Here is a 72,089-nt window from a genome sequence, read left to right on the forward strand (position 1 = left end):
CTTGGTTAACTTAGAAATTAATTTAAAGTTAACATGTCCAAGTCGTTTGTGCCATAACCATTGAATTTCATTTGAAGTGATAAGACATTTTTCATTAAAAGTGGGCAACTCATCTAGATAAAATTCATATACATTATTCTTTCTTTTACCTTTAAAAATGATCTTTTACAAAAATTATAAATTAAGCATAAATCATGTTAAAAAGAAACGAGAAAACGTTTATCGCATAATTAACTAATGGATAATAAATTATGCATTAAACCATCTACTAAAACAACATTTTTATCAAGAAAAAAACTGGATTATCAATGTTACCAATACCGATTACTTTTTTTTGTTATTGTCACCAAAGGTGACAGTTCCTCCATCCTTATTTTGGAGGGTGAAAAATAACTCTGGCCTTCCAGTCATATGTTTGGAACAACCGCTTTCCAAGATTCATTTGCTTCTTATTTTGTATACCTACAATAAAATTGAAAGACAAAGCACTTGACCCCTTTTTTATTTTGGGTATATGAGGGTTAGTCTTAGGAACCCATATCCATTTAGATTTTGGTTTCCTTTGAGAATAATTTTTCTTTCTATAACAAAATTTAACATTTATAGAATAATCATGTTTAGGCATATAAGCTTTATAAGTACCATGATTAGATGCATTTCTATTATGATTAAAAAACTAAGTTCTTTGAACCAATCATTGAGAATTTTGACTTGGATTCTTTGCCACATAATTTGATCTAGTTTGAGTATCAAAGAAACCATATCCCAATCTGGTTTTATTAACCGAGCATCTTTGAAAACAAATAAGTCTTTCTAGATTTTCTTGGCCATTAGTGAACTTAGTCACAATAAAAAGAAGATCATTTGATTTTTCTTTCAGATTTGATATTTCTTCTTGTAAGACATTGGTTCTAATTCCAATTTTTTTTATCTTAGATGCTTGACAGGAGTTTTCCTTCTTGAAATCTTATATCTCTTGAAGTAACACTTTGTTTTTAGGGTCAATAGTTAAGTTTTCAGTTTTTAACTCTTTGTTTTTAGAACTTAGACTCTTAAATCTAGTATATAAATCATTAAAAGCTTTTAATAAATTATCATACTTCAATTAACTTACCGAGTCTTCTTATAATACAAAGCATATATTGGTGACTTCTTCATTTGATTCTTCATCGGAGGAGGAATCACTTTCATCCCAACTTGCTTGAAACGCCTTTTTCTTCTTGGATTGGTCTTTAGTCTTGATTTTGAAAAGAGGACAAACTTTCTTTATGTGTCTTGCCTTTTTATAGTTAAAGCACTTGACTTCATTAGGATTGGAATAATAAGTTTTCTTTACCTTTAAAATCTTCCCTTTTTGATGAATCGTTTGAATTGTCTAGTGACGAGGGCAATATCTTCATCTTTTTCTAAATCTTCAGAGTCAGAAGTGACCTTGAAAGCAAGAGACTTTTTCTTGGGTTCTTCTTTTTGTTTATCATGAAGTTGGACTTCATATGCCATTAAGTTGCCAACCAAAACTTCAAGAGAAAGGGTGTTTAAATCATTTGCTTCATCTATTGTTGTGGTTTTTCTCTCCCATTTAGGAGTTAAACACCTTAAATTTTTTTTAACTAAATCCACTTGCGAATATTCTTTTTCAAAGAATTTTAGAGTATTAGTAATATCGGTCATTCTTGTTACCATGTCCGATATAAACTCATTTTGCTTCATTTTAAATCATTCAAATTTATGAACTAAAGAAACAATCTTAGATTTCTTTACCTTTGATGTACCTTCATGAGTAACGAGAAAAGTATGCCAAATTTTTTTTGTTGTAGAACATTAAGATATGCGATTGAACTCTACCTTGTCAACGACACAATACAGCACATTCATAGATTTGACATTGAGTGAAGCAGTCTTCTTTGCTTCATTGATCCATAGGCTGAAATCAGTTGATGGTGCTTAGTACTTTTCTGAAACAATTCTCTAAAATTTGAAATCCATAGATTGTAAAAATATTGTTGTTCTTACTTTCCAATAGCCATAATTTATTCCGTCAAAGAGAGGAGGATGGAATGAGGAGCATCATTCTTTGTGTTGAGAAGACAATATCGTTGTCATGCTAGATGATGGTAAAATCATGATATAGCAAACCTTGCTGTAATACCAAATGAAAGTACTGTAGCATCGAGACAACAAGCACTAGAGGGGGGTGAATAGTGCTTTTAAATAACATCTTTGAAATTTTGAAGGATTTTGAAATTCACACAACAATCACACAAAGAACACAATTTTTATCCTAGTTCGGTCTTCCTGACCTACATCCAATCCCCAAGCAAAACTCGTTTGAGATTTTCACTATCAACTTTGTGTCACCACAAGAACATATAGACCAAATCCGATCTCACTTTCAGTAACAACCCTATTGAAAGCAAACACCTCATTTAAACCAAGGAGATATTTTTTATTTTACAAAGAAAAATAAATAAATAACTTATAATCAACTTACGAGCCTTTCTTATGAATGCAAATGGAGTGAAATAGGCTTATATGGTTGTTGAAATATTCAACTCACGAATTCACTATCTCATAAAAGAATTTAAGTAAAAAACTGGAGTGAAAATATAAAGTGAGTGAGAAAATGAATATCTGATTGAATACGAATAAAAAACAAAGAATTCAATCTTTGTAATTCAATAAGATTTTTTTTAGTGTAGACTTCACTCTTATTTATAGTTGAAAGTTTTCATACGTTGGTAGTACGAAAGGGTGTTAAAACAATCACTTTTGAATGGTCAATTTGTTTAAAAAATGAAGATACATACCTTTTAAAAGTTTTTAGAAAATTGTTATATTAGTCGACTAGAACTGTAGTTAGTCGTCTGAAATCAAACATTAGCAAACTGACAGTTATCGTCAGTCGACTACTATTTTTAATGAAACAATTTTGAATTCTGGAATTTGAAAATTAGTCGGCTAAAGAAAAAGTTAGTCGACTGATGAAATCATGAGTAGACTGAAAAAACTTTCAGTCGACTCCTGCTAATTTTTTTCAGAAATCAAACATTCTGTCCAATTGACTAATCAGAAAGTTGATGTTTTGAGTTGGTCGACTGATAAACATGAAAATGTGTGTAAAGAGTTTTCTAAAATAATTTTCGTCAAGGGTTATTTTAGAAAAGTTTTTCAAAAGAATTTTTAGGTGTAATGCAAGTGAAATATGCACTCTAAGTAAGACTCTTATAAGAATCTAAGACATTTAAAAAAATTTACATTTGCACACTAGTCTTCAAAGATTCTTTGTCAAATTATTTAATTCTTATTATCTTTCTTCATTGCCTTAGCTGAAATACAGTTGATTCACTTGTTTATCATCAAAACTTTATACTTGAAGTGTCGTGTACAACTTCATTGTGTAACATCTCTCTCTATATTAAAAGAGGTGGCAATTGTCTACAAATTTTCTAGCCTATTGGGCTTTTGAAAAGCTTTTTCCATGTTTTCTTTAAACAAGACTCTTAATATATGTCCTACATGATTTTATAAGAATCCACTCTTTTCAAATACGGGTAAGCTGATAGTTTTTTATAAGGTTTTAAAAACCGTGATGTAAGATTGACATAAATATTCAAGACTTAAAATATATATTTATTTAAACACATGATCCAAGTATTGTTTCTTAGCAAATTGATTATGTCAAACACATTTGAAGGTCAGATTTGTGAAAAATAACTTGAAGACACGGTTTGCTTGCAATAGGCAGCTAACTTTTAGTATATATATATATATATATATATATATATAGAGAGAGAGAGAGAGAGAGAGAGAGAGAGAGAGAGAGAGAGAGAGATTGTAATCGGCCCAATTTTGGCTAATTCAAATGTTTGACGTAAACATTTAACGATATTTTAAGAGGACTGCACCCAGCACATTCGCGGATTGCTTTTGGTCGATTGGATGCAAATCTGCCGATCCACACACATTTGCGGGTTGAGTTATGGTCCGAATATCCAGGTAATCCTGTTTGTTCCAAATCAAGGACAGTTTATTTCCTAGACAAACATTGTCAAACTTTTAAAAATAAATGCGATATTTAATTGCCATTTATAAATCCGCCAATATATGATGATCGTTTCAAAACATCACTAAATCATCATCCAGTCGAAAATATCACGGTTTTATTGAGATATTTATGTTTATATTATTAAAATATCATTTTCTCACATTACTTGATAATTGTTATTTGTTATATCTTTTTTTATTTTTTCCTGATATTTTACCGATAAAAAGACAGGAAACACACATCTAAAACGCCTTTGATATTTTCGTGGTCGTTAAGTTATCGGTCGGAACGTTTCTCGCAATGCGTGTCATAAACGAGCCAGGGTGAAATCGTAAATATAAAGTCATATAACCCAGTGTAAAATATTTAAAAGGCAAGAAAACGCTTTCCCAGTTCATTCCATGCCTTCACGCCAATGACGGAGACAACCCCAACCTCAGGCACGAACCCCGCTCCCTTCCCGTGAAGGAATCCCCAGAATCCGTTTTCCCGGGAATTCCGATTCCCAACAATGAAGGCCATGGAGTCGCTCCACGATCTGATCGAGGAGGCAAAGCTTCGCGCTCTCTGGTGGGCCGTCTGCGTCCTCTTCGTCTCCTACCTCCTCTCCCGTAAGACCTCTCGCTTTCTCTCTTCTCCCTCTATTTGTGAATTAGGGTTTTTTCGTCTCTTATTTCTTTGCCTTACGAGCCAGTGACGAGCCGATCGATGTGGATGAACGTTCCGATCGCGGTCTTTGCCCTCGTGGCCGCCCGGACTCTGCTGAGGGAGGTCGAATTCCGGTGGAAGGTCCGGCCCGCGCTGAGGAGGGGGTACCTCTCGCACCTGCAGAGGCAGCAGCTCGCCGTGGACGACCCGACCCTCTCGACCTCGCCGGCGGCGGCGATCGGTTGGGTGCGTAAGGTCGGTTCCCCCGTCGTCGAGGCCGCGCTCGATGAGTTCATCGGCAAGGTTTTGAAGGATTTCGTGGTCGATCTGTGGTACTCGTCGATCACGCCCGATAAGGAGGCGCCGGAATTGATCAGGGCCATCGTGAACGACGTCTTCGGAGAGATCGCACAGAGGGTGAGGGACATCAATCTCGTGAATTTGTTGACGAGGTGAGTTTCTTTTTGGTTAATTCTTCGTGGTTTGTTGGTGGTGCGACGCTGTGCTTGTCTTGCATTGATCCTGAGCGAAGCTTCTAGAGCGTCAGATTTGTTTATACGATTATCTGCCCGCTGGCATTGATGTAGAACGAAGTTTTGAACTACACTTGTGGTGCGAACTTTCGTTAAGCAATTGATTCTGAGTAGTTACAAATATTTTCATGTTGTGGGTTCGTTTAGAATGAGTTCTGCGCTGCCCTAGTGATGTGAAACTTCGTTATACTATTGATCTTTGAGTGGTATCTTGATGGGCAATGTACCTTCTTGGTGTCTGCACCAATTTGCGACGAGGCATCGCGATCATTGTTCTTTACTGCTGTTGTTATCATTGTATTGTTCTACCGTTGGACATAAATGCGTTTTTTATGTTTTAGGGATATGGTGAAATTAATAGGGAACCATCTAGATCTTTATAGAAGAAGCCAATCTGTGATCGGCGTGGGACTCATGGCAACACTGTCGTTAGAGGCAAGAGACGAACAGTTGAGGCACCATCTTTTTGCTTCCAAGGAGCTTCATCCGGCATTGATATCACCCGAGTGTGAGTACAAGGTGTGAGTGGGACTGTGGGAGTAATTTAGTAAATGCTGCCATCATGCTTGCTGAGTTTTGGGGTGCATAGTTGATTTCGTGATTGTCTTGACTAATGTAGATTTTCATCAGGTTCTCCAACAAATGATGGGAGGAGTATTAGCTGTGGTCTTGAGACCACGGGAAGCGCAATGCCCACTCGTTCGGTGCTTCAGTAGGGAACTTCTAACCTGTTTGGTCATGCAGCCTCTCATGAACCTTGCTAACCCTGGGTAAGAATGTGCATGGTTGCATGATGGAGATGCATCATTTGCATTCGTTCTTAATGATAGGGACCAGACATGTATTTTCTTGGATGATAGAGAAGAATTCTCACTTGACACTACACTGGCATTATGATATTATGTATTCATGCATTACCACACCTGCCAATCACGAGTCTCTTCTTTTGCATAGCTTCAGTGAAAATACGACACATGATCTTCACTTTTTAGCCTGTGGTCAGCCCTCTGTGGACCTCACTTGCCTGCATATATTCTAGTGTTTTTCTTTTTCTTGGTAAGCTGCATATATATCGAAGATTTAGGCTGGGCTAGCCTGTGCCCAGCCCCCTGTGGCCTCTGTATTGGTCGCTCAGCTGTGGGATGGATGCCCTTCTTTTTTTAGCGTGTCATTTTCTGCAAAAAGATCTAAGAACATGATCAATTCAAATACAGGGATTTCTGTGACCACAAAAATGTCAATACACTTGCTAGTAATTGTTTTGTTTGCACACTCTCTCTCTTATTTATTATTCCTTTTCCTTTTGCTAGTTGTTCATTAGTTGTTTGTAGTGCAACAAATTTTCTATTTATGTCAGGTACATCAATGAGTTAATTGAGTACATTTTTCTTTCGAAAGAAGAAGATGCTGGGAAGCTGTCCCATGTCGCCAGCCATCAAAATGATCATGCTTCTGGGAAGTTAGTTCATTCAAAAGATGAACAAGATTCTGGAGAAATTGCCATTTCTGCTAAGCAGGAGAATAGATCCATATTAGATCCGAGTGGTGCCCGTGAAGAAACATTGTCTAATATGGTGAGTCGTGTCAACATGCTCACCTCTCAAGAAGCATCAATGCATCTGCCACCACGGTCTGCTGATTGGGCTAGAGGATTGGAAGCTGCAAGGGGTAGAAGAACTGAAATTCTTGCTCCCGAAAATCTAGAAAACCTCTGGACAAAGGGAAGAAATTACAGAACTAAATTTGATACCCATGGAAAGTTGGGACCTAAAGAAGTGAAGTCGCCAAGTAAAGCTGCTGGAATCAGTGGTTATAATGGCCATGGACATGAAAAGGGTCTAGGGAAGGAAATGGTAAGCAATATACCTAAAAAATCAATAGGATTTGGTAAGTGTTTATCATGTGATGCGTGTGGATATCACCAAAAATTTCCCTTAGCGAATCTAACAGGGATATCTCTTACAAAGTGAGCAATCCATCTTATTGAACAGGGGGGAAAATGTTCTGTGGATGTGAAAAGTGGCAAACCTCAACTTAAGCGTGCAAGAAGCAGTTCATCTATTACGAAGAATGATATGAGCATTTATGAAACATCTACCTCTGAACTTGGTGATTCTATGACTTCTAACGAGTTCAATTATATGGATTTGAGGAAGCCTCGAGAAGATTCAGATTCAAGAAATGTCTCTGAATTGATATTGTATAAGGATCAATCATCATATGTTCCCAAGATCAAATGTCGGGTGAGGATTTATGTATCCCTTTTTCTTAACAAATCTTAAAAAGTTTAAACCATTTTTTATCTTATGATGTTCTTGTCAAAGAATTCCAGCTATGCTTATGTGGTGCACATAGACATTGACACAGAAATTCATAAATGGTCTCGATCAGCTGAAAAAGAAACCCGACTAGTCCAAACCAAAATCACATTTATTGGAGCCCCTATGGAAATGGAGATTTGAGTCTGGTTCGCAGTGCTACCATTAATCTTTGGAAAACAATTTCATAATATCTAAAAACATGTTTATTGTTTCATCAAAGTTCGAGACAAGATCTTACAACAAATATTTAAATAAGCTGAATACATAAATGCATCTCTCTCTCTCTCTCTTTATCTATATATATACATACATATATATATATATTGATGGTCTAAAAATTTCATAAATATTAAAGCTTAAAAATTCATGTCTGTTCATCAAAAAAGCTCTCTCTTTATATATATATATTGATGGTCTAAAAATTTCATAAATATTAAAGCTTAAAAATTCATGTCTGTTCATCAAAAAAAGCTCTCTTTATATATATATATATCGATGGTCTAAAAATTTCATAAATATTAAAGCTTAAAAATTCATGTCTGCTCATCAAAAAAGCATGATCCAAGTATTGTTTTCTAGCTAATCCACTATGCCAAACACATCTGCATGGTCAGATTTGCGGAAGACCCCCATTCGCTCGAAGTAGCCACCTACTCTCCACTAATATATATATATATATATATATATATATATATATATATATATATATATATATATATATATATATAGTCACGAATATTGTTCAAGTTTATTTTTCGGTGAGGGTTTTTTTCAGAGATATTTTCAAAAAGCATTTCTTTCTGGAAAAATCTTGAAATCTTTAAAAATTGAAAAAATATAATAATACTAATAAGAAATATAGGAAAATAATGGGTTTTCTATTTTTTTCTTGCAAAAAATGTAAAGAAACAAAATTTACAAGTTTTTAAAAGTCAAAAGAAACAAAAAATAGAAAAAATGAACTTAAATTATATAAAAATAAGATTTTTTTAAAAAGTTATAGGTAAATCATTTTAAGCATTGATTTCAAATTATGCAAAATGCTATGTGTTGTGAAATTCAATTAAAGATTGATTTCATATTTAAGGTCTGAATGTGCAAAATGGTCAACATGGACCCTGTTTCTCCACTTTTTTTATAGAAAGATAGTAAACTTTTCTTTAAAAAAATGGGAACATATCTTATATCCATCCATCCATACATTTATGTATCTATTTTATATGCACATGGTACACACACACATATATCAGTGTTGCCAATATCGTTGATATTTTGAAAATATCACGCTATTATTGGCATTTTGGATAGGCCGATAGTAACTGCCAAAATATCACGATATTTTAAAAAACCATGGTGAAATATTTTTTTTCTGAGTACTCATAAGATGTTATTCTTTAGTATGGAGAACTTGTTGGACAATTATTTTTTGGGTTAAATCATGCTATGTTACTGGTCCAGAACCGTGTGTATCTTCCTTTCCAAAGTTCTAGATTTGGGGATTTAATCCATCTTAAGGGGTTAATCTATTTCACTGGTCTCATTTAATCTTAAGTTCATAAAGTCTTATTCTTTAATATGGAGTTTGTCCTTTTGTTAAAACATGCTATATCATAGGTCTAGAACCTTATATATCTTTCTTCTGAAGAGCCAGATATATGGAATTGGCTTGTCTCAAAAGTCTATGTTATTTGGCTGGTCTTACTATGCAAGTCATAAACTCAACTGAATCTGAAAGGGGAAGGGTTTTATATTGCGAGTAGGTGTGTGTGTAGTGTCTTTTTACACATAGGAGTCCAATTTGTTCTGGGGGTTTTCAAGATTTCAGAAGCTTTTTTGTTGGGTATGGCCAGACATACATGGTCAGATTGAGTTTAAAAGTTACTTAAAAGGTTGAACTCTAGGAATCCTAGGCAGGATGAATTTGGAATGTTAGGATCTTTGAGGATTTGTACTCTAGTATGATCCTTTTCATTATTTGTCATTATTTTAATAATTTAACCATAATTGTTTGGTGTAATTATATGACTTCCTTTTGGCAGTTTGATGAGAAAAGAAGATCATGTTGGTTACTTTTGCCTTTCATTGTTACTTTTTATCACTACATCCTCTTTGGCAGGTTGTGGGAGCTTATTTTGAAAAAATTGGATCTAAATCTTTTGCGGTCTACTCAATTGCTGTGACAAGTGTTGATAATGAAACTTGGTTTGTGAAAAGAAGGTAACTATTGTTTTGCTATTTTGAGTTAAATGAAGTAACAATGTGTTTAGACTGGTAGCCTTTTTTTCTAACCTTTAACCCAACTTTTTGACAATGTTTTTTTTTCCATGCTGCATTAAGAATACAAATGTTAACTAAAGAAGAATATTCATCAAAAAGTTATTTATGTAATCATTTTGTTTTGTCAGTTTTTTAAGAGATGTGGCTGGTTCTTTGACACCTGGCGATATGCAGGTACAGTAACTTCGAAAGATTGCACCGACACCTGAAGGATATACCAAACTATTCATTACACTTGCCCCCTAAGAGGTTTCTTTCATCAAGTATTGATGACTATTTTGTTCATCAGCGTTGTATTTTGCTGGATCAATATTTGAAGGTGTGCTCCAAAATATGTTTTCATGACTTTGTACTTTGATGCTTTCACCTGTTGATTTTTGTTTATTCTGGTTATTTGCAGGATCTTTTATCAATTGCAAATGTTGCAGAACAACATGAAGTGTGGGATTTTTTAAGTGCTTCATCAAAGGTTTCTATTATTTTATTTTTCTCTCGGATAAGGTTTTTATCTGATGAATTTGATGTTCCTGATGAAGTTCATGTTATCTATTTCTTTATTAATTTGTTTAGTGATGTTCACTTTTAAGCTGATGCTTGTAACCATTTCATTTTTTGCTTATTCTACAGAACTACTCATTTGGAAAATCTACCTCGGTTGTGAAAACATTGGCAGGTTGGTTATCCTTGTTTTCTAGGATTTTGTTTTTGGAGTTAGTGCTTTTTGTTCCACCCTTTCTTTTTCCTTTCTCTCTGGCCAGCACTTTGCATTACAAAATAATTTCCTAGTTGCATGCCATGTATGTACCACAAGTAGAACTTTGTGTTAGATTTCACTAGGATCTGTCACACGTGAAAAGAGAGGTGAAAGAGAAAGGAGGAGCTGCGGCTGTCACGATTTTCATTAATGAAATCGTGACCTAAAACATATATATATATATATATATATATATATATATATCCTTCGTCTACAGTATGAGTCGGGTCTGATATATTATCCAGACCCGGAATACAAAATAACAAATACAAGTAAAGAATACACAGACAATACACATACAAATAGACTTTTTGACCCCCCCTCAAGTTGATCATGGTTTTGAACCATGAACAACTTGCCTTTAAGTGTCCAAAAGTGATCCTTGGTCAAGCCTTTTGTGAATATGTCTGCAACTTGTCTTTCAGTGTTAACAAATTCGGACTCGATCCCCTTTTTTTCAACCTTTTGTCTCACAAAATGTTGATCTATCTCAACGTGCTTGGCACGACTATGATGAACCAAATTGAATGATATGTTGAGAGCACTTTGATTGTCACACAACAAGATAGATCGGGATATCACTTCTCCCACTTCAGTTAGCAAATGTCGAACCGATGTGACTTCAACAGTAGCAGCAACCATGGATCTGTACTCAGCCTCAGTACTTGATCTAGCAATGACCTTTTGTTTTCTACTGCTTCAGGATACTAAGTTTCTTCCAATGAAGATGCAATATCCTGATGTAGACCTTCGTTCATCTGTATCCCTTGCCTCGTCTGCATCACAATATACAATAATCTTGCCCATGTCCTTGCCAAATGGTTTTGAAGAGTATATCAATCCATCCCCAACTGTGCCTTTCAGATATCTGAGTATCCTTTTAACAACCTCCATATGCCCAGTACGCGGTTCATGCATGAACGGAGACACCTGATTGACTGAATAAACAATATCAGGTCGAGTGAATGTAAGATACTGTAACATCCCTATTAGGCTGCAGTACCCAGTGGGATCCATACAAAAGTCTCCATCATGGGCACTCAGTTTTTGGTGAAGAATACTTGGAGTCCTTAGAGGTTTACAATCTTTCATACCTGCTTTGTTAGAACGTCCATCATATACTTGTGTTGGGTGAGAGTCAACCCATCAGCTCGGCTATCAACTTCAACTCCAAGAAAATAATGCAACTCCAAGAAAATAACGCAGGGCTCCAAGGTCTTTCATTTTGAATCTTTGACTCAGTAGTTTCTTTACTTCTTTGATATGATCCTCAGAGTTTCCTGTGATGACATAAATTAGCAATATGGTAATCACATTTTGCCCTCTAAAGATGAACAATGAGTGATCTAGTAGGGAGTGAGCAAGGCCATGCTTCTGAATCTCAAGAGAGAAGCTGTCAAACAAAGAGCGAGATGCTTGCTTTAGACCTTAGATAGCCCTTTTTAGTCTGCATACATTTGTCTTACAATCTTTCTTTTAATATCCAGGTGGTTGTTCCATGTAAACTTTCTCCTTCAAATCTCCATGCAAAAATGCATTCTTAACATTAAGTTGACTTAGTGTCCATCAATGTTCAACAACTAAGGAAATAATGATTCGAATCCTTCCCATTCTCACCACTGGATTAAAGGTCTCATTATAGTTTTGTCCTGCTTCTTGTGTGAAACTCTTTGCTACGAGTCTTGCCTTGTATCGTTCAATGATCCCATCTGGTTTATATTTTATTTTGTAGTCCCATTTGCATCCTATCACATTTCTGTCAGGAGGTTTGGGAACAATTTCCCAAGTTTCACATTCATGCAAGGCTTGCATTTCATCATTCATGGCTTCTACCCATTTCTTATAAGTCGCTGCTTGGTTGTACATAATAGGTTCATCCTCCTTGGTGAGAGCAGTAAAAAAGAGTTGAAAATCCATGGAGAAATTGTTGTAGCTAACCCACCTATCAATAGGATGCCGCATGTGACTGAACCTCCTGACGTCAAGGGTGTGTGAGGAGGTAGGTGCAACCTCTTGAGCCCGATTTAGGAGTCTTGAAACAGTCGTTCTCTGTCTGGTGTAGGAAATGCCCTTATACCTTCTCGATTCCAATGGTGGTGCTGCTTCACAACTCCGTGATTCCGATGTACCAGCGATCTTGGGACTCTCTTCTTCGTGTTGCACACAGTTCAAATGACATTCTTCATTCGAACTATCAAAGTGCTCTGAATTCAACCAATGGTAATAAACTTCAACTGAGGTAGATGACATGCCACCTGTGTCAATTTTATGATTGAAGTTCAGCTCGTCAAAAACAACATTTCTCGAGATTATGATGCATTTGTTAATGAGATCATAATATCTGTATCCTTTGTAGTCATCCGCATATCCCACAAATCTACACTTTTGAGCCTTATCCTGAAACTTGTTTATCAAGGACTGATTAATAATTGCATATAACAAACACATCAAAAAACACGTAAGTCATGATAATCAGGATGAATTTCAAAAAGGCAGTGATAAGGAGACTTGTTTTCTAAAACAACCATGGGCAGTCTATTTATCACATGTACAGTAGACTGAAAAGCTTCTATCCACAAATTGATGGGAAGATATGAAAAGTTTTTGTCCATAGATTGATGGGAAAATGACTGTCATGAAGCATACTCATCGCACTTTCAACAATATGCCTATGTTTGCGCTCAACAATCCCATTCTGTTGTGGCGTGTGTGGGCATAACACTCTTCTTCCTATCCCATTATTTTGAAGAAAAGAAATGAAGTCACTGGATGTGAACTCCCCTTCTCCATCACATTGAAAAAATTGAATGGACTCGTAGAATTGATTTTTTATTAAGGATAGAAAGTTCTGAAACAAAAGGAAAACTTCGACTTATTTTTCATGAAGTATATCTATTAAAATACGGAAAGGATCCATATCCGATACAACACCCACATGTTTATATTTTAATGTAATATGTATTATTAATACAGAGCAGTTTCGTCCATGTAAAAAATATTGTAACCCTATTAAGCTTAATGATGTATTAGTGCAGTCAAGAAGAATTAGAGTGGCTGTCGATTCTCCAGAAAAGTCTGTTCTCTCTCCTCACTCCTTTATCGTTTTCTTCACAAAATATACCAGTTCATTGGCAGTTTTCACATGGTATCAGAGCAACACCATATTTGGGCATAAACAAGTCACTTTCATTAACTCTGTCTTTTCATTTTTCTCCATCTTTAAAAAAAACAGAAATCGAGTTCTTCTTGAGTTCTTCCCCTCTGCAGTTCTGCATCTCTCATCCTTTTTTTTTCTCTTCTCGTTTCACGCAAAAGCCAAAGCCGAGTTCTAACTTTTCACGTGATCTGCCCTAGTCACGTGAATTTGGTTCTCACTTTTCACGTGATCTGCCCTAGTCACGTGAATCTAGTTCTTCTCCTCTTGTTTCTTTTCTCCACATGTGTCACGCAAAAGCCGAGTTTGTTTTTTTTCTCTTCCTGTTTCCTGCAAAAGCCGAGTTCCCCCTTTTCATTCTAATATCATGTTTTTTTTTTAATATTTGGTCTGGAATCGGTCACACCTACTCCTTTCTCGTTCTTTTTGCCTGCACGAGCTCCACCATTCGTCTCACATATCTGAATATTATTTCAGATCTACTGTGCACCTTACACAGTTCTGAACCTAAGTCACAGGGACTCGACAAAGCAGGTGCCGCACCCGCGTCGACGCGACACGGGTGCGCGTGCTGGTGCGGCACTGGGTGCAGTCAACACGATTCTGCTGATTGAGAAAACTCGAAAAGAGACCAGAGTGGGAAGAATGAGAGGAGTCCGTAGCTTAAAAGTTAACAAGGTATTCACGAGATGTACAATCCACTGCTTTGAAACTTGCTGGTCGTCCTTTCTTGCCTTTTATTTTTTACGATCCTGATAGATGCAGGAAAGGGAGCAGAACAACTCACGCTGAACAGACTTTAATAAATCACAGATGGAAACTATGCGGATTCAAGAACAAAGAGTTTCATGAATATGGAATTTGACTAAAGGTGTATTTCATGCATAACGATTTGCATGTACAACGATTTATAGGCACAACGATTTGTAGGCACAATGATTTACAAGCACAACGATTTGTGGGCACAACGATTTGTAGGCGCAATGATTTGTGGACAACGATTTGTAGACACAACGATTTGTAGGGCCAACGTTTTGCGTGATTCAACAATCAAGAAATATGGTATTCCAGATTGGATACTGATGGATGATCAAATCCGATTGTTTTAGGCAAGGTTTGACAGAAATAAGAATTGTGAGACCAAGAGTATTCACGATCAGATCTGAGTATTTCAGATCTGAGTATTTCAGATCTAACAGAATGAGGAAGTGTGAGACGGAGAATATGCACGATCAAGAAAATTTGGGATATGACTCAAGGATTGAATATTTCAGATCTGACTCATGTACACAATCAGATCTGAATATTCAAGACAAACCGTGAGACAAGAATAAAAAGAAGAACTGGGAGAAAGAAGAAATGGAGCCTTTCAGGTCTAACACAGATTCACGTCAAATCTGAATACTCAGGCACGAAAAACAGTAGAGAATGAGTAAATGAAAGAAAGAAGAAGAAGATAGAAGAAAAGTGTGGAAGAAGAAAACCTCTTGATTGGATACAGGTTGATCTCTCAGGTCAGACCTTCTGGAAGCAACTTCGAAGCCCTTGATGGTTTTCTGCTCTGATACCATGTTAGATTTCACTAGGATCTATCACATGTGAAAAGAGAGGTGAAAGAGAAAGGAGGAGCTGTGGCTGTCACGATTTCCAATTGTTGAGAAGCAGTCACCGTACATATGCATATGCATTAAGGGTAGTTTGGTAACTACTTAATAGGTCGGGTGCATTATTTTTAATAATTTGTTTCTGTCTAATCTCTCTATTTAAGTGAGATTAGACCTAATGAGATACATGATTCTTTCTTCCTCTCTCTCTCTCTTCTCTGATTTGCTTCAAACCCTAGCCGACTTCAACATGGTATCAGAGCCGGACGTAGCTCTGGGCATCTGACTTGATCGACCCACATGTGGATCGGGTCCGGTGTGTACAATAGAAACGCAGAGCTGGAGCCAACGTGTACAACGTCTGATCTGATCGACCCATCTTCCTCCTCCTGGTATCTGACATCTTCCTTCAGTAGAAACGCAAATCGGGTGGTGATCGTTGACAGTGTCTACAACGACTGGTGTGCGTGTGGAAGCTGAGATCGTTGTGTGTGGTAGGAGCAGGGAGACACCTGTTTTTCAATCGGACGTCCGACCCAAACTCTAGCCTGGATCGCGTGATGACCCGACTGTTTTGGATCTGACCTCAGATCGTGTCGATGGTGGTAGTGTGGACGTCGAAGAAGTCTGCAGCTTCTGTCATGAACCAGTCGCGTCTCGATCTTGGTAGCTTCTAAGGTTGCAGACGTGGATTAGATCTGATCTGATCTATATAATTCAAATATGAAATTGGGCGTGTGGTCGTGGTATGCAACTTGTCACAATTTTTTTGTGAGGTGGATGGTTTAGGTAAAGTTCAATTCAAGTTATATATGCAAGTTGTGGATCTGAACAGCGTGTTACAGTCATTGTGTTACAGTCGTTGGTCGTGTATATCAAATTTTATAAGTGGAATTAAAATCTGATATAATCGGTTTCATAGTTGGTAGTTGGTGTGCATCAGATCTGAGTTTTCAGCAGGTTGTGTTTGCGTGTGGTTGTACCTGCATTAGAACAAACCCGTTATCTTATCCCGTGGCTGAAACACAGAAGTCAGATATGACCGAAACAGTGGCTGATTATAAAATAAAGCCTTTGCAAATCCCTTTTCATATGGATCATCGGTAAAGCTGGATGAGACTAACTATGCTAGATGGTCTCGTACGTTCATGATGTCAGTCTCAGGGCATCGTAGAAAACATATTTTGTTGGAAAATGAGACCAAAGACAAAACTGGAAAGTATGCTACGTGGGAAAAGGACAATGATATTGTCATGTCATGGATTATGAATAGTGTGCAACCTCACATTAGCCGATGAGCTTATTTATTACACCACCGCAAAACAAATGTGGGATAATTTGCAAGATATGTACTCTAAAGAAACTAATGTTAGTCGGATTCTTCAAGTAGAGCAGGAGATCTATAAATTGCAGCAAGGAGAGCAAACTCTAGCCGAGTACTATGCCTCTATGAAGGCAACCTTTGAGACACTAAATGCACATAGACCATTGTGCTGTGACAAACAAAAACTACACCAGGATCACACCATGGTTGCTCGGTTCCTTACTGGCTTGTCAGCTGAATTCTCAGTTGCCAAAGTTCAGATGTTGACAACCCCAATCGGAATCACAAGCCTCTGCTCTGTCTGTTTTCTATGGCCGAGGTCGAGGTTTTATTCCTGATACACGAGGTTGTGGACGTGGTCGAGGCACAGGAAGACGAGGCAAGCTCCAGTGTACCTACTGCGGGAGATTTGGGCATTTAGAAGATAAATGCTTTGACAAGAATGGTTGACCTCCTGCAACTTCAGCTAAAGTTGTTCCTACGGCTTAAGTTGCCAAACTCGAGTCTCCCGTTGTTCCTCCTAGTGATTCGGTTACACTTACTCGTGTTGAGTATGATGATTTGTTGGCACATCGTCCGTCTAGTTCCCCCGTGGCTGATGTTGCATGTTCTTCAGGTGATAGATTATTTTGCCAAGGTAGTAGGTGGATTATTGATTCGGGGGCATCTAGACATTTGTGTGGAATGAATGTGATTTTCAAATTTGAATAGTGTTGCTAACCATAAAAAGCTAATTCTTGTCGATGGAAGTTCCTCTCCCATTGTTGGCCAGGGAAATATCTCCATCTCCCCTACTTTTCAGTTATCAAATGTTCTCCATGCCCCTTCATTCCCTCAAAATTTGTTATCTGACAATCGTGTTGCAAAAGAGTTGAATTGTAGAGTAATATTTGATCCTACCTGTTGCACTTTTTAGGACTTGCTGACGGGAAAGACGATTGATGGAGGCTATGAGGAAGGTGAAGTCTATTATCTACACCAACCAGTTGGCTCTGTTCATTCAGCAGTTGAGTTCTCCTCTAGTCCGCTGCTTTGGCATTATCGTCTTGGTCATCTCCCGTTGCTTAAATTGCGTAGAGTTATTTCTCATATCTCGCTGTCCACTACTCTGTTGTGCGAAGCATGTCAGCTTGGGAAGCATCATAGGAGTTCATTTCTATCTGGTCAGAGTCCTTCAAGTCGAAATTTGTTTGATCTTCATGTTGATGTTTGGGATCCAAGTAGAATTCCTAGTCGTTCTAAGTGTCGTTATTATTTAGTCATTGTAGATGATTTTTCCAGATTATCTTGGGTATTCTTGTTAAAAGATAGGGCTGAAGCCCCAATTATTCTAAAATCCTTGATTATTGAAATAAAAACTCAGTTTAATTCTTGCGTCAAAGTTGTTCGCACTGACAATGCTCTTGAATTCAAATCCTCTGAATTATTATAATTTTACAAAAATCTTGGAATCCAACCTCAGACTTCTTGTCCTCATACCTCGCAACAAAATAAAGTAGCAGAGCGCAGACATAGACACATTCTAAATGTTGCCCGTTGCCTCATGATCCAGTCTAACATGCCCGCGTCTTACCGGGGAGATGCGGTTTTAACTGCGGGATACCTAATAAACCGTATGCCTTCAACCTCTGTGGGGGGTCATATTCCCATTCAAATTCTCAGTCCTTCTAGCTCAACCGTTTGGCTGTGTGTGCTTTGTTCATAAACTTGGTCCCAACTGAGATAAATTGTCACCCCAATCTATAAAATGTGTTTTTGTTGTGTATCCCAAGCACCAAAAAGGATATCGTTGTTAGATCCCATTTTTTAAAGAGAGTATGTCAGTGCAGATGTTTCTTTTTTTGAGTCTATCCCATATTTTTCTAGTACCTCTCCAAGATTCCCATATTTTTCTAGTACCTCTCCAAGATTACATGCTAGTCAAGGTGATTCCTTTCCTCTTCCTGTTCCTCATTTTCCATTAGAGTCTTTCTGTCTTGAGCCTCTCGTTCCAAGTCCGACTTTGTCTCGTTACAAAAATCCTCTTGTGGTGTACACCCATCGAGATCCACCCAATTCTATGCCTTTGCCATCGGCTTCTCCAGAGGTGAGTGTTCCTGACCTTACTGATGAGCCTATTGTTGATGGTGATTTACCTATTGCTCTTCGGAAGGAAAAAAGGCAGTGTACACTTCATCTTATTTCTCAGTTTGTTTCCGAGGCAAGACTTGGTAAAAATATGAAGAATTTTGTATTAGCATTATCTGCTGCATCAGTTCCTCTCAATCATCATCAAGCTCTTCTGGACCCCAAATGGGCGAAGGCCATGCAGGATGAAATGGATGCATTGCTTTCTCGGAGAACATGGGACTTAGTTGATCCTCCCTATGAGGCTGATATTGTTGGTTGTAAATGGGTCTATACTATTAAGTATAACTTAGATGGATCGATTGAAAGATTTAAAGCCCGCCTGGTTGCAAAAGGCTATACTCAGACTTATGAGGTAGACTTCTTTGAAACATTATCTCTTGTTGCTCGTCTTGGGACTATTAGTCTTGTTTTGTCAGTCGCCGTGCACTATGGTTGGTCTCTATGTCAGCTTGATGTGAAAAATGCCTTTTTGTATGGGGACTTGGAGGAAACAGTTTACATGCAACAACCTCTGGGGTTTGAAGTTCAGGGAGAGTGTCAGAAGGTATGCAAGTTGAACAAGGCAATCTATGGTCTCAAACAAAGTCCCCGTACGTGGTTCTCCAAGCTGGCTGAGGTCATGTCAACATTTGGGTTTGCCCGATCTAGACCACTCTTTTTTTATTAAAAAGACTTGCAGAGGGATTGTGACCATGATAATATATGTTGATGACATTATAGTCACAAGAAGCAGTGAACAAGACATCTCTGAGACAAAGTCCCATCTTCAGAAACACTTTGTGACTAAGGATCTGGGACCACTCAGATATTTCTTAGGCATAGAGGTTGCAAGGAGTAATGACAGATTGGTTCTGTCAAAGCGGAAATATGTCTTGGACCTGCTGAAGGAGACAGGGGTGCTAGGTGCCAAACCTGCAAGAATTCCTATGGATCTCGAGTCTCATTTGTTTGACGAAAAATCAGAGTATGTGGACAGTAGCCATTATCGCTCATTGGTTGGCGAGCTATTATATGTGACCGTAACCAACATATCTTTAGCCGTGGGCAAGATAAGTCACTTTATGGACAAACCTACAGAGGCTCACTGGGAGGCTGCAATAATGATTCTCAAATATCTAAAATTCTCTCCTGGTAAAGGACTATGGTTTAAACAAAACCCTTCTTTAGATGTTACTGCCTATTCAGATGCAGATTATGCAGGGTCGGTTGTTGATAGAAAGTCAACGATTGGATTTTGTATGTTTGTTGGAGGGAATCTGGTTCCTTGGAGAAGTAAGAAACAAATTGTTGTTGCAAGGTCGAGCGTTGAGGCAGAGTATCAGGCTATGGCTCAAATTGCTGCAAAGATGATGTGGGTTAAATCTGTGTTGACTGATCTCCAAGTGAAAGTCTCGTTACCTATGGAGATGATATCTGATAATAGAGCTGCTACTTATATTGCTAATAACCCAGTGTTTCATGAACGAACAGAGCATATTGAGGTGGATTGTCTAGACTAGTTTCATTTTCACCAAGCACATATCTTCACAGAACCAAATTGCTGATGTCTTCACAAAACCCTTAGCTAGTTCAAGTTTTTCAAAATGTTGTGACAAGCTGAACATTATTGATATATATGCTTCAGCTTGAGGGGGAGTGTTGAGAAGCAGTCACCGTACATATGCATATGCATTAAGAGTAGTTTGGTAATTACTTAATAGGTCGGGTGCATTATTGTAAATAATTTATTTCTGTCTAATCTTTCTATTTAAGTGAGATTAGACTTAATGAGATACACGATTCTTTCTTCCTCTCTCTCTCTCCCTCTTTTCTCTGATTTGCTTTAAACCCTGGCGGACTTCAACACCAATAATGAAATCGTGACCTAAAACATGTATATATTATCCTTCATTTACAGTATGGGTTAGGTCTGATATATTATCCAGACCCGGAATACAAAATAACAAATACAAGTAAAGAATACACAGACAATACACAAACAAATAGACTTTTTCACTTTGCACCTCAAGGTACACTGTGAAGATATTTTATGCACTTGATTTATCTGTTACAACTGTATTGGGCTATAACAATGTTGTCAGAATTGGGCAATTCACATCAAATCGGTCCTTAACTGATTCACCTGTCATTTCAACTTAAGTTTTTATATATCTTTTAATATTTTTAAGGGTTAATTTTTGAACATTTTAAAATACTTTTTTAATTTTTAGTGACAATTGCCATCCAATGGTGAAAAAGTATTGATTCACAAACAATTCAATTCGATTCAATTCAGAGTTTTTGTTTTTTGAGAAAATGATTCACCTACTGAACCGATTTTAACAACATTGGGCTATAAATTAACGATAACTGAAATAAATTATCAGAAGTAAATAATTAAAGAATGAAATTATCAATTTCTGTTCTTATTATCCTTGATAGCCAACCTCAAACTGAGCATGATTTTTCCTGCTGGAATCTTTCATGGGCAAGACTTTCTGTATTCTTGTTAACTCGTGAAAATATTTGCTACTGGACTTTCAATGCCTCTATGTTGTGCTTCTATCTACAGATATTCAAGTTCTGTTTAGTCAATTTTGGTCTTTTAATTTTCTGTCATACAATATGCAATTCAATGAAATCTGTCTTGTATTTTGGTTTTCACAATGCATGAACGATTTCAAAACTTGCGAATCTCTAGAGATGAGGTTTTTGCTGTGGATGCTGCAATTAATCTAGATCTCTAGAACTTGATTAGAGGGGGATGGAGGAGATGAGACCATGTTGAGAATAAGAGGGATTCTCCAAGAAATTCTATTGGGGCATAACCAAGGTTGTAAGTATCGTATTGTTACCTATACCGGTCAGGCCCAAATTAAGATATGTATCATATCATATAGTAAAAAATCATAATTTTTAAATAAAAAATTTAAAAAATCATAAAAAATTATAAAAAATTATAAAAAAACATAAAAAATCAGAAAAAATCACAATTCTAAAAAACATAATACATGAAACAATAATGCGTTGTACAAAATACTACCATAAAATCACATTTAGGCATTTATATCTTTATGAGTTGCATACGACATCATCAAACATCAACTATCTCACAAGAACAATGCAAAATATTAATATCTTGCAATCAAAAACATGCCACAAGACTCATACTTTCATATTACATAAACAAAAATATCATGGCGATAGTTGCACTTGATTTTCAATCAATTTTCACTCATTACTTGAGTGCCTCATTGCCATGCCAGATCATCTGATGCCATCTTTGTTGTAGGAGTCTTAAACCTGATTTCTACCTTGATATAAATCTCTAATTTCTATGGATCCAATTTCACGGTAAGTTGGCAGGGGGTTTCAGGGGGGCAGCGTCCCACGAGAGAACTTTTTTAGAGACTAGCTTTATAATTTGTACTCATAATAAATAATTTTTTTTACCTTAACCCACTTCTTTGATTGAAAAAATGGTGAAAATGCACTTTTACTTTAGCAAACAGCAAATCCCTCTCCCTTGTGCACGGATCGACCCCCAAATCACTCTCACTAGACCTAGGGTGCGTGGATACCTCTCTAATGACATATACAAATGAGGGAGTCGACCCTCAAGATGTCTTTTAAATCCAAAATTGAAAAATTATGATTCAACCTTTTTTTTAGTGCGCTGGTCTTGTATCGCACGATACACCCCATATCGTATGATACAAATACAATACACACTCATATCACTATATGAGTAAGTATCATATCAATATTCCTTATAGTAACAATACGTATCGTACCGTATCATACGGTACCTACAACATTGGGCATAACATTGCACCTATGTGTGTGTGCACATGTCTTGAGAGAGAGTACCTCCTAAACCATCCTAAATGTCTTCAAAGGGACAAAGTTTCATGTGTTTGCTTAATCCAAACTCATAGATGCATTATATATAAGTTTACTCAGTAGAAAACATGCATTAGATTAGGCATTTTTTGTGTCTAGATGCATATTTAGAGTGATAAAAAATCAATGGCTCATATTGCGCCAACACCTGATGAAATAGAAATCAAGGTTTCTCGTGGAATTGTTTTGATACAAAACATAGTTTTAGTGAATAAGCAATGATGAGCGCATCTATATGTTAGGATTAGGCAAAAAACTTGTACAACTATGTTTTTTAGAAGCATTTAGGAAATAGGAGCTACTCATCACTCTATATGTGTGTGTATATGTATATATAAATTAGTTCATTTTCTTAGGGACATTATATTAATGGGCACTTTTCACACTAAATAGTCACAAGTATGCCTCCTAGAGGTGGTGTCAATGGTCATTCAAATATTCCATCTGTGCCATCGTAGGATGGCATGTATATTGTCACTATTATTACTACAATTCCAGTTCTTTATACTGCATTCTGCCTTTGTGCATGACTGTATCTGCTTCTACCGCTCAAGTAGATATATTGTTTGTGTAAACTGAAAACTTGTTCACTAAATATACAATGTATGGTCTCTGATAGTCAAATAATAAAGTGAACCTACTATACTTATGAACTTCTGAACTTTTTATGAAATTGAGCATGCATCAACCTGCTCTTACAGCGCAGCTGCTACTAGTATTTACATTCCAGTTCTCTATTTTATCAGCCGTTTAAGATTATTGACTGGATGATCTTCCTTGATATGACTACTTATTTGTTTATGTTCTGTAATTAGATCCTTTACACCACCGAGATTTTGCTGATCAATTCTTTGGACTGAGCAGTTAACGTAGATGATGCAATGGATGATATTGTTCGCCAGTTCAAAGGGGTGTCAGATGGTCTCCGGCGCAAAGTTGTTGGTTCACCTGATAGTTCTTCATTAACAAAGAGGAGTTCTGGATTCTCTCTGAATGAAGAGGTACAAAACCAAAGCTTAAGCTATAGTCACAGGGAAAGATCTCATAGTGCCTCTGAAGATGAGGACCATGACAAGGGGATAACCCATGAAGAAACAGGTTCAAGTTCGCGGATTAATGGATGGCACTCAGACAATGAATTGGACTCTAAGCAATTTCCACCTCGAGTCGTCAAACGTTATGATAATTCAAGGGCCATGGGGTCTGGGGGAAATCTTCAATCAGAAGTTAGGTCTGAGGCACATTCTGTAGCAGACTCTTTCGTACTATCTGATCTTTTTGAAGATCCTGGCCAAGTCCCACCTGAGGTAGATATGTTCCTTAAACTGTTCATTGATTGATGCAGGAATATTTTTTTGCTTTGCAAGTTCTATTCTAGTATGAAGGTGACTAAATAGGTTTGGAAGAATATTTTGTTCTGCAACTAATGTGTATCTCTTTCAGTGTTTGTTCAAAACAATGCACATTGAAACTTCTTGGGCCTACACACATCCTCACATCCATAAAGAAAACTTCAAATAACACTAATTCATCATCTCATCCAGGATCGACACAGTAAATATTACTACCTTGTATGGATAGTGCTTTTTAGCAACAATAAATTTTAATTTTAAGCAAATTCTTGTTCTTTTATCTAGCTATAATTCTTCAGAATTGGTTGCCATGACTTGACTGTCATTGCATGGACATGGGCATGGGATACGACATTGATACTTCATATGGCCATGAGATTTTGTGAAATGTAAAACACCAGGACATTATTTAAATGTTTGATGTTTACATCTCTAAGACTTAAGTTCATTAGGTAATACAAATTTGCTGATATCAGCTACAATTTTTTAAGTAACTGCAAATAAAGGATCAAGATCATGAAAAGACATGAGATGTGGACATGGTGTTGAATATGTCTGACACAGGTTTAACCATCTCCATGAAGTGTCATGGACTGTTCAGTGCCTATGGGGGTGTTATATTGTGTTTACATGGAATGTGCATACCAAGGTTGTATCATATCGGAACCCATATCGGTCAGGTCCAAAATAAGATACATATCATACCGAATAATAAAAAATAGTAAATTTTGAAAAAAAATAAAAAAAATTCTAAAAAATCAGAAAAAATAACAAAAATTCTAAAAAATCAAAACACATGAAACAATGATGAAATACGCAAAATGCAACCATAAAATCACATATGAAGTATTTATGTCTATGAGTTGCATAAGACATCATCAAACATCAACTATCTCACAAGAACAATGCAAAATATTAAATATCTTGCAATTAAAAATGTGCCATAAGACTTATACTTTCATATTACATAAACAAAATTATTATGGCTATAGTTGCACTCAATTTTCAATCGGTTTTCACTTATTACTTGAGTGCCCCATTGCCATGCAGGATCATCTGACTCCATATTTGTTGGAGTGTGAAGCTTGATTTCTACCTTGATATAAATCTTTAATTTTTGCGGATCCAACTTCGCTGGGGTTGTAAGCGCCCCTCAAGGCAATTTTTTTTTGAGAATAGCTTTGTAATTTTACTCATAATAGATATTTTTTACCTTAACTCATTTTCTCAAGTGAAAAAAATGGTGAAAATACATTTTTTGCCTTAACCCACTTTCTTGGATGAAAAAATGATAAAAATGCACTCTTACATGACAAAATCACTAAAGCCCTCTCTTCGACGTAAAGATTGGACCCCAAAACGGTCTCACAACTCCTAGGGTGCGTGAGAAACTCTCTAGTATGTTCTATATGAATGAAGGTTTCAACCTTCAAAGCTCTTTAAAACCCCAAAATATAAAAGCACAAATTTGCCAATTTTTAAGTCTTCAGGCACCGTATCGTACGACACATGTGATACACACCTGTATCGAGATATGGATGTATATCATACTGAATCATACGATACAGTTCAATACAGACGACATTGGTGCATACTAAGTGAAGTATATGTGACACTGATTTGGGAGGTTAAAAATTTGAGATGTTTTCTTGAAACACTTATTATATAGGTATGGGTGCATGTTAAAATGTAAAATGTAATATATATAATAGTAATAATATAATAATATTATTATATATATTTTTATTTTCTCTTTTTTCTTTTCTTTTTATTTCTTTTATTTATTGTCTAGTTCATTTTGAACTAGACATTATATTCTAGTCAAGTCTCAACTATGACTTGACTAGCAATATAGTCATTGGACTTAGTCCAACAACTATATTAAGAGCCGTTGGACTAGGTCCAACGACTCAAGGAAAGCTCTAAAAGGGCTGTCCTTCGTCTCTTCCACTTGTATAAATAAGGGTGATCCCCCTCCACTTTGTATCAATGCTTCTTAAGCATTTCTTGTGAAAAAATAAAGATTTATTTATTTTAGTGTGTTCTTCTATTTTTACCCTTTTATGGGTTATGCTTGAAGTGTCTCCAATAGACACTCTTTTGAAGATTTCTTGTGCTTTTGTGGAAGACCACAATTTCATTACATGGTATCAGAGCCTTGAAGAACTTTCGATCTTGAAGATTCTCACCTCGTTTTCCGTGCCCCTTTGCAAAGAGTGATTTATCTTCTTGTTCATGACTCAAGGGATCACTTTAGAGAAGAAAAGGATTTTGGAGGAAGCTTGGCTACTAAATTTTATGATTGTGCTCATTCTTCTCCTCTCTTATCTTTCTCTTTCTCTTCTTTTTCTTCTCATCTATTCTTTCTTTTTCATATCCTTGTAAAAGATGGATGACAATGATAAGATCACCATCATACCCATGAATTTAAATGACACCAACTATGTAATGTGGGATTCAATCATGAAGCACCACATTTAGAGAAAAGGGTTGTGGGGTATAGTTGATGGTTCCGATTCGAAACCAAAACTAATTCTCACAAAAGTTGAAAATGACAAAGAAGTACCTCTCACGGAAGAAGAGAAGAATAAGACATTGGCAACCTATGAGAAAAAATGGAAAGAATGGAGAATAGGGCATGCTAAAATTATGTCATGGCTAATTAATAGCATTGACTTCAAGAAATGCTCTAGTCTTGCTAAATTTGAGCATGCTGATAAGGTTTGAGAATATCTTAAAAATATGTATTCCCTTAAAGATATTGCACATATGTGCAATTTACAAGACAAAGTTCGGACAATGACTCCAAAGAACAAAACTATTAGAGAATATTACAATGAGTTATCCGAACTTTGGGAGGAATTGGCTCTTCTTGAGCTAAAATGACATTGTTCCGAAGATATCGAGCTTCGCCAAAAGCAACTCTATATGAATTATTTTTATCAATTTATAAACGGTTTAAGACCAGAATTTGAGTCGACCAAATCGGCTCTTCTACATCGTGGAAAAGTTTCCTCTATCATTGATACTATAGAGGAACTAACTATGGAGGAAAATGGACTTAGGAAGAATGCTCCAAAAACTGAAGATAACTCCGTTCTAGGTGTGTCTAGACTGGGTAACTATGTGCACACTTATAGGCATCCTCATTTTGGTAGACAAGGCGATGATTTTGACAAAAGAAAAGTCATTTGTCATCAATGTCATGAGTCGGGGCATTATAGGCCTCAATGTCCTAAGCTAAAGAGGAGAGACGAAAACAAAGTTGCATCGGTCAGATCAGAATCAAAAGATCAAGATGCACTGATTTTTATGACTCAATTGATGAAAATTCTTTAACCTATTCTCAAAAGAGCATCCTCCTCAACTGGAGCAACTGTTTCATCATTCTCCGATCCTGGTAACTTTCCTTGACTTCTTAACTCATGTGCCTCTTTTCATATGACCCCAAATGTCAATAGCTTATCCGAATGTCTTAAAAGTAACTCAAGTGTGGCAAAAGTTTTCACAACTGATGAAACCTCTCTTGAAATAGAAGGAATAGGACATTTTGAAAAACTTCTTAAAACATAGATTTTTTTATCTCAGAAGTTAGATATATTCCTAAACTGAATTTAAATCTCTTGTCTGTTTCTCAAATATCTGATTATGGGTGTAATATCTTCTTCTTTTCTCATGGTTGTTCGGTATAAGATCACCAGTTAGAGAAGCTGATTAAGGAAGACTATAGAGAAGGAAGACTCTATTACATGGATTTTTTGAAATTGCCTAAGAATGCTTTCTGTTATAATGTTCAGAAACTAGAGTTGGATTTATGGCATAAAAGACTTGGTCATCTTCATATGTCTAAAATCCAACATTTTCCAAGTTTAGGAAAATTTTATAAGTCTGAAAGTTTTACTTGTAAAGACTGTATCCTTGCCAAATTGAAAAGATTAGCATTTCATGATAGAACTTTTGTTTCCTCTAGATCACTTGAATTAATACGTTCAAATGTTTGGGGTCCTGCACTAGTTATTTCAAAAGGTGGATATACATATTATGTAATTTTTATAGATGACTATTCTAGGCATACTCAGATTTACTTCATTAAGTATAAATATGAAGTTTTTTCACATTTTCAAACATTTCATAAAATGGTTAAAAATAAATTTCAAAATGATATTTCTATTTTTCACACTGATTCAAGAGGAGAATTTATGTCCAAATAATTTAATGACTATCTCAACTTACATGGCATTACACACCAAAGATCTTGTCCACACACACCACGACAAAATAACCTGGCTGATCGGAAACATCAACACATCATGAAAACTACTGGGACCCTTATTAATAGCAAATCAAGTTCCAAAAGATTTTTGGGTGGAAGCTGCCTTTGCTACCTATTTTATTAATCAAATGCCATCTTCTTCTTTGAAAATCATAACTCCAATTGAAAAACTTGTCAACTTATCTCCTGATTATTTTAGATTAAGAGTCTTTGGATGCAAGTATTTTGTTTTCACCAACAAGAAAAACAATCTCTCTTCCCGTGCGATTCCTTGTGCCTTCTTCGGATATGCCGATAATTTGATTTCTAAAATGAAAAATTATATGTATCAAGAAATGTATCTTTCTTAGAGAAAGAAAGTTTTTTTGAATTCGAAAAACCCAAGGAAGTCACTGAGTATTCCTTTTTAATAGATTTGACTTTAAAATCCAATGAATGAGATCTTGAATGTGACTTTGACAATGATCAAAGTCCTATTGTTGTTGAACATAATGTTAATAATGAAGAGAAAACCCATAGGGACGTTAGTGTACAATATTCAAGATATAGAGGGTCAAATCTTCTATGTGCATTAGAAAAATATTCTGAAGTATTGACACTGGTGTTATTTGGATACGAGTCTGGGACCCGATTCATACTTATACATATTTTCCATGGGTTGTCTGTTGTATTTGGGTCTGATATTACATTTCAAACCCGATCCACATTGTATTACATTGTATTCTTAATATATTAGGGCACGATGGTGAGTTGATAATACAACACACATCGACACCCCTTTTTACATCGCCTCATCTTCTTCCTCTGCACACACAGTCTGGTGTGATTCCTCACATGGTATCAGAGCATGACCTCATCTGATATTTATCCAAGGGCACGAAGTTGATCCCAGAAGGCGTGTCTACAAAGATCAACCTTCGAACTCCAGGTTACGATGATTGTGACTTTTCTTCTAATCTTCTCGTTAACTCTCTCTCTCTCTTCTAATCATTCTCTCCTCTCGTTAACTCCCTCTTTTCTAATCATTCTTTCTCCTTTCTATTCGTTCATTTCTCTTCTTAGATCTTGATGCACGGCAGGACCCGATTGGACCCATCGTGCCACTCGATCCACCACAAAGGGTAGATGACCGGATCCACGTGTACTACCCCATTGCAGGCACGGAGCCGCGACGCAGGGAGGTACCCCTGCGCACCTACTGCAGGCGTGGTGGGGTTCGCACGTCACAGAGCCAGCAACCGATTGAAGTTGACCCAGATCGCAATTCGGGTCCAAGGCTGGACCCGCGACCCGGGTCCAATAATAGTCTTTAAAAGGGTTGCGTGGGGGTGATTGAAGTTTCAGCCGCCATTCTTTATAGCTTTGCTTATTCCTTTTGTTATTTGCACTCTGTTTTCATTTCATTCCTTACTGTTGGTTGTCTTCCCCTGATTATTGAAACTTATTGAAAATAAGCTTGAGCCACACCGATTCACGGTGGGCATCTGTTTTCTCTCCTTCCCCGACGAGCACTGCATCAAAGTGGTATCAGAGCCGGTGCCCACCTTCATTAGCGAGATGGCTCTTGAAGCAGGGACCGATCCGGTACGAGGCGAGGAACGTGAGGAGGCTTGCTGCGAAGATCCAATGCTGCGTGTGATGGATGTGCTGACGAAAATCCAGGAAAATATGCTGCGGATGAACAACGACATTGCCGGTCTGTCAAAACGACTGGATGGCTTCGATGAGCGCCTGGTGACCCTTGAATCATCTAGGACACAACCCACAGTAGCAGGCGCAGATCTGGTGGACGACGCGACGACAGGCGTGAGCCCCGACCTTTCTTCAATCTGTCCGCCGAACCAACTTCAGCACAGTTGTATCCCTTCGCTCTCGACGGCACCGATGCCCACCATCAATCCGGGTAATTTCCAGCTGCATCGGGGCGTTTCGATGGGCAATCTTCCCTCTGTGGGGGTATCGAAATCAAGGCAGCTAGCCAATGTGGCTGCATCGCAGGCTAGTCCAGCCCTGCAGGGGTTCGGCGTCCCCCTGGGTCCATTTGCAGGTCCGGTTCTGGGGTACCAACACCCTGCGACCACGTCGCAGGCCGACCCAAATCAACGGGACCCCAACATTACGCTGGGCTCATCTGTAGGCCCAAGCTCGTGGCAACTGGGGGCACTACAGGTTGGGACGGGACGACAGGGCCCCAACATTTCGTTGGGTCTTTCATCGGGCCCTGTTCTGTCGACCCGACCCGGGGAGAGCCTGCTACCATCCTGACCTAGTGCGCGGAGGCCTAGCGTCCGCGTACCCACGCACTGGAACAGGCCCCCCCCTGTTGATTGGATCGAACCCAGGAGGGTCCGGTCCAGCCTTCATGACTACAGGGCCCAGGCCCGATTCGCTGGGACCGTCCGTTGGGTCTCAGGGAGTGGGTCTGGACCCCGAACCCCTTCATCCGACTTACCCAGTTGGTTCCGGTTCGCGGGCTGTCCCGAACCAGATCCAACTCGTTAATTTTTATCCCCATGACGGATCTACTATCGACCCAGACCCATATCGGACCCGGACGAAGCTCCAGTTTGGATTTGAGCCGGGTCAAAACCAGACCCATCACCATATGGATCGCGGGTCGAGTTCAGACCGAGCCTCTTATCCCCACAACTCGACCCACGATCTAACCTATCCAAATCTGGGTCCGACGAATAGTCTAGGATTAGGCCCGATCCATATCCTATCGGGAGGATTATCTCAGTCCTATCCCAACCTAACCCGATACCCAAACCCCAACCAACCCATTACCCCCTACCTACCGAACACCCGATACCTCACTCGATCCAACAACACTATCATAGCCCAAACCCGTATTACCCTGTTCCTACCCAGTTAAAACCTGAAGACCACTCGTCCCACAACCCTTACCCTGGACCTCCTGTCCTTCCGGTGCCCCAATGCCGGCCGCAGGTGGCTCCCGTCCACGGACAGGCCAGACCGAGGCAGAACCAATGGGGAGCAGCGCGACTTGAGCGCCAACCACCCATCAGTGGAGTTCGTCAACACCAACCTCCAGGTGAGCAGTGCCGCACCACGGGAGATGAAGCAGTATGGGACGACGACGCCTTCTGGAACGAGTATCCTGCAGGAATAGTGGAGTCTCGACAGCAGAACACTCCTCGACCTATGGAGTGAAGCTGGATCTTCCAGAGTTTGCGGGGCGATTCGACGCAGAGCAGTTCTTCGACTGGTCGTATGCCGTGCAGTTCTTCGATTACCACACCGTCGCTGAACACCGTCGTGTTTTGCCAGCGTCTACTCGACTGAGAGGCCTAGCACAAACATGGTGGGTGAAACTGTAGCGATTGAGAGACGACAGGGATTAGAGCGCATACAGTCATGGGAGGAGATGCAAAGATTGATGCAGTCAAAATTCGTGCCGTCAGATCATGCAGAAAGAGCCTACAAGGAGTACTTGACCCTGCGGCAAGGCACCCGAACTGTGACAGAGTATACCGCGGAGTTCCATCGTCTTTCCCTATGTGTGCAGATCGAGGAAACCGCCCGCTAACAGGTGACAAGGTACATTTCGGGTCTTCGCCCTGCCATTTCTGATGATTTTAGTTGTGTCACAGTTGAGACAATAGATCAGACCAGTAGTTACGCCATGAACATCGAGGACAAGCTGATGAGGAAGCAAGAATATAGGATCTCCCGTAGTGAACCCACTAGTCGACCTAAGCCAGGTTTCCCAACCAGGGAGCAAGCTCCCCTAGTGACTCAAAGACTAGAGCAGACTTTAGCAAACCTGATCAGTCAGGACCAGCCTTCCATACCCGGTCCAAAGCTAAACCTAGTGAGTCGACCCTTCGTTGTTTTAGGTGTCAGAAATTAGGGCATGTCGTATCTAAGTGTCCCACCGTGAATAAAAACACCCATCTTGTTGAAGGTATTGTAGAGTCCGCATATGAGAGTGAGAGTGATACAAGTCATTAGTTGAGGACGAGGATGAAAGGGAAGTTATAGAGTTCGACGACAATGTCGAAAGTCTGTTGTCCATCCATCATGTGTTGACCACACCCCGAGAGTCGGTCCCATCAAAATGGTTGAGGAATAACATTTTTAGGACCCGGTGCAATTGTGAGGGTCACGCGTGTGATGTTATCATTGATACCAGGGCATGCGAGAACACGGTCTCTGAGAGTGTAGAGACTATCTTGAAACTCAACACCGAAAAACTGTCCCAACCCTACAAGATGGCTTGGTTCAAAAAAGGAAATGAGGTCCCCATCACTCTGCGATGTTTAGTCCGTTTTTCCATGGGGGAACACTACCACGATGGGGTGTGGTGTGATGTGGCCCCTATGCATGCGTGTCACATCCTTTTGGGGGCATCCCTGGCAGTTTTATCTTCAGACAATTCACGACGGCCGCAAGAACAGATACTCTTTTATCTTTAATGGCCACAAGATAGTCCTTCTTCCTATCAAGGAGACCGGGTTTCCCACCGTGGAGAAGCCTGAGCGAGTCCCCAGGCTAACAGGCCTCTCGCATCGGCCTTTCTTGAACCATTGTCAGGAAGTTGGCTATTGTTATGCTCTGGTGGCAAAGCCGTTGATGAGTTCGTCTGTGTCCATTTTCGCGGACGTTGCCCCTCTCATAGAGGAGTTTCGCGACATTATGTCGGATGATCTACCTAATGGATTACCTTCGACTAGAGTAGTCTAGCATGCCATTGACTTTGTGCCGGGGTCGAGCCTACCCAACCTCCCCGCATATCGCATGAACCTGTCCGAGCATACTGAGTTATTAAGACAGGTTCAGGAGTTACTGCAAAAGGGTTTCATTCGCGAGAGTGTTAGTCCTTGTGCAGTGTCCGCCTTGCTCACTTCTAAGAAAGATTGAGACCATGCGCATGTGTGTTGATAGTCGCGCGATCAATCGCATCACGGTCAAATACCGTTTTCCCATTCCCCGTTTGGACGATATGTTTGATATGTTATCTGGTGCCTCCATTTTCTCTAAAATAGATTTAAAAAGCGGGTATCACCAGATTCGTATACAGGAGGGGGATGAGTGAAAAACGGCATTCAAGATACGTGATGGGCTGTATGAGTGGTTAGTTATGCCGTTTGGATTATCTAATGCCCCAAGTACCTTCATGAACATGATGACCCACGTCTTGCGTTCGTGTATCAGGAAGTTTGTTGTTGTCTGCTTTGATGACATTTTAATTTATAGTTCATCTTTGTTCGAGCATTTGAGTCACCTGCGTCAAGTCTTAGAAATTTTGAGAAGAGAAAAACTGTATGCCAATGCGAAAAAGTGTGAGTTCATGACGTCCAGTGTCGTGTTCCTAGGTTTTATTGTGCCATCTGGTGGAGTCAAGGCAGATCCCGCAAAAGTCCGTGCGATTGTCGACTGGCCTACCCCAAAGACTATAGGAGAGATCCGTAGTTTTCACGGGTTGGCCACTTTTTACCGACGTTTCGTGAGAAATTTTAGCACCCTCATGGCGCCCATCACAGAGTGCCTAAAGGGTACTAACTTTCATTGGACGCCCGCGGCTGGGAGAGCCTTTACGACCATCAAAGAAAGGATGACTAGTGCCCCTATTTTAGCCCTCCCCGATTTCAGTGCAGTCTTTGAGGTTGAGTGTGATGCCTCTAAAGTGGGAATTGGTGCCGTTTTGAATCAGAATCGCCGTCCTGTTGCTTTCTTTAGTGAGAAACTGACTCAAGCCAGATGCCAGTATTCCACTTATGATGAGTTCTATGCCGTTGTGCAAGCCCTTTGTTATTGGAGACATTATCTCATTTATAAGGAGTTTGTCTTATACACGGATCATGAAGCATTGAAGTACTTGAACAGTCAGAAGAAGCTAAGTGCTCGTCATGCCAAGTGGGTCAGCTTCGTGCAAGTGTATACTTTCACGATTCGTCATTAATCGGGTACTCTGAACAAGGTGGCTGATGCCCTTAGTAGAAAAAACAGCCTTCTGATGACTATGTTCGTACGGGTTATTGGGTTCGAGCAGTGCAAGGAGTTATACCCGACGAATCCTGACTTACAACAAGTCTGGGAAGGGTGTACCTCTTCGGATCACCCCGTCGATCACCGTTTTAGTATTCATAATGGCTACCTCTTTCGTGGGAACAAGTTATGTGTGCCTGATTTTTCCCTTAGGCTTCAGTTGATTTCCGAGTTACACGAGGTAGGGTTAGCTGTACATTTTGGACATGATAAGATGTTCGCTTTACTAGATGAACGATACTTTTGGCCCAAAATGCGCAAAGACGTGGTCAAGTTCATTCAACGGTGTCATGTGTGTCAAGTGTCTAAGGGTCATCGTCAGAATAGTGGTCTGTATACTCCGTTACCCATTCCCGAGCGACCGTGGGAGCATGTATCCATGGACTTTATCGTAGGTCTTCCCAGAACTCCACGTCGTTTTGATTCACTTCTAGTCGTTGTTGACCGGTTCTCCAAAATGACTATTTTCGTCCCGTGTAAGCGAACCACTGACGCCTCATTAGTAGCTTCCTATTACTTCAAGGACGTCGCCCGGTTCCATGGCTTACCCCACACTATCACCTCTGATCGTGACATGCGTTTTATGAGTCACTTTTGAAAATCGTTATGGGCTTTATTGAAGACCAAGATTCAGTTCAGTAGTGCATATCACCCCCAAACAGATGGCCAAACCGAAGTTGTCAATCGCACCCTAGGAAACCTGTTACGGAGTCTAGTGGGGGAAAATGTCAAAACTTGGGACCTCGTATTGCCTCAAGCCGAGTTCGCATATAACAATTCTATTAACCGTTCTAGAGGTAAATCTCCGTTCCAAGTGGTGTATGGTCGGTCACCCACCCATGTCGTGGACCTAGCCCCTGTGTCAGATCTTCCAGCTCCAGCTCCAGATGCTTTTGATGTCGTCGAGTATATGCGTGACATTCACAGACAGGTCCGTGCCAAACTTGTCGAAAGCTACGAGGCCTACAAAGCTTTCGTAGATCAGAGTTGTCATGATGTCCAGTTTCAGGTCGGTCAACTCGTTTGGGTTTACTTGCGTCCCGAGCGCTTTCCCGTAGGCACCTATAGCAAATCGAGTCCTAAGAAGTATGGTCCTTTTAAGATCCTTCGGCGATTGGGTTTGAATGCCTACCTCCTTGAGCTGCCCGATGATTGGCATATTTCCCCTATTTTCAACGTGACTGATCTATATACGGGCTAAATTAATTCAGTATGAAATGACTCTGAAAGGATTTTCTGAAGAAAACCACGCTCATACAAATTCTCAAGAAGTTTTTGCCACAGGGGTGACTTGTGGTCGAGGACGGGGGCGAGGGGGACAAGTGCGAAATAGACACGGAGGACGTGAATTGCTTTCCACTCCAAATATGTCGACCCATGCTCAGGGACAAAGATCTATCCTCACTTGCTTCCTTTGTAACAAAAGGGGGCATATCAAGGCGAATTGTTGGTACAATCCTGAAAATAAAGGAAAGTCTCCACAGACAAAACCAAAAAGAAAGTCCAGTAGTATCAGAGACAGTGGAGAGATTAGAGATCTGTTGATATCTGCCTTGTCAAAATTGAATTTAAAGCAGAATGACCAAGGAACTTGGTTTGCTGACTCAGGGGCAGCAACTCACATGGCTGATGATGCAGGTAAACTTTTTAAACCTATTCCTTATTTTGGTAAAAGTAAGATTGTCACTCGAGATGAATCCTACCATCCTGTTTCTCACATTGGAAACTCTGTCATCCCCATGTCACATTCTACCCTTGAACTTTCTGATGTCCTTCATGCTCCCAATATCAAGAAAAATATTGTCTCTGCTTCTAAACTTGTTGATGATAATCATGCTTCAATCAAATTCACTCCCTTCTCTGTGCAGGTCAAGGACCTTCGTACGAGGGAAACGTTCGCTGAAGGAAAGAGACAAGGCAATATGTATGTCTTTCAAGAAACTCCATGTCATCCCATCCGCTCTACTCATCTGGATTTGAAGTCTTCATTAGAGTCGTGTTCTTTTCCTTCAGCAAATGTTTTTAGTATTTCTTAATGTAATAAGCCTTTCTTATGGCACAATCAGTTAGGACATTGTGCAAGTCATTTTATTGAGAAACTTGTTTCTAATAATCTCATTCCAAAAGAAAGTCTCAATGTGAATGGGAGAAGTCAAAAGTGTTCCAGTTGTCTTTTGTGCAAAAGTCATGTATTGCCTTTTCTTTCTATTAACAAGAGAGCTTCAAAGCCTTTTGAGATAATATGTTTTGATGTATGGGGGCCTGCCCCAGTTGCCTCTGGATCTGGAAGCATATACTACTTAATTTTTGTTGATAGCTACTCTCGATACACCTGAATATATTTCATAAAAAATAAGTCAGAAGTTTTTCTTTTGTTTCAAAATTTCGTTTCCTTAGTAAAAAATCAATTTTCTGAATCCATCCAATTTTTCCAATGTGATGGAGGAGGGGAGTTCTGATCTAGTGACTTTATTTCTTTTCTTCAAAATAATGGGATAGGAAGAAGGGTGTCTTGTCCATACACACCTCAACAAAATGTGATTGCTGAGCGAAAACATATGCATATCGTCGAAAGTGCAATGTGTATTTCCATGACAGTAATCTTCTCATCCATATGTGGACAAAAGCCTTTCATTTTGCCGTACATGTGATAAATAGATTGCCTATGGTTGTTTTGGAAAATAAGTCTCCTTATTACTGTCTTTTTGGGGTTCATCCTAGTTATCATGATTTACATGCCTTCGGATGTGTTTGTTATGTGCACATTGATCGGTCTCTGAGAAACAAGTTTTAAGACAATGCTTAGAAGTGTTGATTTGTGGGATATGCAGACGACTACAAAGGATATAGGTGTTATGATCTCGCTAATAGATGTATCAGAATCTCAAGAAATATTGCCTTTGATGAACAAAATTTTGATCACAAAGCTGGCACAACAGATATGCCCTCTACCACAACTGAAGTTTATCATCCTTGGCTGAACTCAGAACTTTTGCTGGTTTCAATGAAGTTTGTTCTCCAGATTGCGTGCAGCCGGAAGAAGAAAGGTTTGAGACTATTCGTGCATCGAGATCACAGAATGGGAAGAAGTACCATCATCTGTACCTAGAGGATACAAGGGAATTTTCTATACTAGACAAAGAACGACCACGTCAGTCCTTTTAAATCACGCCCCAGCAGTTGCACCCACTTTCTCTCATATTCTTGAGGACAGAAGATCCAATCGCATGCGACATCCTATTGATAGGTGCGTCAGCTATAACAATTTCTCCTTGGATTTTCAGCTCTTTTTAACTGCCCTTAATAAATAAGATGAACCTATTATGTACTATCAGACAACCACTTCTACCAAATGGGTAGAAGCCATGAATGATGAAATGCAAGCCTTGCATGAATGTGGAACCTTTGAAATTGTTTCCAGACCACCTGACAAAAATGTTGTCGGATGCAAATGGGTCTAGAAAATAAAGTATAAACCAAATGGGACCATTGAACGATACAAGGCAAGACTGGTGGCAAAAGGGTTCACCCAAGAAGTAGGGCGAGACTATGATGAGACCTTTAGCCCAGTGGTGAGAATGGGAACGATTCAAATTATTCTTTCCTTGGTTGTTGAACATGGATAAAAGCTGAGTCAACTTGATGCAAAAAAATGCATTCTTGCATGGAGATTTGAAGGAGGAAGTTTACATGGAGCAACCACCTGGATATCACAAACAAGATTATAAAACACATGTATGCAGGCTAGAAAAAGCTATCTATGACCTAAAACAAGCATCTCGTTCTTGGTTTGACAGCTTCTCACTTGAGATTCAAAAGCATGGATTTTCACGCTCTCTACTGGATCACTCATTATTCATTTTTAAAAGACAAAATGTGATCACCCTATTACTAATCTATGTGGATGATATTGTCATCACAAGAAACTCTAGAGATTACATTCAAGAAGTGAAAAACCTATTTGGTCAGAGGTTCAAAATGAAAGATCTTGGTGCCTTGCATTATTTTCTTGGGGTAGAAGTCGATAGCCGGGCTGATGGCTTGACTCTCACTCAGCACAAGTATATGGTAGACGTTCTTGGCAAGGCAGGTATGAAAGAATGCAAACCTCTAGGAACTCCAAGTGTGCTCCACCAAAAACTAAGTACTCATGATGGAGACCTGTGTGAGGATCCCACCAGGTATTGCAGTCTAATAGGGATGTTACAGTATCTCACATTCACTCGATCTGATATTGTTTATTCAGTCAATGAAGTGTCTCAGTTTATGCATGCACAACGTACTGGACATATGAAGGCGGTTAAGAGGATACTCGGATATCTGAAAGGAACAATTGGAGATGGGTTGATATATTCTCCAAAATCGTCTGGCAAGGATATGCGTGAGCTTACTGTATATTGTGATGCAGACTGGGCAAGGGATCCAGATGAACGAAGGTCTACATTAGGATATTGTGTCTTCATTGGAAGAAACTTAGTCTCTTGGAGTAGTAGAAAACAAAAGGCCGTCGCTAGATCAAGCACTGAGGCCGAGTATAGATCCATGGTTGCTGCTACTGCCGAAGTCACATGGGTCAGGCATTTACTAACTGAAGTGGGAGAAACGATCTCTCGGTCTACCTTACTGTGTGACAATCAAAGTGCTCTCAAGTCTCAACATGTCATTCAGTCCAGTACATCACAGTCGCGCTAAACATATTGAGATCGACCAACATTTTGTAAGACAAAAGGTTGAAGAAAAAGGGATCAAGCTTGAATTTGTTAATACTGAATGACAAGTAGCAGACATATTTACAAAGGGCTTAACAAAAGATCGTTTTTGGATGCTTAAAGGCAAGTTGTTTATGGTTCAAAACCATGATCAACTTGAGGGGAGGTGAAAAAGTAGTATTTTGTATACCGAATGTACCATGTAGTGGGTTTGGACCTATGTCACAGGGATTCGCCAAGACAGGTGCCGCACCCCCGTCGACGCAACGTGGGTGCGCGTGCGGGTGCGGCACCCGGTGCGGTCAACCCGACCCTGGGTGCGGTCAACACACCTAGGGTCATTTTGGTCCATTTTTTGGATTAAAAAAATCTGCTTTGGAAAATAAAGAAAAAGAGACCCTTGCTTTAAATTCATTTAAAATGCATTGAACAACATTATTTTCAAGTGAATAAATTCTCATTAAACTCTCTCGCTCGCTCTCTCATTTAATAGTAATAAAACTTCCTCTCATCCACCAAAAACATAAAACGAGTTTCTCAACAAGGCAGCTTTGGAAAGTGTTGATAATAGAAAACGGTTTCCTAAAATCTATCTTGGAAATTAAAAGCTTTCATTGAGAATAGGAAAGGTCTCCTAAAGTCCAACGCGTAAATTAAACCCATATTTTGAAGTTTTAAATGATTTTATTTAGATTCTTGGAAATTAAAAGCTTTCATTGAGAATAGGAAAGGTCTCCTAAAGTCCAACATGTAAATTAAACCCATATTTTGAAGTTTTAAATGATTTTATTTAGAAGTTTCAATTTTGGACCCCCCTTCTATATATATATATATATATATATATATATATATATATATATATATATAATTTTTTTACATTTTTGCCCTTGCCGCACCTCCACACCCTAGGTTTTTGAAAGTGCCGCACCCGCACCCGCACCCGCACCCGCACCCGCACCCGCACCCGCACCCGCACCCGCACCCGCACCCATGTGACATAGGTCTGGACATTATACCGGGTCTAGATATTATAACAGACTCGGACCCATATTGTATATCAAAACTTTTAAATACAGGTTCTAGGTCACGATTTCATTATTGAAATCGTGACAGCCACAGACTCTCTTCTCTTCTTTTCTTTTCTTACAAAACAGATTCCAGGGAAGAATCTCACATATCTTTCCGTGTCCTGTTTGTCTGCTTCGACATTTTACTTTGTGGGCTATAAGGGGAGTTTTCTTATCTAGATTTGAGTGATTGACTGGGAAAAAAGTAAGGATTGATTGGAAATTTATTCGATTGCCAGAGAAACAGAATTATAATGTTGCTAAAAGTTTGATCCAGTCGCATCTGTATTTTTATATAGTTGAAGTTTTTTTTGGGAAATTTAATATAGTTGAATATTGGTTTAATTCTATTAAATTATTCTTAGGCTGCAATATTATTTTTATCTAAAAATGACTGTTATAAAGAACTTGGTACTGGTAATTGTGCACCCATATGTTGCATATATTCAATAGGGATAAGCTGAGTAAAAGACTCCTGAAATAAATCAAAATGCTCTTACCTGCATAACTCCAAACCCTTAGCAGCTGCTAAATGACTGAGCATGTCAAGTAATAAATTTAAAGAAAAATTTCTCAAAAAATAAATTTTAAGAAAATCCTTTTGGTGTTGCTTTTATGCATATTGTATTCCATACTCTGAATGTGTTGTTTATTACCTTGGAAATGTTCTGTATTGTTTTCATATCGTTGTGTGCTTACACTTCTTGCAGTGGACACCACCCAATGTAAGTGTACCATTGTTGGATTTAGTTGATACAGTCTTTCAACTTAAGCAGCGAGGTTGGCTGAGGTGAGTCCTGCGTGATGTTCATGACTCAAATTTTCATGGTAGTTTGTCATTGTGCTATATGAGCTGTTGAGTGGATGATGGTGAATAATTTATGATAATAGACATTTCTTTCAGTTTTCAGGTGTCACTTTTGGATCCATTTGTGTTATGATTATATAGGCGCTACTTGTTTTTTAATAAAGCAGTGTCAATTGTTTGGCTTTTCTTAGATGGACTGCCAGCTATATTTCCCTTTTCCTGGGTAACATTCATTGTGAAAGAATTCTTTACAGTTTTGTTATAATTTTCTTTTTGAAGTCTTTGTAGCAATGTTCCTTTGCATGTTCTTATATATTACATTTGTGTTTACTTATTAAAATGTTGCAGCTTACGCTTTCACTTAGAATGACCCAACTACCTTGCCTCCACCCCAATCCTGTTTAAAACCTTGTTAGCAACAGATATAGCAACATAGGAAGTGGAAACTGTTGTCTTCAAGTGGAGGAAATGGAAGCTAAATGCATAATGAAGCCTTGTTAAGAAATAAGACAAGCTAAGTGGTAACCAGAATGTGGAGAAATTATTTAAATAATTATGGATGTGAGGAAAGTGAATAGGATTATTATGTTCATGATTCTTGCTTTTTCATTAGATGCAAACTTCCAAATCAGTCTCATATTTTTTAGATAAAGCAATATGTTTGAAAAAGATACTAAGATGCATTTATGGGTTGCAAATGCTGTAGCCGCAATCGTTGTTAGAATTTTGTACCACAAAATGGCCAATTGTGATAAAACTAGAACAAAATGAAGACAAACTTCATATATGAATGATAGTTTTAAAGTTTCCTTCTTGACACTGGCACTACAAATATCTGTGTGGTAATCATGGGCCATTCCAAGAGCATTGAACTCTGGACTAACCCCCAACATTACAGACACATGCCTCAACCACTCTAAGTTCAATGTTTTTGGATAATAATTTCTCAAGTTCTGACAATAGCAGGTTTCCAATGATGGCGTATGCTTCTTAAGTATGATTTTTGGAAAGAGGATGCATCATAAGCTCAACCAGTTCTGCATTACCATATGCTTCGTGTATACATCAGTTTAATTATAATAAAATAGTTGCAAGGGACTAAATTAGCATGTGAATCTGGATAACTGCCTTAAAATTCAGTGTGTTTTAAACTAAAACATGGATTCCATTAACCATTGCATTTTTTCTAATTGGTGATAGTGGGTATGTTGATGATCATTCGTGCCTTTTACCAATTTTTGTCCTTAGTTGTCAAAAGTGTTTGTCAGAGCCTAGGCAGAAGACCCCTAAAAGGACTAGTCAGAGCCTAGACGGGATAAAAAAAAATAGAACATCAAAAAATTAAAAATATTACAATAAATAGTTAAATTTAATAACAAACATATGAATGTAACAATGAATGAAGTATAATTCAGTGTCACATGTCGCAAAATTCATGAAATTGCATAATATTGAACATATCTGATTACTCTCTCTATATAATTATATATATACATAGAGAGAGAGGGAGAGAGAGAGAATGAGGATTATCCTGTCCCTCTTTTGTTAGGTCACTATTAGGACCTTCCAAAAATCATAGTTTTTAGATGTTTTATGTTCGATCAAAACCGCTGGATGTGTTTATGATTGTTTTTTAATAGAGAATATGTAATTGATTAAGCATCTTTATGGTCAGATGTGTATTTTAAAGAGGTAAAAAAATCATCGGTTGATATCGTACCAAAATTTCTTGATAAAATGTTTACATTTTTACGTCAAATCAATTTGAAATAAAACTTGTTTTTTTAATAAATAAATATTGATAACCACATCTAATGGTTCAAATTGAGCATAAAACACCTAACTTTGATATTTGGAGGGTCTTAAGTAAAGAAAAAGGGGACATGATGAACCCCGTTCTCTCTCTCTCTCTCTCTCTCTCTCTCGCGCGCGCGCGTGTGTGTGTGTGGTAATGAAGTTTGTAAAAATACAAAACAAAGTGCATATGCATACAAGACCAATATGGGATAATACACCAAGCACTACGACACTACACAAGTACAAAGTGCATAAAGACTTCAAAGAGTCAAGAAGATCAACACAATCAACATAAAAGATATATCTTTTATTGCATTAAAATGCTCAAGAGAAGCATTAATAAATAGCGATAAGAAGTCCCATATTTATAGAAGGCAAAGGAGCTCCCAAATAGAGCCATTGGGAGCCCCCAACATCTCTTTGGTTCAAAGAACCAAAGAGACCCTTGTTTGATAAAAAAACAAAAATATAAAAAATAAGGAATAGTACAAAACCGTCCCTAGTGGACAATACCTATTACAATGATGAAAAAGGCAAAAATGCCCCTAGAGGGCATTACCTATTATAAACAATTTATAACATAATATATATATATATATATTATATTAACACCCCCACTCAAACTTATGGTGAAATTATTGAAAGTTTGTTAAGGAAGAAAATAAACCGAGGTGCAACAAGAACTTTAGTGAAGAAATCTGCAAGCTGGTACTCCGATCTAACATACATAAACTCAATAGTTCCTCTCCATCTCAATGAGTTTGGTTTATTCATGAAAGGTGTGGTTGCTCGCAATGTAGATTGCACTCTTATTATCACAACACATCTTCGAAGGATTTGAGATGATCACTAGCCACACAAGCTCCGTTATTGTCGTAGTCATCTCACGATACTTAGCTTCACTTGAGGAGAAAGATACTTTGGTTCTTGCACCTCCATGAAATTATAAAATCTTATAAGAAAACACAAAAACTAGTAGTTGAGATTCTATCATTAGGGTTTCATTTTCAATTAGCATCAGTATAAGCAAGCAAATTTAAAGAAGAGGATGAGTATATGAAAAACCTTTTGCTTATTTAATTCTTAATGTATCAAATAATCCTTAATACTACACTCATGTCCACAATCGTTGGAGCATGTTGGAATTGGTTGATCCCATGAACTCCATGGGATATGTCAGGTATGGTAATGGACAAATAGGTGAGGGATCCGATCAGCTGTCTATACTGTGTAGGATCTTCAAGAAGAGTTTCATCTTCATGTTTTTATTTTGTATTGACAACCTCAGGAGTCTCTTCCTTCTTGTCGTTAGAAATGCCTGACTTAACACAAATGTCAGCTGCCAGCTTCTTCTGAGATAAGATATATCCATTAGAGAAATAGGCAATCTCAATACCTAAAAAATATCTCAAGAAACCCAGGTCAAGACATATCAAAATTTCTTTTAACATAGATTTATTTTTACTCACTTCCTTTGATTATCATATCGTCAACATATAGCAACAATATTATAATATTTGTACCTATATTCTTAACAAAGAGAGCAGTGTCAATACAACATAATCAAAAACCCAATTTTATCATAAAAGTGCTGAATCGGTCATTCCAAACCTTATGAGCTTGTTTAAGACCACATAAAGCCTTTCTTAATTCTCAATTTTTTTCTTGTTCAATCTTAAAACCTGTCGAAGGATCCATCTGGACTTCTTCACTAGGATCACCATTGAAAAATGCATTTTTCACATCTAGTTGGTAAATAGACCAATTTTGGGTGGATGCAAGAGTTATGAGAGTTCTATCAGTAGTCATTCTGGCTACAGGAGCAAAAGAGTTATGAGAGTTCTAACTGTAGTCATTCTGGCTACAAGAGCAAATGTTTCTTCGTAGTGTCAATTCCATATTGTTGTGCATAACCTTTGGCAACTAACCTATTTTTGTATTGCTCTAAGGTTCCATCACTTTTAGTTTTAACCTTTAAACCCATATGCATCCTGTAGATTTCATTCCAAAAGGTAGATTCACTATCTTCCAATTATGGGCCCTATAAAGTGCTTCAAGTTCAAATTCCTAGCTTCAATCCAATGATGAAAATCTTTGGCTTCACTGTAATGAGAGGGTTCATGATAAAAATGAATGGTTAGAAGGATTCATAGGATACAAACCTATTAGGTGGAATGAAAGTTCTATCGTATTTCCTAAGAGGGGTGTTTCTATTTGACACATCTTACTAGGAGTTTCATTTAATGAAAGGTCTATAGAGTATCTCTCATAAGAATTTGTTTGGTTTTCTTGACTACCCTGGGTATAAGCTTGAATATTTTGAGAAGGGTTCTCAACTAAATTATCATTATTGTGAAATGATTCCCAATTACCACTATCAGGATTTTGATCATACAAAGAGATATCACTACTATAACTTAATTCACCATAATTTGATTCATAAGAATCATTTTTATGCATTGGCAAGAAATCAAACAAGAAAGCATAGTCTACTTCTTCTTTGTTACTTTTTTTATCAAAACCATTTTTTTTCTAAGAAATTCACATCCTTGACAAGTAAAGTTTGTTATTTTTAAAATCAAAACGTCTATATCTTTTTTGCGTTTCTCCATATCCCATGAAGACATATTCAATTGCTTTTGGAGACAATTTATCATTTTTGTAGGAAAGTACAAAGCATTTGCAGTAAAAATATGTAACCTTTTGAAATCAGGTGGTATTTTGATTAATTTTCAAATGGAGAGGTATTTTGCAAAACTGATGAGGGCATTCTATTTATTAAATATATGTAGGTTAAAACGGCTTCGACCCAAAACTTTTTAGGAACATTTTTATAAATTAAGGTTCTAGCGGTTTCTATGATATGCATGCGCTTTCTTTAGGCCAACCCATTTTGTTGAGGTGTTCTAGGATATGATCTTTGATGACAAATACTTTTTTTTTTCTTAAATAATTTTGAAACTCATTTGATATATTCTCCGCCCCAATAAGATCTTAGGATAAAAATATTACTTTGAAAATGATTTTTGTTCGTTATATGAAATTCTTCAAAGAAGAAAAAATATTTGATTTTAAATTAAGGAAGTAGACCCATGCATAAAGTCATCAATGAAAACAAGATAATAAGAATTACCACCCTTTGATTTGACTGGAAAAGGTCCCCATACATCTGAATGCACCAACAATAAAAGTTCTTTAAGGGAAGATAATATATTTCATTTTTTCAAAGATATAATGTTTACAAGTAATATATTTTTCATTCAAACAAGTCTTCACAAATGAGAATAGATACATCTTGGAAAAGCTTGGGTGTCTAAGTCTTTTGTGTCATATTTCAATATCCTTTCTTGAGCATAATTACAAAATGACTTAGAGGACAAAAAATACATGCAATAAAGATCTTTTCTAGTTCCTTGCCCAATCCATTTTCGGATCAGAGATCCGGCATGGTGCAACCTTTTAATGAGAAAGAGATTTTACATCCATAATAAGATATTTGAGAAACAAAAAAAATATTAAATTAAGTTTAGGAACAACTCATATTTTTGGAAACAAGGAATTTTTCATAGGAATTTAAATTTAAAGTCCCAATGCTTTCAATTTTTGAGGTCTCATCGACACTTGAAACAAATGATAAATCTGAGTTGGTGCATATATCGGAAAAAAATCCTTACAAGGGGTCATATGAAAAGAGGCCCCTGAATCAAGAATCCAATAACACATACTTGGAGGAGAAGAAGAGGCAGTAGCAGCACCGGATGTAGATGATGACTTGTGTATTTGTTAAAGTGCCTCCGATAATTGAGAAAGAAAAAAAGTGTCTCCTCTTTTGCTTGTCCCCTCCTTCTTGAGTGTGAATTCTTTAACGGAAGCCACCTTGTTCTTGAAATTACCATTGAGCCTAAGACAATTAGGCCTTATATGTCCCGACTCATTACAATAGTGGCAAATACCTTTTCTTCCACCATAGTTTCCACTATTGTAGTTACCTCTACTATAGTTACTACTACTATAGTTATTATTAGTATAGTTACTTTGCCTCCCAAAGTGTGGAGGTTTGTAAGACTTCACATGGTTGTCGTGCTTAGATACCGCATTCATTTAATTTTCTTCTTTTTTAGAAATACTAAGACGAGTTTTCTCTTGGCATATTTCAGCAACGACATCCTCTAGAGGAAGACGAGTAGATCTATGAAGAGAGGAAGATCTCACTTGCTCATATTCGTGGTGAAGGCCATGCAAAAATTAAAAGAATTGCTCTCTTTTTATTTGTTGTCACCTAGGCTCTACATATTTAATGACAACCCATTTTGGCTCTAGAAATGCCAACTCATCCCATAGAGGAGGAGATAGTAACTGAAAAAGTCGCAGACACTCATGTCCTTTTGCTTGGTAGTTTTTATCTTTTCTTGCAAAAAATATTGCCTTGCAAGATCTTTTTGGGTATGCATACCTTTCACAAATGACCATGCTTTATTGGCCTTTCTAAACTTAGCAATGTTGACACATATTTCTATGTCAACATTGTTCATAAGCCATGCAATTTTTTTTTATCCTCTACTTTGGATTGATACTGACTAATGACTTTGACACGAGTATCTCCTTCAAGAATTCTAGTTTGTTCTCCTTCTTGCTTGACGAGCTAAAGTTGAGGTTCGGGAATAATGTCCATCACGTATCCCCAAAGCTTCTTTCTTAAGATTATTCTCCATGGTGGAAGCCTATATCATATAGTTTGTGCTATTTAGTTCGAATGAAAGATCTATCTTTGAATCATGCTCCATTTTGAATGTGAGAAGGAAGAGGGAGATAAAGAAGTAAATATGAAAGAATATCTCTCTTTGAATCACCTCAATCACCATGAGCACACTAACACTTGATGGCCACTCTCCACAAATCCAAGAACAATATGGCTCTGATACCATGTAATGAAGTATGCGAAAATACAAAACAAAGTGCACATGCACTACAAGCCCAATATAGGATAATACACAAAGCACTAAGGCACTTCACAAGCACAAAGTGCATACAAGACTTCAAAGAGTCAAGAAGATCAAAACTATCAACATAAAAAATATATCTTTTATCGCACTAAAATACTTAAGAGAAGCATTAATAAATAGGGACAAGAAGTCTCATATTTATGGAGGACAAGAGAGAAGGGAGCTCCCAAATAGAGCTGTTGAGAGCTCCCAACAGCTCTTTGGTTCAGAGGACAAAAGATCCCCTTGCTTGATAAAAAAAGACAAAAATATGAAAATAAGAAAAAGTACAAAACTGTCCCTAGTGGACAGTACTTATTGCAATGAAGGAAAAAGATGAAAATACCCCTAAAGGGCATTACTTATTACAAATAGTTTATATGTGTGTGTGTGTGTGTGTGTGTGTGTGTGGAAGGGTGACAACCAATTTTCCTATAACGGTTGGGTTACATCAAGGATCTGCTTTAAGCCCTTTCCTATTTGCTATAGTGATGGATGAACTTACGAGATCAATTCAAGAAAATGTGCCGTGGTGTATGTTGTTTGCAGATGATATTGTTTTGATTGATGAGTCTAGAGCTGAAGTTAATGCTAAGTTAGAATTATGGAGACAAACATTGGAAGCAAGAGGTTTTAAGTTGAGTAAGAGTAAGACAGAATACATGGAATGTCGGTTTAGTAAGCAACGAAGTAGTGATGGGAGTGTAGTGAAGCTTGGTGAGCAAGAAATACCAGTGGATGATTGTTTCAAATATTTAGAATCTATCATTCAAAAGTATGGAGAAATTGATGGAGATGTAAATCATAGGATAAAGGTTGGGTGGATGAAATGCAAGAGTGCAACTGGAGTGTTGTGCGATCGTAGAATGCCATTGCAGTTGAAGGAAAAGTTTTATAGGGCGACGATTAGGCCTGCTTTACTATATGGTACGAAATGTTGGGCTGTCATGAGACATCATATTCAAAAAATGAGTGTAGCTGAGATGCGTATGCTGAGATGGATGTGTGGAAATACAATAAAAGATAAGATTCGGAACGAGGAGATACGTAAGAAGGTAGGCGTTGCACCCATTGAAAATAAGATGAGAGAGAATCATTTACGGTGGTTTGGATATATTCGGGGAAGGCCTATTGATGCTCCAGTTAGAAGGATGGAGAAATGGGAAAATATATTAGTTAAAAGAGGTCGGGGTAGGCCTAGGAAGACATGGATGGAGGTGATAGGAAAGGATATGAATGCTTTGAACCTCACGGATGACATGGCATTGGATAAAAATGATTGGAGGAGAAGGATTCATGTGGAAGACCCAAAATGATTTTCTTTTTTGGTTCATATCGCCGACCCCAATTGTTTTAGGAGGAAGGCATAGTTGTTGTTGTTGTGTGTGTGTGTTAAAAACACAAGCATACATGTAAACAACAAAAATAAAAAAGAAGAAATAAATGGAGAAAAGGAAGAAAGAAAGAAGAGAGTGGAGGGGTGAGAGGAGGAAGAAGAAAAAAAAAGAAAAGGGGAAAAGGACGAGAGGAAGCAGAAGAGGATTAAAAAGAAATGGCAGAGGGGTGAAAGGTGAAAGAAGAATAAATAAAAAAATAAAAAGGTAAAAAAGAAAAGCAAAAGAAAAAGAAATTGTGAGAACAAAAAATAAAGCTTTTGGAGCAGGAGTAAGAAAAAAGAAAAAGAAAAAAAGGAAGGAGACAATTTTTTTTAAAAAATGACAACCATGTTCCTGCGCCTAGGCAGAGACTGCCTAGGCGCTGCGTAGGCAGCCTAGGTGGAAAAAACAAGGGCCTACCACCTTGACCCATAAGCCTAGGTGGTGTCCCTATGCATAGGCTGCCTAGCTGCCACTTTCAACAACTAAGGTTTTGTCATGTATCAGTTCAATGCTTTTCCTGTTTTTTTCCTCTAGTTTTTGTGCTTTTCATTGTGAAATAAGCCATGTCTTGTATTTTATATTTAGTTATTGTAATAAAGTCTTTTCATCTAATAAAAGAAGTGTTTGAATCAAGTTGGTTCCTTCAATCACTTGAATAAATGATTTTGCTTGTTATACTTCTTGTAGAAGGCAAGTTTTCTGGATGTCAAAGCAGATTCTACAATTAGTGATGGAGGATGCTATTGATGATTGGTTGTTGAGACAAATTCAATGGCTTCGTATGGAGGATGTTATTGCACAAGGAATAAAATGGCTTCAAGATGTAAGTCTGTAAGTTATGAAAATGGATTTTGTCTTAAGAATCATATTTGGTTCAACTTTTTAGTCACAGGACATTTCTGCCACATCATTAAACTATGCAACATAAGCCTCTCCTTGTCATGGATAAAGTGTTATTATGTTATTATATGATGTAAGAAATGCTTTGGTAAGGTATCAGCAGTTCAAAATATTTAGCCTTATTCAATAGCAAAGGCTTTTCGGGACAAGAGAAAGCAGTTGGAAGAATGGCTTATGAGCCATTCAAAATATTTAAAAAAGTCAGAAAAATGAAAACAAAAACATATTATTGTGCAATTATAATTAAGCATCGATATCATCATTTTATAAAAGATATCCATTCAAAATGTGTTAAATGGAGGATGGTTGGTAAAATCAAAGAATGGTTTAACAGTAATAACTGACTTATTAGGCATAAAGCCTTCTTTTTTTCCTTTTAATTTTTGGTGTAGGAAAGTAATGCTTTCAATTAAAGAGAGAAAAGTTGGCAAGGCAATCAGAAATTGCAAAATAAGTATACAGAATCACAACAAATTAAGTTGACTAACTGAATATAGATTTAGGACATGAATCATACATTTATAACTCCACTAATGGACTTCTGCAGGATGATCCAATCCATCATAAATCTTGACTTTTCCAAATCTCTCCCACACACATCCTAAGAGCACATTGAACATTCAGATGGACAGCCTCAGTGCAATTTGCGTGTCTCTTTCAAATATCGACTGTTTGTTTCAATACCTGATGGGGTCGACTGAGATAAGGAACATCACACTGTCATAACTGAGGGTGACCTTGGGTTCTATTCCCAGTGTTGATCCCCCAGTTTGCCTGTCAGAAAAGATATAATTCAAGATATATATATATATATATATATATACACACACACACACACGCACACACACACACACACACACACACACACACACACCACTAGGCACTATTTGGCTATCTTTTTGGTGAGAGCATGCACGGGCATGCACACACATGTTCCAGTTAAACAGAACCCTTACTTTACGCCATTGGATACAAAAATTGGACCTATTTTAGATCCAACTAGAAATGACATTTAGAAATGGTTAATAAAAAGGGAGTTGTTTTTCCGTTTTCTCTTTCTGTTTCAACTGGAGATTAAAGATGTTATAAAGAGAAAGGCCTCGTTAAAATCAACTCATGAGAGTTTGACTTTAACCAATTTTACCCACCTACCTAGACCCACGTGGTCCATTCTAGATCGAGTGATTTGAATTGGATCAACCTGTGCCCATCTGAGTCCTAACATAGGCTAAGATCGGTTGACTGGATCCAGGAAGCCAGCACCTAGCCTATATATGTAGATCTGATTTAGATTCAAAGATAGCGCGTTTTTGCGTAACTAGTCCTGCTTGAATGCTAACAAAAATTGACCTAGATGAACTTGTGTCTACACATAGCCTCAATCTAGTTCTGTTATCCAACTATATAAGTTCCATAAGTTCACAAATAGGTAAAGAAATAAGCTTAGATTTTATGAGTGATAAAACTGCCTCCCTAGGTTAATTCCTAAATTGGTTTCATTAAAATCTTATTGGAAGATTTACTCCCGAGTCCCGAATGACTGTCAAATCTAGTTATATTGGGTGGCTAAAATGAGTGAGAGTATAACTAGAAGCAAATTTTTAAATGTCCCATCATCATCATTATGAAGCCCTGCTTTGCAGGTCTTGCTTCTCCCTTCCTTCCTGTCCAGAACTACAACCTGTCACGTTACAGTTTTCCATATCATTTCTCACTCACTCCTTCCAAGTCTTTAATGGTCTCTCTTTTCCTAATTCTTTCTATTTGGTCTGAATCCACCTTTCTTACTGGTGCTGTGATGGTCCCCAAATTTGTGAATAACCCTGGCAACCAAATAGTTTGCTGATGATGCCTTTGCTTTCTTTTGGGCCTTCTTGTTCTGCATTATGCATTAACTGTGTGCAACATAATTCTACTATTAACCAGATATGCTGTATGCAAAACTTCTTACTGAATTGCATATATTCCCAGGTTCTCTGGCCCAAGGGTACATTTTTTCTGAAGGTGGACGATGATGGAAACAAATTGAGCAGTGAAGAATTTTGTCAGAAGCCAGGATCAACTGTAGGCTTAGGTGCTGCTAATACTTCACCTGCCTCCTTTGAGATGCAGCGAGAAGCCGCTCGTAGAGCCAATGATGTTAAAAGAATGATCCTTCGTGAGTATTTATATATGTTTTTTTAAGATGTATTAATTTATTATTCAACTGCCTTTGTTGAGCTATAAGTTATACATTTTGTTCTTTGAATGTCTGGCATTGTTTAGGTAGTATGATGATCCTTTGTTTGTCTCCCTTATACAGTTATAAACTTGGCTTGCATGGAGTATATGGACATTTGGATGAAGTATTTCTTCCTCATTTATAATCATCATCAGTGTGAATGCTACATTTTGAAAGGAAGACCTGGGAATTAAATCATAATTTCTTGGCTACGATGTAGCATTCATCATTGAGTAGTACTGTGCGCAGCCACTGCAGTCAACGAGTGTCCAACCCAACTCTTCTACCAGCATAATGGATTGGCTGGGACTGAATTCTGCAGTGGATCACCATAATGCCTCTTAATATTCTCAAGGATCTGATTGTTCTGCTCACACCATATGTACCACAATGCTATAAAAGACCTATAGTTGCCAAAGAATACTCCACTTTTTCTCTTTTTTCCAAACTCAAGGTGCCAATAGTAAATTATATTCCCCAATATTCAAAAGTCTGATCCAGCCATGCTAGTAGAGGTGTTCCCTAAATATGGGACAAACCCAAAACAGAAGCCAAGCCATTTCTTCTGCACCACATGTAGCAGCAACTTGCCATATGATATCATAGCTGTTTGAGATGGAGTGACATTGGGGTTTCAACTTTTATCAGATGATTTCAGCTATGAAAATGCAAAAGCTATAGGAGTTTTATGTGGATCCCAAATCTTCCCTTTTAGGGGAAAGGGCATTCATTTGATCCAGCAATGACAGGTAACATGATTTAGTGGTGAAAGATGCAGGTTTTGGAACAACTCCAAATAATGGTCTTCTGAATTTTTAAATCCGTAACCAGCTGCCTCTTGATTAAGAGGTGAACCATTCTTCAAACTCATTGGGTGACAAAATGTTGAAACGTGATATCCCATCTCCAAATCCCAAACGACACCTATCCACCAAGCATTCCTCATGTGTAACCAGATTAAATAGGTTCCACAATTTCGTCCAAACTTATGATCTAGCAGCACAATATTCTTGTAAAAGTTTTCTGTTCTGTGCTTGGTAATTGCTTAATCTCTTCGTACATGGACATAAACAGAACTTATCAATGCTATGCATTTTTGTCCACTCAAATTGTAAATTATGGATATCCGCTCAAATTTATGACTTATCATGAGTTTTGAAGTATTGATTCAGCAACTTATGTTTTTCATTTTTCCATCTTGAATTCTTGATTTATCCTCCTTCCCTTTGTCATTTATTGATGAATAATCTGAGTTAAATCTTAGGAAATTTCAGAAATTGATTGAACTAGATTTTTTGCTGTCAGGAGGAGCTCCATCCACTCTTGTCAGTTTGATTGGGCAGAAACCGTATCAACGTTGTGCAAAAGATGTCTACTTTTTTCTGCAGGCAAGACTTTTGTTGTTTAATGATATCCATAAAGTTATGTTAGTTATTATTTTTTCTTAACCCAGCACGTCTTCTATTTGCAGTCCACAACGTGTGTGAAGCAGCTAGCATACAGTGTCTTGGAGCTGTTATTGGTTTCAATATTCCCTGAATTGAATGATCTGATTCTAGATATACACAAGAAGGCCTTTCATTAACTTGACTTTGCATAAAGAGTGCGATAGAGCTATGTCACATGGATGTGGCTAAAAGGGCGTGAGATGCTGTTGTTAAATTTACATTAAGAGTAGTATATAAGGGGACACGACACAGGAGTAAATTGGAATATCGTGACATAGGGACAGAGCATATGCTGTCCATCAGTTTATGGCAGGAAATTGGCTTTTCCCCAGGATCACATGCTGATGACCCACTGTGCAACTGTTGATTAAGTGAAGTCTTGGTGCGCTGCTGTGATGCTAACAAAGGGCATGTAGCTAGGACAACTCTCCAAGAGTCGTGCTCTCTCCATTTTGGAAAATCCAGATCTGTATGCTAGCACACAGATTTATCAGTAAAAAAATCGGCGAGTAATATTTTGTATAGGGTTAAAAGCTTCCTTGTATGGTTTAATTTTTTTCACCTGTACATTTATGTAATTTATTGTACATGTTAGTTTGCTCAATGCAGCTTTGGATATTGTAGAATGGATGAATCACTTGCGTTGTCACCGATTTCATGAGACAACTATAAGTGCACTCACTTTTCATAGATTTGTCCATTCCACGAGTACCAACACAAACCCGCTGATAAATCTGAATGGTGTTGGGCATGGACATGAATGCATCTACGGTTTTAGATTAAATTAAACACCTGCAACTATGATTTTTGAATGGATTTAGCAGTGCCGAGTGAAGATGGGGATGCATATATGTGTAAATATTTGGTGGTAACGAAGATATTAACCATTGAATTGGAAATCATCGGTGTAAGCTGTGTCGATTCATGGTTTATTTGCTGAGTTCAAAAAACAGTTTTATTTTTTAAATTAAAAAACTTGTGTAAGTTGGACCATGTCACAAATATACTTCGATATAGGACACGTGATGACTCGCAAGTTTGAAAGCTTTTAGGGTAAAGAAATTTTTTTGAATCAATAAAAACTTTTTTTTGATATTTTAAAAGTGAATATATTTTTGTTGAAATAATATTGAAATTACTAAAATATTAAAATAATGTTCGTACGTCTTAGTCTTGCAAGATGTCTACTCGTCACTAAGGAGACACCCAAAATTAGCATACCTATGACAGGTTTTGAATGATGTGATTGTGAAATGTAAGCAGTTATTCCAAGGGCATGAAAAATCAATAGTTCACAATATTCTCATACTTGACAACTCAGAAAATTATGTTCTTATGTCTGAAAGGCATAGGGTGCCTACGACGGGTTTTGAATCATATGATTGTTATATTTAATCTGTTATTTCAAGGGCATGAAAAATCAATAGTTCACAATGTTCTTATGTCACAAAGGCGTAGTCCAAGGTCAGATCTTTGGCAAACAAATCATATTGAATACATCCTTGTTGTTAGATTTGGTCAATACAATTTTCACCTATATATATATATATATATATATAGTGGTAGCTGTCTACATCTTTTCTAGCTTATCACCAGAGCGAGTGTTTTTGGGTTGTTTTTTCAAATATGACCCTGGAGATGTGTTTGACATGACCAATTTGATAGGAAACTATATTTGGATCATATTTTGTTTGATAAAAAAAAACATATAATTATAAGCTTTGAATATTTAAGTAAAGTTTAGACTTGATTTTTAAACCGTATAAAAACCTGAATCGAATGATTCAAAAGCCCATTCTTATAAAATCAAGCATGTAGAGCTCGATAGACTGGTGGTAGGCTAGAAAAGTTGTAGGCAGCTACCATATATATATATATATATATATATATATATATATATATATATATATATATATATATATATATATATATATATATATATATTTTAGAGCGTAGGTGCTTAATGATACATGCTTAATGGATTTTTTCTGCTCTTTCGGTGTTTTTTTTTGCAGTTTCAACCCCATAAATGTGTTGGGCATGATCGATTTACGAGGAATCCACACTTGGATCATGTGTTTTCGATGAAAAAAATGACATTTGGAACGTAAAAAATTTACAAATATTTTAGACCGTTGATTTTTTGAAGCTTATAAAAATCCACCCATGTGTCGGAATCCAACACTTCATGGGCTGATCCCTATAAAATAAAGTACATAGATCACATCTGTACAGTCAAAATATTAAATATAAAACAAAAAGAACCATAAAAACTCATTAAGCACCCAAGTTCTACTCTCTCTCTCTATATATATATATATATATAATGCTAAATGATTTTTTTTTTTTTTAGTTTTAAACTCTAATCATACGGATATGATCTAGGTATTTGATTTTATAGGGATCGGTTCTTGTAATGTTCAATTTCAATATATAGACAGGTTTTTATGAGGTTTGAAAAATCAATGAATCAAAATCTTTGTAAATTTTCAAGGCTCCAACCATCATTTTTTTATGGAGAAAACATGATCCATGTATCAGTTTTTTTTTTTTTGATAGTGAAGCTTGGGTCAGGCAGCCACGTACCAGTTCATTGATTGAATCTAATTTCAGCAAGGAGTATACAAAATCACCCTTCCAACAGTGGGTGCCAAACTGGGGGTGATCTTTCCAAGTTTTGTTCATTTCCCCGGGTTAAATTTGCTAGATATCTACCTGTAGTCTTTCAAAATGGTACAATATGTCAATATGGAGGGCAGGGCCTTGTGAAGCATCCAACTCTCATAAAACTCTAATCATGATTACATGTCATCCTTCTCTATATATGCTATTAATGTTGAGCTTTACCCATCCCAAGGGTGGAGGATCCCATGCTCGCATATTCCTCCACCTTGTTGCCGTCGGTTATACCGAGTTTCTATGAATTACCATTACATGTTCTCTCACTACACGAGTGATGTCTTGCGCTGCCTGCTGTTGGGTTTTGGTTGTAGGCTCAAACATCATTTTATTTTTTTTCTTCCATACCATGGATACTTTTTCTTTAAACCTTCTCTGACTACCTCACGAGATCCTCCTTCATGCTTGTACCTGGTCTCCAATGCTTACTAAAGAAGTTTGCCACCAATCTCCATATGTGGATCACCCAAGGGCGTCATAGTAATAGGTGCACCTCATTTTCCTCCTTGCAAGATTCTCATTTGCTAGGCATCCGAAAACCCAACTTTTTAAGCTAGTGTTGATTTAACAACTTGCCTTCAATGGCTAATCTAAAAGTGATAACCGCTCTAGGAGGTGCTCTTTTGTGCCAAACCTTCTTGAATAAAGAGTTTCACTGCCTTCTTCCTCTTATATGATCTCAAGCATGTTGGATCTTAGTACGGGTCTAGTGTGGTCAAATGGGTCTTACTTGAAATCCAATGACCTACTTGAGAAGTGAGCATTGAGATATGCACCACCAGAATAGTGGTGGGCCCATTATACATTGAATTTTTAGCATGTTTATGTATTCAATGAGACAGTTAGGGCTGAATAATGGCTACCAAAGAGAAGTTAAAAATCTCTAGCACCTACCTCTACACACGGAAGGAGTCTCGATGTTCCTATTGAGGACCCCCTCCTGAAACATGCCATTAATCAATTATTCACTTCTCCTTTCCTCAAGTCTTCCCAGTGCACACCCCGATTCTAGATCTAACAATAGTACAGGGCCTCATTGCGGGTGTGCGGGCATTGCAGTAGACTCGACCTTCACTCAAACCGAAGTTGTCAAAAGCATGGATTCTACAACTTGCAAGTTTCGCTGGACTCACTTTGAATTGTGATGACATCACAGGGAGTCGTGTCCACCCTATTAGGCAGTGAACCCTCATAAAAAAAATTTGTTGATGAAGATTCTGCATGTAGCAGGATCGATGGTGTCGTGAGATGCAGAGCAAACAACTTTAACTCGTCGGTGGAATCAAGGAGAGAGGAAGGATGAGGGCGTCCCTCAAGTTTCGGGAAGAGCAGAAGCCCCTCCTGAGGTAGGAGGTCCCCCCTGAGCTTGCTCGACCCCTACCTTGCTCATGCCCAATACCGACAAGTTCCTGAGCGAGATTTTAGTCGATGATAGCTCTGCTGGAACCCTAACTCTCCACTCGAAGCTGACAACGATGTGCTTCCTTACCGGAAAGGCACTCCTCGTGTGGATCTCAACACTGGAGAATAGGCTGTCGATCACGTCGAAAAACGACTGCAACAATAAGAAAAAAAGAAAAAATACAAAAGCTTCATCGACGGTGTGGTCATCATCACCCACGTCTCCAAATAGGTGGAGAAGAGAAAGTCAGTGACCAATAAGAAGCAGCAACTCTCGTAACTCTAGGAGCAGAGGGGCATCTCCTTCTCCCGCTCCGACCATACACCCGCTGATCGCAAGACGTGGATGTCGTCACTCGACCTCCAGAGGCTCTGAATCAAGGACATCGTGTGGTCGGGCACCCACGACTCTGCCACCAACAAGATCGGGATCTGATACGTCTCCCGACCCTTCGCCCAATGTCAGTCCTGCTCCATCTACCACCAACTTGTTCAGAGCACCTAGGTCCTCGACATCTGATTCGACCAAAACTGGTGAGTCTACCATGACATCCTCACCACCTACAACATCGACATCGTCCTCCAAGAACAAAGGCTTGGTCACGGCTGGGCAGGGCAACAAATCGATGGTGTCATCATCATTGTCATCGTCCCCACTCACTCATTTTTCAGCCATGATCAATACAACTATCAGAGTGCCAACCGACCTCTTCAGCGGAGCCCAAAGGGGCAAGCCATCATCGGGGGGATGAGGGAGGCTGACAGTGAGGAGCATGTTGTCCCTGTTGAGGCTTCTTCGTTGGAAAAGGGCTAGGGTTTCATGGCCGTCCACCACCACCTCCTTCTCGGTGGTGATGCAACAACAATAGGGAGATAGCAATGGATTGACCTACAAGGATGCCAACATCGACACCGACACCAAGCTTTTTCGACGGATCACAAAGATGGCCCCCAACATCAGTGGCTTCGACGGTCTCTTCCCTTGGGCACCTCAGGCATGAGGCATCAGGCGATGAGGTCCACGACAACAGTTCTAAGGCTGATCAGATGAACAAAGAGAGAGACCAGAGGGTCAAAACCCTCTACAAATCTGAACAGTGAGGGAGAAGGAGTTGCATCTACCTTAACAGTGAGGCGACGCTGGAGGGATCACAGTGGGACTTTGACCAATTGACTGTCGAGAGGTGGTGGCCCTGGATGGTTGCGCCAAAGATGACGCAGTTGCCGCATCTCTCGACGAGGTTTTATCTCCACTAGACTCTTGTTGAAAATCCTGGCTGTGGCGCCGACCACAGAGAAACTTGCAAAAGAAAAAAAAATGAAAACAAAAAGGGTTAGGGTTTCTCGAAAACTCGAGAACCCATTATCTCTTTTTGTGATTTTTTTATATTTTTTTTCTCACACTTAGTCCATATTTTTATATGATATTATGTTATGATACCTCTATTATTTTTTAGAATAGAGGCTCTAGTTTTTTGGAAATTCCAAAAACAGACCTGTCTTCTGGTTAATACCCGAGACAAGGGCGTATTTTCTGAAATTACAGAAGATCACTTAAAGTTTTCTGTTTAACTCAGAGTTTTTTAAATATTATATTTTGGATTGTTGATTTTACCCAAAATTGTTTCTGACTTTTTTGATTTTGTAGAAAAGTGGTTCTGGTTAGCAGAATACCTCAAACAAGTTTGGGTCTGGATTGGGTCAAGTTGTCCAGGTAGCTTCTTGCAGACCTTGGTTGGATCCGGTAAAACTTTTTGGACCTAGTTATGATTTGGTTTATATCTTTACTCTGATATTTTTTGGATTTAAAAATATTATGTCTGCATATGGTTTTGTTATATGCATTAATATCCTGTTCATGTTAATATCTAGATCTAGTATGGTTGATCAAAATTTTTAGATCAAGTTTAACTGTAAGATACATTAAATATAATTGTTTGGGTCTAGATTGGATATGATCGATATTAGATCAGATGTTTGGATCTAGTAAGGTGACATAATCTTAGTTAGATCCAATAAAGTAATATTGGGTTTGGTTGAATGTGTATGGATCAAGATAGTTCAAATTAATTGGATATAGATTCAGTTGAATTAGTTTTGGATCCAGACAATGTTATTGGATCTTGTTGAACTTGAACAGATCCAGTGTTGAGTTCTGATGTCTGAATATGGGATATGGATCTAGTTTGATCTAGATTAGATCTGATTGAGTGATATGCCTGGATATGAAATATGGATCTAGTTTGATATAGCTTTGTGATTGGATCCAGATGAGTGTTATGTCCGGATACAAGTATGGATTCATATATATACTATATGAATCTAGATTTGATTTAAGTTTTATGTTGAATCTGGGTAATATTAGGCCAGATATTTGAATCTAATAATGACATATATTTGTTATGAATCAAGGATTAACATGATTAGATCTAGATAAGTAGAATGTTGGATGTATAATATGGATAAATTTATATTTTAAATATATGATTTTGGATATGGATTTGGATTATAGTCAAATCCTATTTCATCCATGATTTTATTTAAGCCTGTATGAAGATCCATTTTATATGGATCGTGTTGGACTTGATAGATAACATCTTAAGTCAGATTTGGATATGGACTCCTACAAATCTAATAAATTTGGATATATATATATATATATATATATATATATATATATATATATATATATATATATATATATATATATATATATATATATATATATATATATATATATGTGTGTGTGTGTGTGTGTGTGTGTGTGTGTGTGTGGATCCGGTAATAGATTTGAACTTAAATGCTAAAATTTATGGTTTTGTTAAAGCCTTGTAATTGACTTATCATATTTGGCATATCTAAATGACATAATGGATTTGGTGCATATTCAAATTGGATTTGAGTATGAGATTTATGACTTATTCTATGATGAAAAGATAACCTAATTTGTGAATAACCTCATGATAGGGATATATGTAACTAGGAGTTTTTTTGCTGGCCAACAACTCAACTGTTAGGATCCGAGTGATCCTTGCATGTGAAAGATTGAAGTGAATAAATGTAGTTTTTTCCTTGCTAACCGGAAGCCCAGACTGTTTTTCAAATAAGTGATAGAAAGTTTTTTTATTAAAATAAAGCATCATCAACATATAAACTGTAATGCCATTTGAAATCTTTCACCTTCACCGGGGTTAAACAACCTTTGCTCTCTTCATGATTCATGTGATGGGTTAACCTTTCCATAACTAACAAAAAAAATGGTCACCTTGTCTAATTCCCCTACTGCTAGGGAAGAGATCGTTGGTTTCTCCATTAATAAGAACTGCAAATAGAGGGGTCTTTACACATTTCATGACGATTTCTATCCATTTATCTTTAAAGCCAAACACTTTGAGGGTGTTTTCTATGAACTGCCACCCTACTCGGACAAAAGCTTTCACCATATCGGTTTTAAACATGATACACTTCTTTTTCCTTGTCGGCATAGAATCCACCATTTCATGGGCAAGAAGTATATATGTTTCATGTATTGATCTGCCCTTTCTTTCCAACACCTCTCATCCTGTTGACAATGATTTTAGTAATAACTTTATACACAAAATTGCTCCGGCTGATTGATCTTAATTGGCTAAACTTGTTGGCCCCCTCAACCTTTGGAATCAGAACAATGTTAGTGTGATTGATTCTTTTAAGCAGTTTTTTATTTTTGAAGAAATTTAGAACTGCCTTACGTGAGTCTCATTCCGCTATATCTCAGTATTTTTTAAAGAAAATGCCCGAAAAACCGTTAGGGCCAGGAACACTCTCAGGATCTAATTTAAAATTGCTTGGTGAATCTCCTCTACCCTTACCTCTGCATTCATTTGATCATTTTCTTCCTTTGAAACCCTTGCCTCTGATAGCCCCTCAAGTTCCTTACCATATAGGTCTTCCCTAAAGAATAGTCCACTGAAATAAGGTATAGCCTCTCTCTAAATGTCTTCTTGGCATCTAGCTTCTGACCTCCCTAATGATGAAAGCAATATATTTTTTCATTATATGCCTATGAACTATTGCATGGAAGAACCGTGTGTTTTCATCTTCCTCCTTAAGCCATCTGCATCTAGATTTTTGATACAAAAGTTGGAGCTCATCATGCAGATAAAGTTTCTTTTGAAGGCTACTTTCATCCCCTGCTTCCAAGTCCTTATGACAGTTCTCTAACTCCTCCCCAATAACTTTAATTCTAGAAGGAACATGGTCTATATTTTCCTTATTCCACTTCCTGAGATTGTCCTTTACTACTACAAGCTTTGCTACTACTCTGTATATGGTACTACCACTTACTCTTCTTTCGCAACATGCTTTCACAATTTCATCACATCCCTCCTTGAGCATCCATAATTTAAATTTTTTGAAGGAGGATATCACTCAGTGTTTGGTCTGACTGCTTAGCAAAAGACCATTGTGATATTAGATCATGCGAGGCAGGACTTGAACCAAAGTGTCAGGAAAATTGTCTATCCATCGCTCATTCACCAAGGCTCTGTCCAGGCGACTTGCACGAAAGCGTCTTCCCTGCTGCAAATTTTGCCATGTGAACCGAGGGCCAGAATGCTTAATTTCTGTGAGCCCACACCGACTAATCATCTCATTAAACTGATGCGAGTCCTGGTATCCCATTTGAAAACCTTTTTGTTCTCCGACATCCCTTGTGGTGTTCCAATCATCCATAATCACTTAGGGTTCCTCTCGTGGGTGTTGTTCTAAACTGTCCTTGCTTCATTGGACCGGACACTCATGAGGACATCACAAGGTTGTTACCTTGTTCCACCAAAATTGTTATGAGCTGGTCCGTGGTGAGCATCACCTCTAGAGCTACACTACTCGGATTCCGAGTACACAGAATTCTACTGTTTACAATAACATCAAAAATTACAACGATGTACCAACCTGGGAATTCCTTTTAGATGTTGCGTATTACATCAACTGTGACTTTGGTTTCCAACAAAAAATGTCAACTTCATCGTCCTCGAGGACCCAGCAATGTCTGTGAGCCCAACACCTCCCTAGGCTCCTAATATTCAAAGACATGATCTTCATGAACGGGTCCACGGTGTGGTAGAGACCTCTTGGTCATCTTGACTGACTCTGCTTTAATCAGCTCCTCCAAACAGTTGCTCCCTTCCTTTGAAGCTACCGGAATTTTTGGGTCTCCCTCGATCTTCACTCTTTAGTTGGGTATGGTAATTTATGTCCTTGTCTAAATTGTTCCCACTTTTCGGCAACACCTCATGATGGTTTGAAAATTTTTATTTTCTTGAAATAAGGTTTAAATCTCCTAAAAGCCCCTCTGTTTTCTTTCCCAAGTAATTCCTTTTTTCTTTTGCGACTATACACATTCGTATGATTCAGACTAGACTCTGAGTTAGGTTCTCGGCCTGGACCCACAGTGAGTTCCCAGGAACAAATACTAAACCTTGAGGCCACTTTCATGATTTTCATGCCTATTTAATGGGAGTGGAAATACAATTAGAATCGAACGAAATAAAGGGGATAAAGGTGCTGCCCTGGTCAGGGGAGGACTCCAAGGGGTTGACGTCAGTTCCCTCCTTGGGCAGGGTGTGCTGAGATCCTCCCGTCTCAGCTGCCTTGTGGCTGTCACCTGGCAGCGTGCTCCATAAAATGTGCCACCCCTCTGCTGCCGTTAATACCTCCCCATCAATTCTCGAGGACTCGGTGCAGGTTGCGTGGTTCACCGTGTCCTCAACGTAGGGGACACGACCCTTGCCTGAGATCCCATGGGCTTCCACCTCCATGGCAGCCGGAGATGCCCTCGACCCTTCTTTCTGTCCTCCCTACATTGGTTGCTCGTGAATTTTTGTTCCAACAAAACGCCCTCGCTTCCCCTGGCGGGCCGCGCCCCTTGCTTAATGCTCTCCCCCCCTGCCATAGATGTATTACCGAGAAGTTGTTCTCCTCCTGCTGGGGCTTCCATCTCCATGGATTCCGGTGGGAGTTCAAAGCCCTTCTCCTTGCTTCCCTGATTCAACCTCTCACGAAAAACCACTCTGACTAACCTTCGGCTGCGTCCCCTAGTTGGTTGATCCCCTTGTTGTGTATGCACTTCTCCTACCAGAGGGGGGGATTTCGGGGTCTTATTCGTCACATGCTTCCTTCAGCCCTGGCCCCTAACTGTTGTTCATCCTCCCTGAGTACACTGAATCGGTTTGCCGGTGGAACCTTCGGGCTCTCCTTCCGTTGTTTGGGGCTTTTCCGGGTAATCTTTACCTAATGCCAACCCTCATCATCCCAAGCAACGCAGGGACACGACCTTCCATTTGCCGGCCGGAGGCGACGTCTGTCCAAGGTGTGCGTGATCGCACCACAAAATTTGCAATACATAATACTGTTTTCATAAAGAACCTCCTGCTGAACCATCAGGTCATTCTCCATGGCGATTTCAACAACCGGGGTTAGTCGAAAATCCAGCGGCACATTGATTTTCAGGCAAGCATATTGCAGTCGTTCTTTGGTGCGTGTGTAATAATCTCTTCCCACAAGCAAATCGCCCAACGTTGTATCTATTCTGTCGAAAATGTTCACTGACCACAGTTCGACAGAAAGCTCCGACAGTCTGATCCACATCGGAATAGTAGACCGGACCTCCAGTTTCATCGGTGTTCCGGGCTTCCCGGGATTGGTAACGAGTGTACATTCGGCGACCCTCCAAGCCCCCTTGTTATGATCCGCAGTTGCTTGGCGCAACTTTCCGTTATGAGGAACAATTCATATAATGTTATACCTTTCATTCCCCCTTGAGAGCTTCCATCATGTAGCGATAATCCATTATTTTGTCTGTTAAGCCTTCGGGGAATCGGGCTATCACTGCCAGATCCAAGGGTTCTGGAAGCTGAGCGTATCGGTTCGTCGTGATCTGCACCCTTGGTCGGGGGTATCGAATCTGCACCCGTGGTCGAGGTATCTACCTTTACCACCTCTACTGCCGACTGCACTGACTCAATATGACCTCTCGCAACTGCTGAGATTAGAGTGGATGAGAGTTAATAACGTATGATAATATTTAATGTTGTTGTAATATCCTCTTAAGAGAACAAGTTGTGTGAAAAGTTGAAAAATCATACAAGTTAAAATGTGTTTAGTGTCCAACTGTTGAGATTAAAAACTTTAGTAGTTGTGTCATTTGTGTGTTCTTCTTTTGAGTGGTGTCATTTTTTTTTACTTGTTATTTTCTTGTGCTCTTTTGTTAATGCATTGAGGTATTTGTGTTTAGTATCTTTTGTGTATGGAATTTGTGTCTCTCCGCATGTGTCTATGATCTGTTATCCTTTCTTTGATCCATATACGGCAGTGGCTCCTCAATGCCATGCTTGCCGGTGATCTCTTCCTTCCCCCTGTCTGACGGTGGAGGTCATTCCTCCACCGGTTCCCCAACCGATGTGCTATTAGTCTCTATCGTCATTACCTTGGTGTGTTCAGTTCTTAATAAATTGTCATATATCTATGGGTCAAAATTATGAAAAAAAAGCACAGGAAAGCCCAAAAAAACACCATTAAGCATGTTTGGGTTAGCATATTGTATTTAGCATGTTTATATATATTGGTGGACGCTCAAACAACGGACGCCACCATCAGACTAATCCCTGCCGCTGAACACACGCACCATCAGTGACGGAAATTAATTTTTTTGAAAAAACAGTCTTTAGCAGTTGTCTAAACCGGTGCTAAAGACTATTTTTTAAAAGAAACACACACCCTTGATCGCGCGCCTCCGATCCTCGTCCGAGGAATATATGTACAAGATTTTTTCTTTTTTTATATGATTGTACGGGTGTGATTGACTAAGAATAGGCTCTAAGATTGTTCCAACACGTGATCTCGTTGTACCTCTCTCTCTCTCTCTCTCTCTCTCTCTCTCTCTCATATGCGAATGCGGTTGTGAATAGTAATGTCAATATGGTCCTTATTCATCAATAGGGAGGTGAAAATAAGCTTGATTCCATGTTTCACTCTTGGATGATAAAGGAGCTCTTTGGCTTTATCGGATACAAATAACTTGTACGAAACCTAAAAAGAAGAGATGCCTCAGTCTTCTTGTTGACGCGCTACAAAAGAGAGAGAGAGAGAGAGTAAAATTTTACCATGATAGCAGACCGAGGTAAAGAGAGATCAGTAAAATTTTACCATGACAGCAGGACCATGGGATATGCAGTTTGATATTATGGATATGTCCATTAGGCGCATATGTGGTTTAGATCATGATCATGGTCCAGAACCAAGCTGCATTCAACCTTTCTAGTTAAAAAAAAAACACACCAATTATTCTAAAGCAGACACACTTAACGAGTTTTTTTTTCTTTTGATGACGAGTTTCCTGCCAAAGCAGGTAATTTTCGGGTGGGAACACCGACACTCGAGCCCTTATGGAGGCCACCAGTTACACTAGTGGCGGAGCCAGAAGTTTTTCGTTGGGTGGGCCGACTTCGGGTCTCGGGGACAATGCTATGGTCTTGAAGGACGATCCATTTATTGGGATCAATGGCGGAGCCAGAATTTTTTTGCCCACCCATCGTCAGAAGAAATTTTGGTTGTGCGTGATAGATCTGACATGCTCTTCTAGAAGCAGCCTCCCTGGCCGGAGAAGGCGATGACCATCAAGTTGATGGTACCATCTGGTTTCATCATTCTGAGGGCCTTCATGGCATCGGTCAGGCTACAACATACTTTCAATCCCTCTTTTCCTCCATTTAGTGAAGCAAGCATAGTGTTTTGCATGGCACCCATAACCAGATTTAGGTTCCAGTCATCCATATCGCCATTCCTGTGATTAGGACCTCATCGATGCAAGTTGTTTTCATCAAAATTGGACCCTGTGTATGTGATCTACATCATCCATTTAGTGAAGATCAACATTTGAATAGACAGAATCCGACTTATGTGCAGGAATTTTTGCTGATTCAAAAATCAATAACCATTAATAAAAACATGGTATTTTTTTGTTAAAGAACACTGTTAAAATAAATTGAAAATCATGTTTTTTTTTTGTTAAAGCACACTATCAAAAGATTGATTTCTATTAAATCAACCGTGTTGAACCCATCGATAGGGCCAGATTGATCAAAACAACTTAGTACCAATGAGATCCCAGAGAGAGTTATGACCACAGAGGATGATACAGGGATGAGTGGAGCCGGGTTCCCCGTAAACGTAGGTTACACGGTTTCACAAAGAACAAATGACAAAAGAAGAAGCTGGGAACACAGATCTTCATTGAATATTCACGAGAGAACTCCAACTCCCACGAACCAATAACCCGTCTCTTCTGCAATTTTTACACCGTTCAATAAGGTAAAAAAAATTAAAGGAAAAGATTAGCACTACCATCGTCAGAAGAAAACACACATGGACGCATATTCTTTCTTTAACATCGTCAGAAGAATTTTTTTTTCCGGTTTCTAATTCTGGGGTGGGCGACCGCCCACCCATGGCTCCGCCAGTGAGTTACACCCACACTCGATGAGAATTGAACCTAGGACAAAGGGGTCAGCATCTTCACCCCATGCCCGTTGCCACTGGGATGACCCAGGCGGGTGTATGAGGGTCTAATTTTCAAAAGGATACTTAAACAGCCCATTGGTCGACTTATAATTCTTAAATTGTAGGGTTTAAGACCAATGAAAATGAGATCACCATTAGTTTGGAATCTGTGGTAACCAAAGGCCTTAATAGCCCCTAACGCCAAGGCCACTGTAAACTGGCAACAATATGATACCCCATTGTGTTGCTTAAGACAAGTCCTTCAGCCACTTGTAAAGTCATCATCGTTGTCCCTCTAAAATCCTTTCACATTTTTTTTGGCTCTCTCTTCTACTGGCTGACATAGTGACATGATGGGAGCTTGACTTTTGGGTTTTATTTTGGGATCAATTTGCCTCAATCGCTTGATGCAAGAGTGCAGGCTCTAAGCTCATACGGGCTCCAAGGGGGTTGGGGTCCTAGTAGGCCACTAGATGGCTATCAATGTTTGATTTCTATGGGCATCTCCTTTCTGTGCAAGCCAACACCCAACATAGGCCATGCGGGCAGGAGTGCTAACCTCAGAGTATTATGCCATCGTCAGGAAGACCGTAGGCATGGCAGACTGAGCCAGTGCAACTAGGTCTTCATGCTGGGTGTCGTTTCTTAGGTTATAAATCCAGGAAAAAAATGGTAAGGAAGCCTTATGAATGTCACCAACTTGATTGGATGTTGCCATAAATTAAGTTGAAACTGGGTGTACTCCCTCAATAGGCAGGAAGACCTTATGGATTATCAACCATAGGCTTGCCAATGTGCAGTCAGTGATAAGAGGATTTTTTCCTGGACATAACCAAAAGAAAAAAAGAGAAACCCCAAATGAAACTGATTCTTATCTGAGGTGATATTTCACAATTTAAGTGTTGCTGTCGTTATACCAGCACGATTCAGATCAAGTCATCCAAATGCTAAATGAGTCGTCCCTTAGAGCCCGTGGGACGAAAGTTTGGCCTAACTCAAGGCAGTTCAGAGTCCATCCAATTTAATCCCATATTATGGTCCTTAATAAAAAGCATAGGCAAAAAGATCGACAGGTTGGTAGGTATGGAACTGGATCCGACTTTAAGGGCCTGTTTGTTTTAGGGAGGCTGCAGGAAAGCCCTTTCACGGGTAAGGGCATGCAGCTTGAAAAAAATGTGCTTGTCTCAGAACTAGGTGAGCTGAACACGAGCAGGATTGTGTAAAAAATTTCATGTTAATTATACATGGAATATATATATATATATATATATAGCATCCTTCTCTTTATTTTATATATTTTTTGTTTCATTCTCTTTATATATATATATATATATATATATATATATATATATATATATATATATATATATATATATATATATATATATATATATATATATATATATATATAAGACATAAAAAACATTTATTTATTCTTAATCTATTCGAGTTCACTCAAGTCAAGCTGAGCCAAGCCGAGCTGAATGACTTGTCTTAGGGCTCGACTCGTTTAAGCTTAAATGAGTTGGTCATGGCTTGGCTTGCCAGCTGTACGAGACGATCACTAATGAGCTTGTGAACTGAGCAGCAAGCTGTTTAGTTCATTTACCAGCCCTAGCCTTTTCCCCTATGAAAGGGCTTTCCTAACCCCGGGAAGCCTTTTCATACAAACGGCCTATCCCTTATGGAAAAACATAGGGCCCCATATTGTGCCCACTGGGCCGACTGTTTTCTGGTGGGGAGTGTTTGTTTCACTTCCCAAAGGGAAAGAAGGGATTTCATGTGAAATAAACAGGCCCTAAGACATGTTTTTTCTCAAACATCAATAATCAACTTAAACTTGGATCACACCGATCAAACCCAACAGATGCATGGTTGTATCACATTCATGTTTTCTAGGGCACTCATAAGCACACTTGCTGTACAGCCCTTGTTTTGAGTTCCAACATGAGACCACACAGATATTTTTTATATTGCAGCATTGGTACTGATTCACCGATCGTATCCAACATATACCAGATTCACTTAGACTAGCTAGGCCAGGTCTTGTCAAGTAGGTTTAAGCACAAAACCGGACTCAGTGTAAATTTTGAAGATTTTAAATAAATAAAAAGATTAGCTTTATCCATGAGTTAGAAATATGTTAGTATTTTAGGTGCTCAATTGTTCTTTGCTGACCAGTAAAGGTAAAATGATAATTTCAAGAAGTATTTCAGACAAAATATTATTAAAATATTTAAATTATTATGAAAATTACTTATTTTAGTGAATCACAACTCGTCTGGGTGTTTTCAAGGTGTTTTGAACTTAACTAAATACCTTTTGGTGTTTTTTTCAAAAAAAGAAAAACAATCTAATGAAAGGCATTTGGTCATAAAATAATGTACGAAAAATATTTTGATCGAATAAACTAGTATTTTAGTCAATAAATTATTATTTTAAAAAGCACCAAAATCATAAACTATTTAAAATTTGTATGATTAATTAATGCAAATAAATGTTAGAAACTATTTTGAAAAAAAATGATTCTAGAATGGACCCGAAGTGAATATAGTTTAGACCCAAATGGAACAATCTACACCTAGAATTTGATGCATTTTAAATTACAAAGGAAACCAAAAATTTAGTCTAAGTTAAACTTTTGAAAGTGATTGCAATACAAAAATAACAATAAATAAATGAATAAAAATAAAAATTTTGGATCCAAATAGGACCCAATTTGGAACACTGTGTATGTGAGAGGGAAGGAGAAGGCGGGGTCCACTAGGGCACCCAACCCTTCCCCTTAACCCCCATCCATTCTCTTTTCTCTTCCCTCTCTCGTCCCCATCCGCGATGGCGTTGGCAATATTGGGGAGATCCCCCTGTGTCTTCCTGCCATGGCTTGATCACCAAGTCGTGGAGGTCCTCCTCTTCCTCCTTGTTCGTCGCTCGTTCATCGCAGCCGGTCGGATTCCCCCTTGTTCTCTTGCAGTGCTATTGAAAATCTTGCAGCTTCTGGTGTCGGGCATGTGGTGCTTCTCGACCAGGTCGACCACTTCGTCCCTCTACGATTCTTCGCCAAACTTGAGCAATTGGCTGCCCAAGGAGACAATTCTGATGGATGGATGCGATTTTGAGCGCTGAGTGGTCATTGTGGAGCCATCGGAGGGCAACCCACCAGGGACGAGATCATCGATAGCTTTTTCAAGAAGCTCGCTCAGGTTATTGGGACTGAGGAGGAAGCAAGGAGATCGGTTTACTCTATTTCAACTAGCTAGTGGATTCATATTTTGCAATAAGAGTGAAGAATACCCTGTTGGACATTATGGGTTACGGGTCCAACCCGTAGTCCGACCCGGTTTGACACCATGTTAATGGGTCACGTAAGTGACTGGATGATGGAGGTAGTGGGTGGGAGTTACGTGAATGTGGAGAGACCACATTCACGTAACTGCCCAATTCTCCATTATATATGGGGTTAGGGGCTACGAAGTTGATGAGAGTGACTTGTAGCTGTTTCCCTGCCCAAATTCTGCTCCGCATTCGGACGCTGCGGAAAGGGTCCTGCTCACCGTCGACATAAGGCCTGGGCTTATTGTGGGCGTCGACCGGCTGAGGAGAACGCCGAACTACCTACACGATAATGGCGAATCCAGGTACGCGCCCTGTCTATTTGTTTTCAGAGGGATTTCGCCAACAATGGGTTATGGGCCCACTACACCACGCTTCCGCTGCGCGTGGCCGTGTAGGCAATAACGGCGTTTTTGCGGCGGTGGAGTCGCCGTGGGGTGACAACCACCGGTAAGCCGCAGACTGTCGCTGTGGGGCGACAGTCTTCACCGGCTATTTTCACCGAAAAGGGCGACATCAATTCCCGGTTCAGGCAAAACCTGTGGCCGTTGGGCTGCAGGGAGGTTTTTGCCGTCGCCTGAAACTGCACCGGCAGATGTAGAAAAGGGGTTTAAAAACCCCTTTTCTCTCTGTTTTTTTTTTCTTTTTCGTCATCAGGCGAGAAGTTTTTTTGCCGGAAAACAACAGAGCTGTCATCGGCAGTCTTGCCGGCGCCCTGGATACCCCACCTCATCGCCGGAGCATCCTGCAAAACCGGCGACAATAAAAAAAAAAAAATCTATTTTACCCTTACCTGTCGCCGGGGAGGAGGTGGGTTTCGCCGGGGTCGCGCCGTGGGGCTTTTTGCCGGCAAAGGCAGCCATTGATCGGCGGCATCCTTGCTGATGTCGTCGGGGCTGCCGCCGGACTGGCAGGCGCTGCCGTGCACTTCAGACATCGGACGACAACGCCGTGGATCGTCGCCGTCATGCGACGTCTTCTGTCGGGAGGGTTGTCGCCGGACCGGCGTCACCGTGGGGTGACGCCGGTTGCCGGCAACCGGCGTCAGTCGCCGTTACGGCGACGTGGGTCGCCGTGGAACCGAAAAGGGCGGAAACCCTTTTCGGTTTCCCTGAAATCTCAAACAGAAACCCATCGGGTTTCTGTTTAATTTCAATGTGGGGACCGGATCGGGTCCCGTGTGAAGACCCGATATCAGGCCCGATCCAAAACCAGAAATGGATCGGGCCTGCTATTTTTTTTGGATCTAACCCGGACCCATAATGAGACCGGGTCTGGGTCTGATCCGAAAAAAGGTCGGGTCTCCATTTAATATCGGGTTCGGTCTGGATCCATTCTGGAATGGGTCCGATCCGGACACATTAAGAACCGGGTCGACCCAGGGTCCATAATGGACCGGGTTGAACCCGGAGTCCATTATAGGACCGGGTCATACCCGGGTCCATGTTGGACCGGGTCGAACCTGGTATTTGGTTTAAACCGGGTCATACCCGGGTCCATGTTGGACCAGGTCGAACCC

General features: G+C 38.8%; 1 protein-coding gene across 3 annotated transcripts; it reads left to right on the plus strand.

The window, feature by feature from the left end:
• Positions 1-4,447: 4,447 nt before the first annotated feature.
• Positions 4,448-54,246, plus strand: LOC149835114 (uncharacterized). 3 transcript variants are annotated; one of them, XM_090011698.1, is made up of 16 exons: positions 4,448-4,656; positions 4,740-5,145; positions 5,568-5,745; positions 5,857-5,996; positions 6,584-7,079; positions 7,218-7,469; positions 9,664-9,764; positions 9,999-10,143; positions 10,225-10,293; positions 10,452-10,497; positions 23,537-23,979; positions 40,796-40,875; positions 49,739-49,874; positions 51,923-52,109; positions 53,478-53,560; positions 53,644-54,246. In XM_090011698.1, exons 1-16 carry the CDS (start codon positions 4,557-4,559, stop codon positions 53,755-53,757), a joined length of 2,976 nt encoding a protein of 991 aa, XP_089867824.1. In that variant the 5' UTR covers positions 4,448-4,556; the 3' UTR covers positions 53,758-54,246. The 3 variants fall into 3 exon arrangements, 2 of the variants coding, with proteins under 2 accessions (XP_089867824.1, XP_089867826.1); XR_016432818.1 differs by lacking the exon at positions 40,796-40,875; XM_090011700.1 differs by lacking the exons at positions 40,796-40,875; positions 51,923-52,109; positions 53,478-53,560; positions 53,644-54,246 and having other exon boundaries at positions 49,739-50,173.
• Positions 54,247-72,089: the final 17,843 nt, after the last annotated feature.

The sequence above is a fragment of the Nuphar pumila genome, chromosome 6, assembly GCF_984573655.1.
Source record: "Nuphar pumila chromosome 6, dmNupPumi1.hap1.1, whole genome shotgun sequence".
Classification (NCBI taxonomy): Eukaryota; Viridiplantae; Streptophyta; class Magnoliopsida; order Nymphaeales; family Nymphaeaceae; genus Nuphar; species Nuphar pumila.

Bases quoted from the DNA above. Each gene is read 5' to 3' on its own strand.
- LOC149835114 (XM_090011698.1), top strand. From the start codon at position 4,557: ATGAAGGCCATGGAGTCGCTCCACGATCTGATCGAGGAGGCAAAGCTT. The intron at 10,144-10,224 runs GTGTGCTCCAAA...GGTTATTTGCAG, and splicing joins TGCTGGATCAATATTTGAAG to GATCTTTTATCAATTGCAAA. The intron at 53,561-53,643 runs GCAAGACTTTTG...TTCTATTTGCAG, and splicing joins ATGTCTACTTTTTTCTGCAG to TCCACAACGTGTGTGAAGCA.